At 41.0% G+C, this 68,023-nt stretch overlaps 3 protein-coding genes across 6 annotated transcripts; 1 reads left to right on the top strand and 2 right to left on the bottom strand.

Annotated features, from left to right (window-relative positions):
- Positions 1-17,880: 17,880 nt before the first annotated feature.
- Positions 17,881-24,555, bottom strand: LOC109238973 (adenylosuccinate lyase-like). Of its 3 annotated transcripts, XM_019405470.1 has the most exons (10): positions 24,200-24,555; positions 23,266-23,418; positions 22,223-22,438; positions 21,878-22,060; positions 21,475-21,700; positions 20,143-20,252; positions 19,920-20,063; positions 19,554-19,655; positions 19,042-19,110; positions 17,884-18,811 (listed from the first exon to the last, which is right to left on the bottom strand). In XM_019405470.1, exons 1-10 carry the CDS (start codon positions 24,398-24,400, stop codon positions 18,587-18,589), a joined length of 1,629 nt encoding a protein of 542 aa, XP_019261015.1. In that variant the 5' UTR covers positions 24,401-24,555; the 3' UTR covers positions 17,884-18,586. The 3 variants fall into 3 exon arrangements, 2 of the variants coding, with proteins under 2 accessions (XP_019261015.1, XP_019261014.1); XR_002069830.1 differs by lacking the exons at positions 20,143-20,252; positions 21,475-21,700 and having other exon boundaries at positions 17,881-18,280; positions 18,397-18,811; positions 24,200-24,552; XM_019405469.1 differs by lacking the exons at positions 20,143-20,252; positions 21,475-21,700 and having other exon boundaries at positions 24,200-24,552.
- Positions 24,556-31,261: 6,706 nt separating this feature from the next.
- On the bottom strand, positions 31,262-34,346 carry LOC109238972 (probable alpha,alpha-trehalose-phosphate synthase [UDP-forming] 11). Of its 2 annotated transcripts, XM_019405468.1 has the most exons (4): positions 34,156-34,346; positions 32,122-34,059; positions 31,711-31,984; positions 31,262-31,626 (listed from the first exon to the last, which is right to left on the bottom strand). In XM_019405468.1, exons 2-4 carry the CDS (start codon positions 34,029-34,031, stop codon positions 31,324-31,326), a joined length of 2,487 nt encoding a protein of 828 aa, XP_019261013.1. In that variant the 5' UTR covers positions 34,032-34,059; positions 34,156-34,346; the 3' UTR covers positions 31,262-31,323. The 2 variants fall into 2 exon arrangements, with proteins under 2 accessions (XP_019261013.1, XP_019261012.1); XM_019405467.1 differs by having other exon boundaries at positions 32,122-34,346.
- A 6,103-nt stretch (positions 34,347-40,449) lies between these two features.
- LOC109238961 lies at positions 40,450-47,914 on the top strand. The gene is made up of 4 exons (XM_019405460.1): positions 40,450-41,437; positions 41,636-41,875; positions 47,453-47,517; positions 47,825-47,914. The coding sequence occupies exons 1-4, from the start codon at positions 40,450-40,452 to the stop codon at positions 47,912-47,914; spliced, it is 1,383 nt and encodes a 460-aa protein (XP_019261005.1).
- Positions 47,915-68,023: the final 20,109 nt, after the last annotated feature.

Genomic DNA, 68,023 nt, shown 5'->3' with positions numbered 1-68,023 from the left:
GTTTAGAGTACCGTAAGAGAGATGGGCAGTCAAGAACTGGCCTAGACCAGTATCAGCTACAGAGATCCGGAGTTTCTTGGGATTGGCAGGCTACTATCGTCGGTTCGTAGAGGGGTTTTCATCTATTCCAGCCCCGATGACTAGGTAGACGCAGAAGGGTGCCCAGTTCAGATGGTCGGATGAGTGTGAGGCGAGCTTTCAGAAGCTCAAGACAGCTTTGACTACGGCACCGGTATTGATTTTGCCCACAGGTTCAGGGCCTTATACAGTTTATTGTGATGCATCTCGCATTGGACATGGTGCAATGTTGATGCAGGATGGCAAGGTCATTGCCTATGCTTTGCGACAGCTGAAGATTCATGAGAAGAACTATCCGGTTCATGATTTGGAGTTAGCAGCCATTGTTCACGCGTTGAAGATTTGGAGGCACTATCTGTATGGCGTGGCATGTGAGGTGTTCACAGATCACAAAAGTCTGCAGTATTTGTTCAAGCAAAAGGAGTTGAATTTGAGGTAGAGAAAGTGGTTGGAGCTGTTGAAAGACTATGATGTCACCATCTTATATCACCCGGTAAAGGCCAATGTGGTGGCCGATGCTTTGAGTAGGAAGTCAGCCAGTATGGGCTGTCTAGCTTATATTCCGGTCGGTGAGAGACCGCTTGCTTTGGATGTTCAGGCTTTGGCGAATCAGTTCGTGAGGTTGGATGTTTCTGAGCCCAGCCGTGTGTTAGCTTGCACAGTCACTCATTCTTTATTATTGGAGCGTATCCGGGATCGGCAGTATGATGATCCCCATTTGTGTGTCCTTAGAGACACGGTGCAGCACGGAGGTGCCAAGTAGGTTACCTTAGGTGATGATGGAGTTTTGAGATTACAGGGTCGAGTTTGTGTGCCTAATGTGGATGGTCTTCGAGAGTTGATTTTGGAGGAGGCCCATAGCTCCCGATACTTTATTCATCTTGGCGCCGCTAAGATGTATCAGGATTTGCGGCAGCATTATTGGTAGATAAAAATGAAGAAGGATATCATTGCATATGTGGCTCGGTGTTTGAATTGCCAGCAGGTTAAGTACGAGCATCAGAGGCCCGATGGTTCATTTAAGAAGATTGAGATTCCTGACTGGAAGTGGGAGCGTATCACTATGGACTTCGTTACTGGACTCCCACGGACTCAGAAGAAGTTCGATGCAGTATGGGTCATTGTTGACAGGCTGACCAAGTCAGTGCACTTCATTCTCGTGGCAGTCTCCTATTCTTCCGAGAGATTAGCTGAGATCTATATTCGGGAGATTGTTCGCCTTCATGGTGTGCCCGTGTCTATCATTTCGGACCGAGGTACGCAGTTTACCTCGCATTTTTAGAGAGCAGTTCAGCGAGAGTTAGGCACGCAGGTTGAGTTGAGCACAGCGTTTCATCCTCAGACGGACGGGCAGTCTGAGCAGACTATTCAGATTTTGGAGGATATGCTCCGAGCTTGTGTCATTGACTTTGGAGGCTCGTGGGATCAGTTTTTGCCTTTAGCAGAGTTTGCCTACAACAACAGCTACCAGTCGAGTATCCAGATGGCTCCTTATGAGGCTTTGTATGGTAGGCGATGTCGGTCGCCGGTTGGATGGTTTGAGCCGAGGGAGGCTCGGTTGTTGGGTACGGATCTAGTGCAGGATGCCTTGGACAAGGTCAGGATTATTCAGGATAGGCTTCGTACAGCTCAGTCCAGGCAAAAGAGCTATGCCGACCGCAAGGTTCGTGATTTGGCATTCATGGCCGGTGAGCGGGTATTGCTTCGAGTGTCGCCTATGAAGGGCGTGATGAGATTTGGGAAGAAGGGCAAGCTTAGCCCTAGGTTCATTGGCCCGTTTGAGATTCTTGATCGAGTGGGAGAGGTGGCTTATAGACTTGCGTTGCCGCCGAGCTTATCAGCCGTGCATCCAGTGTTTCATGCGTCCATGCTTCGGAAGTATCACGTCGATCCGTCCCACATGTTAGATTTCAGCACTGTCCAGTTGGACAAGGATTTGTCTTATGAGGAGGAGCCTGTAGCTATTCTAGACCGGCAGGTTCGTCAGTTGAGATTGAAGAGTTTTTCTTCTGTTCGTGTTCAGTGGAGAGGTCAGCCGGCTGAGGCATCGACCTGGGAGTCCGAGTCCGATATGCGGAGCCGTTATCCCCATCTTTTCCCCTACTCAGTTACTTCCTTCTTCTGTCCGTTCGAGGACGAACGGTTGTTTTAGAGGTGGAGAATGTGATGACCCAAAAGGTCATCACTTATTTTTAAAATGAATTCTGCGCTTCGAGGCCTTAGAAACCTCTTTTAGCATCACCTCGATTTGCGTGCGCAGTCCGGGCGCGTAGCCGGAAAGCCTATATGTGAAAATCTATGAAAAATGATAAATTTTGGCTATAAAATGAATTAATTTGACTTCGGTCAACATTTTGGGTAAATGAACCCGGACCCGTGATTTGACGGTCCCGGAGGGTTTGTAGGAAAATATGGGACTTGGGCGTATGCCCGGAATCGAATTCCGAGGTCCCAAGCCCGAGAAATAAATTTTTGAAAGAAATTGTTTTCTGAAAAATATAAAGGTTTTTTGAAAGTGAAATGTTATATGAAACCGGTGGCATCAGGCCCGTATTATGGTTCCGGAGCCCGGTACAGGTTCAATATGATTAATATGTGTTGTTGGTAAAGTTTGGTAGGAAACGAAGTCCATTTGACGTGGTTCGGACCTTAAATGCAAAACTTGATGTTTAAAGAAGTTTTCAGAAATTTAATTGATTTTGAGGTTTAATTCGATGTTCATGATGTTATTTTGGTGATTTAATTACACGAATAAGTTCGTAGGATGTTTTTGAGGTTGTGTGTATATTTGGTTTGGAGCCCCGAGGGCTCGGGTGAGTTTTGGATAGGCCACGGAGTGTATTTTGGACTTGGTAAATTGCAGGGTTTCAGCTAATGTGCACAGGTCTGCAGGCTTCGCAAATGCGAAGCCTGGATCGCAAATGCGAGACTTTCATCGCAAATGCGAAAATAGGACCTGGGCAGGCCTGATCGCAAATGCGACCACTTGGCTCGCAAATACGGAAGGCCAGTCGCAAATGCGACGCCTACTTCGCAAATGCGAAGTTTCTCATTTGGAGCCTGGGGTCGCAAATGCGACCCTGTCTTTGCAATTCCCATAATAGCAGAGGTCGGGGTTCGCAATTCCTACATCCGAGACCTGCAACTTTTATACTTGGCCGAAATTTTAACCCATTTTCATATCCTCTCAAAACATAAACACACTAAGGCGATTTTTCAAAGGTTTCTTCTTCTCCAAATCAATTGCAAGTCGTTTTTAACTAATTTTCTTCAATCCTTAATATCTTTTAACATGATTTCAACTTCAAATCAATGATTTTCATGGGGAAAATTGGGTGTTTTGGGTAGAACCTAGGTTTTTCAAAAAATAGGGATTTGGACCTCGATTTGAGGTCCGATTTCAAAACAAATTATATATTTGAGTTCATGGGGGAATGGGTAATCGGGTTTTGGTTCGAACCTCGGGTTTTGACCATGTGGGACCGGGGGCGATTTTTGACTTTTTGGGTAAAACTTTGGAAAACTCATTTTCATGCATTAGAATTGATTCATTTAGCGTTTGTTGATGTAATTAAGTAACTTGTGACTAGATACGAGCGAGTTTGTGGTGGAATCAAGGGGTAAAGCGATAACTGAGACGTGAATTGTGTTCGTGGCATCGAGGTAAGTGTTTGGTCTAACCTTAGCTTGAGCGATTAGGAGTCGAGTCCTATTTATTATGTGGTAAATGTTGAGTACGACGTATAGGCATGGTGACGAGTATCTATACGTTGGTGTCTAGCATGCCCCTGAGTCTTTATATTGTGATTGTCATGACTTCGTTGTATCTTTCATGCCTTGGTGATGGTTTCTATTTGTTGTGTAAAGTTTGTGGAAGGAATTGTGACCTATGAACATTGAGGAGTGTTGGCTCGAGTTGTGAAGTGAATTGCGAAAGTATAAGTGATAATTGAACCTCTAGAGCATTGGCTCGAGTTGTGAAGTGAATTGTGAAGTAAAAGTGAGAAAGAGAAGAGATCATTATGTTGCCCCCTTGCCGGGCTATTGTTGCTCTAATTGTTATTTCCCTTGCCGGGATTTAGTTGTTGTTTTGATGTTGTCCCTTGACGGGACTAGTTGTTGAATTATTGTTCCCTTGCCGGGATTGTTATTGCAATTTCATTTATTTCCCTTGCCCTATTGTTTGTGATTTTTGTTTGGGTGAGGAAAGAGAGTTAAAGCACGAAGGGTGATGCTGTGCATTGTTTTTGTGAGGAAAGAGTGTAAAGCACGAAGGGTGATGCCGTGTATGATTGTGAGGAAAGAGTGTAAAGCACGAAGGGTGATGCCGTGCCGCACGATGTACCATTCCGTGCCGATTATATTGATTATATGGTGAGGAAAGAGAGTAAAAGCACGAAGGGTGATGCCGTGCAAGTTTTCATTACTTGATTGTTTTGGTGAGGACGAGAGTAAAAGCACGAAGGGTGATGCCGTGCATTTATTGATTTCTGGTTCTTTTATTGATAGCTGAGATATATTGCTTCTTACATTTACCTATTGTCTTTCTATTCGGAATTGATATTTCCCCCGCAGCATGCTCCCCCTCCCATATTCGACTGTTTATTTCTGTACTTCTTTTCTGATGTATATATTTGAATTGCACTGGTTTATTTGGTAGTCTAGTCCTGGACTCGTCACTACTTCGCCGAGGTTAGGCTAGACACTTACCAGCACATGGGGTCGGTTGTGCTGATACTACACTCTGCACTCCTTTGTGCAGATCCCAATGCTGTAGACTTCAGACTGTAGATTGGGTGGCTACCTTCAGTCCTCGCGGAGATTCAAGGTAGACCTGCAGGCGTCCGCAGGCCCTGGCGTCTCCCTCTATCTCTATTCCCTGTTTCATTTTCCTTACATTCAGAAACAAAATATTGTTATTTTTTTCAGACTTTGTATGTAGTGAATCTTAGACCGTCTGTGACACTGTGACACCAGGTTTTGGGTGATTAAGGCTTGAGTAATTGTAATAGACACAGATTTCAGATATTTCATTATTTTCTTCCGCCTAATTTAACTTTTCTGCTATTTATACGTTATTGCGTTATAGTTGTTAAAAGGAAATAATTGGATAATGAAGTAATTAATTCAAGTAATTGGCTTGCCTAACTCTCATTAGTAGGCGCCATCACGACTCCCGAGGGTGGGAATCCGGATCGTGACATAAGGCTCCGCATATCGGACACGGACTCCCAAGTCGATGCCTCAGCAGGCTGACCTCTCCACTGCACACGAACAGAAGGAAAACTCTTTGATCTCAACTACCGAACCTGCCGGTCTAGAATAGCTACCGACTCCTCCTCGTAGGACAAGTCCTTGTCCAACTGGACAGTGCTGAAGTCTAACACGTGGGATGGATCGCCGTGATACTTCCGAAGTATGGACACGTGAAACACTGGGTGCATGGCTGATAAGCTCGGCGGCAACGCGAGTCTGTAAGCAACCTCTCCCACTCGATCAAGAATCTCAAACGGGCCAATAAACCTAGGGCTAAGCTTGGCCTTCTTCCCAAATCTCATCACGCCCTTCATAGGCGACACTCGAAGCAATACCCGCTCATCGACCATGAATGCCAAATCACGAACCTTACGGTCGGCATAACTTTTTTGCCTGGACTGAGCTGTACGAAGCCTATCCTGAATGATCCTGACCTTGTCCAAGGCATTTTGCACTAGATCCGTACCCAACAACCGAGCCTCTCCCGGCTCAAACCATCCAACCGGCGACCGACACCGCCTACCATATAAAGCCTCATAAGGAGCCATCTGAATACTCGACTGGTAACTGTTGTTGTAGGCAAACTCTGCTAAAGGCAAGCACTGATCCCACGAGCCTCCAAAGTCAATGACACAAGCTCGGAGCATATCCTCCAAAATCTGAATTGTCCGCTCGGACTGCCCGTCCGTCTGAGGATGAAATGCTGTGCTTAACTCAACCCGTGTGCCCAACTCTCGCTGAACTGCTCTCCAGAAATGTGAGGTAAACTGCGTACCTCGGTCCGAGATGATAGACATGGGAACACTATGAAGACGGATAATCTCCCGGATGTAGATCTCAGCTAACTTCTAGGAAGAATAGGAGACTGCCACAGGAATGAAATATGCTGACTTGGTCAGCCTATCAACAATAACCCACACTGCATCGAACTTCTTCTAAGTTCGTCTGAGCCCAACGATGAAGTCCATAGTGATTCGCTCCCACTTCCACTCAGGAATCTCAAATCTTCTGGAACAGACCACCAGGTCTCTGATGCTCGTACTTAACCTGCTGACAATTCAAACACCGAGCCATCTATGCAACAATGTCCTTCTTCATTCTCCTCCACCAATAAAATTGCCGTAAATCCTGATACATCTTGGCGGCGCCCGGATGAATAGAGTACCGTGAACTATGGGCCTCCTCTAAAATCACCTCCCGAAGTCCATCCACATTAGGCACACAAATACGACCCTGCATTCTCAGAACTCCATCATCTCCCAATGTAACCTGCTTGGCATCCCCTTGCTGCACCGTGTCTCTGAGGACACACAAATAGGGATCATCATACTACCGATCTCGGATATGCTCCAATAAAGAAGAACGAGCAACTGTGCAAGCTAGTATACGGCTGGGCTCAGAAACATCCAACCTCACGAACTGATTGGCCAAAGACTATACATCCAAAGCAAGCAGTCTCTCACCGACCGGAATATACGCAAGACTGCCCATACTGGCTGACTTCCTACTCAAAGCATCGGCCGCCACATTGGCCTTTCCCGGATGATATAAGATGGTGATATCATAGTCTTTTAACAACTCCAACCACCTTCTCTGCCTCAAATTTAGCTCCTTCTGCTTGAACAAGTATTGCAAACTCTTGTGGTCCGTGAACACCTCACATGCTACGCCATACAGATAATGCCTCCAAATCTTCAGCATGTGAACAATGGCTGCTAACTCCAAATCATGGACTGGATAGTTCTTCTCATGAATCTTCAACTGACGCGAAGTATATGCAATGACCTTGCCATTCTGCATCAACACCGCACCAAGCCCAACACGAGATGCATCACAATAAACTGTATATGGGCCTGAACCTGTGGGCAAAACCAACACTGGCGCTGTAGTAAAAGCTGTCTTGAGCTTCTGGAAACTCGCCTCGCACTCGTCCGACCACCTAAACTGGGCACCCTTCTGGGTCAACCTGGTCATCGGGGCTGCAATAGATGAAAACCCCTCCACGAACCGACGATAATAGCCAGCCAAACCCAAGAAACTCCGAATCTCTGTAGATGATGTGGGTCGAGGCCAGTTCTTGACTGCCTCTATCTTCTTTGGATCTACCTGAATACCCTCTGCTGAAACCACGTGACCCAAGAAAGCAACTGAACTCAACCTGAACTCACACTTCGAAAACTTAGCATACAGTTGACTATCTATCAGAGTCTGAAGAACCACTCTCAGATGCTGCTCATGCTCTTCCTGACTACGGGAATAAATCAAGATATCGTCAATGAAGACTATCACGAATGAATCCAAGTAAGGCCTGAACACTCGGTTCATCAAATCCATGAAAGTTGCTGGAGCATTCGTCAACCCGAACGATATCACCAAGAACTCATAATGCCCGTATCGAGTGCGGAAAGCTATCTTAGGGACATCGGACGCCCTGATCCTCAACTGATGGTAGCCAGATCTCAAGTCGATCTTAGAAAACACTTGGGCACCCTGAAGCTGGTCGAACAAATCATCAATCCTCGGCAATGGGTACTTATTCTTGATTGTGACCTTGTTCAATTGCCGGTAATCTATACAAATTCTCATCGATCTGTCCTTCTTCTTGGCAAACAACACCGGCGCACCCCATGGCGAGACACTGGGCCTAATGAAGCCCTTATCAAGCAAGTCTTGCAACTGCTCCTTCAACTCTTTCAACTCAGGGGGGCCATACGATATGGCGGGATAGAAATGGGCTGAGTGCCCGGAGCCAGATCAATGCAAAAATCAATATCCCTGTCGGGTGGCATACCCGACAGGTCTGAAGGAAATACCTCAGGAAACTCACGGGCAACGAGCACAGAACCAATAGAAGGAACCTCGGTACTAGAATCACGTACATATGCCAGATAGGCCAAACACCCCTTCTCAACCATTCGCCGAGCCTTCATATATGAGATAACACTACGGGTAGAATGACCAGGAGTCCCTCTCTCTAAACTAGGTAGACCCGGTAAGGCTAAGGTCCCAGTCTTGGCATGACAATCCAAGATAGCGTGGTAAGGTGATAACCAGTCCATCCCCAGTATGATATCAAAATCAACCACGTCCAACAGTAATAAGTCTACTCGGGTCTCAAGACCCCCAATCACAACCACGCAAGAATGATGAACACGATCTACCACAATAGAATCACCCACCGGGGTGGACACATAAACAGGAGCACTCAGAGAATCACTGGGCATGACCAGATACGGCGCAAAATAAGATGATATATAAGAGTATGTAGACCCTGGATCAAATAGCACTGAAGCATCCCTACTACAAACCAGAATCGTACCTGTGATGACTGCATCGGAAGCCTCAGCCTCCGGCCTGGCTGGAAGGGCATAAAATTGGGGCTGGGCCCCACCACCCTGGACTACATCTCTGGGACGGCCTGCTGCTGGCTGGCCTTCACCTCTAGCGGCCTGAGCTCCATCTCTAGCACCTCTACCTCCACCTCTAGCACCTCTACCCCCACCTCTGGCTGGCTGGGCGAGCTGTGGAACACTCGGTGCCTGAACCATGGCACGGGAACCCGGATGCTGAGAGCTGCCCGATGCTCGAGGACAAAATTTAGAAATGTGACTCGTATCACCACAAGTATAGCAAGTCCTCGGCTGCTGAGACTGCTGACCCTGACGACCTGAATGGCCACCCCGAAAACTCTGGAGCGGCGGTGCACTGATAGGAGCTGGTGGTGCACTGTAGGACTGCTGATCAGAATACCGCACGTGAGAACCATGGCCACCTGAAGCACCGTGAGAAACCTGAAGTGCCGACTGAAAAGGCCTAGGAGGATGGCCTCTACCATACAAATCCTTGCCTCCTGACGAGGCGCCACTGAATCTGCTTGAATGACGAGGCCTCTTGTCAGACCCCTGACCACCTCCCTGTGATAAAACCATCTCAACCCTCCTGGCCAGATTGGCCGTCTCCTGGAAAGAAATCCCACTCCCCGTCTCCTTAGCCATCTGAAGTCGTATAGGCTGGATAAGTCCCTCAATGAACCTCATCACTCTCTCTCTCTCTCTCTCTCTCAGTGGGAAGTATAAGTAGAGCATGACAGTCCAACTCGATAAACCTGGTCTCGTATTGAGTAACAGTCATGGAACCCTGTTGGAGGCGCTCAAACTGTCTCCGATAGATCTCTCTCTGAGTAACGGGAAGAAACTTCTCCAAGAATAGCTGAGTAAACTGCTCCCAAGTCAAAGCTGGTGATTCGGCTGGTCTAGCCAAACAGTAATCTCTCCACCAAGTCTTGGCGGATCCGGATAAGCAAAAAGTAGCAAAATCGACCCCATTGGTCTCCACTATCCCCATGTTCCTGAGAACCTCGTGATAGCTGTCTAGATAATCCTGGGGATCCTCAGAAGATGCACCGTTGAAAGTGGCAATGAAGAGCTTGGTAAACCTATCCAATCTCCATAAGGCATCGACAGTCATAGCTGCCCCATCACCGGTCTGGGCTACCACACCCGGCTGAACTGCTCCAACTGGCTGAGCTGCTGGAGTCTGAAACTGGGGAGCCACCTGCTCCGGAGTGCGAGTAGCAGGAGTCTGGGCCCCTCCTCCAGCCTGAGAGATGGCTGGGGCTACAAGAAGCAAGCCTGCCTGGGTGACACTCTCCATGAGGCCCACTAGACGGACCAGAGCATCCTGAAGTACTGAAGTAGCAATGAACCCCTCTGGGACCTGAGTTGGGCACACCGGAGCTGTTTGGGCCGGAACCTCCTCGTCAAACTCAACCTGAGGCTCCGCCTCTGGTGCTGTTGCTCCGGGATGAGCTCTGCCCCTACCTCAGCCTCTAGCATGGCCTCGGCCTCGCCCTCTGCCCCTCGTGGGAGCTGCTGCTGGGGTCTCGGGCTGTTGATCAGCGGATGAGGAAGCGCGTGTTCTCGGCATCTACGAAAGAACATAGTAGAAATTCGATTAGCATTGAGAAACCAAACCGCATGACAGGAAAGAATAGATGTGAAGTTTTTCCTAACTCTGTAGCCTCTGAGGGATAAATACAGACGTCTCCGTATCGATCCCTCAAACTCTACTAAGCTTGTCTGTGAATTGTGAGACCTATGTAACCTAGAGCTCTGATACCAACTTGTCACGACCCGGATTTCCCACCCTCAAGAGTCGTGATGGCGCCTACTAGTGAAAGCTAGGCAAGCCAATCAACTGAATTATTTGCCTTGTTTCCATTTTTAAATTCGTTAACAATTTAGAACCAACAATCTAAAAGCAACATAATTTAATCAAGCGGAAGATTCAATTTCAGGTTTAAGAATACTGCTAACACCATTCCTAAACAAAACTACCCTAAGATTGGTGTCACAACTTCACAGACTGTCTAAGAGTACTACAAATAAAGTCTGAAAGAAATAACAAAATACTGTCTCTGGGACTACATAAAAGAAACAGGAAAATAGATAGAGGGAGACGCCAAGGCCTGCGGACGCCTGCAGGACTACCTCGGGTCGCCTGATGAACAAGAAACGGAAAATCTCACTGCGGTCCGAAATATGCAGCACTGGGATCTGCACAAAAGAGTGCAGAGTGTAGCATCAGCACAACTGACCCCATGTGCTGGTAAGTGCCTAGCCTAACCTCGGCAAAGTAGTGACGAGGCTAGGACCAGACTACCAAATAAACCTGTACAGATAAATAATGTACAACGGAAAATAAAAGCAGAAATATATATAGTCCTGGATGGGAGGGGGAAATATGTTGCGGGGAAAGATCCAATGACAACAGGAGGACAACAAGCAAATATATGGAACACCACAAGATTCAATTATCAACAAGAATCAGAAATCAAACAAGTGCACGGCATCACCCTTCGTGCCTTTTCTCTCATCCTCACCATATAATCAATATAAACTGCACGACATCACCCTTCGTGCTTTTACTCTCATCCTCACCATAAAATCAATATAATCGGCATAGAATGGTACATCGTGCGGCACGGCATCACCCTTCGTGCTTTACACTCTTCCTCACAAAATAATAATAATAATACACGGCATCACCCTTCGTGCTTTAACACTCTCTCACCAAAACAATACACGGCATCACCCTTCGTGCTTTACGCTCTTCCTCACCCAAACAACAAACACAAGCAATAAGGGCAAGGAATAAATGAATCGTAATAAAATCGCGGCAAGGGAACAAAATCAAACCACAACATCCCGACAAGGGAACAACATTAAAAGCAACAACGTCCTGGCAAGGGATCAATACCCTAATCCTCTTCTCATTTTCACATTTACCTCATAACTTAGTTCACAATTTGAGCCAATGCTCCATAAGGTTCAATTGCCAAATTATACTTCCACAAATCACTTTACAACTTGAGCCAACGCTCTTCAATATACAATTACCAATAGTCTTCCCACAAACCTTGCTCAACAATAGCAATAACCACATTAAACATGAACAATACAAACGGAGTCGCATTAATCACAACATAAGACTCACAGGCATGCTTGACACCAACGTTTAGATACTCGTCACCATACCTATACGTCGTACTCAACAAATAACACATAGCAAATAGGACACAACTCCTAATCCCTCAAGCTAAGGTTAGACCAAACACTTACCTCGATGTCTCGAACACACTTCAAGCCTCAACTATCGCTTTACCTCTTGATTCCACCACCAATTCGCTCGTATCTAGTCACAAGTTACTTAATTACATCAATAAATGGTAAATGAATCAATTCTAATGCATGGAAATAAGTTTTCTAAAGTTTTTCCCCAAAAGTCAAAAATTGACCCCGGGCCCACATGGTCAAAACCCGAGGTTCGAACCAAAACCCGACTACCCATTCACTTACGAACTCAAATATATAATTTATTTTGAAATCGGACCTCAAATAGTGGTCCAAATCCCCAAAATTTAAAAAACCTAGGTTCTACCCAAAACACCCAATTTCCCCCATAAAAATTATTGATTTTGAGTTAAAATCATGTGAAAAGATGTTAAGAATTGAAGAAAACTAGTTAGAAACGACTTACAATCGATTTGGAGAAGAAGTTGCCTTTGAAAAATCGCCCTAGGGTGTTTATGTTTTGAGAAGATATGAAAAATGGTTAAAAATGAGTCTAAGTGTGGATTTACAGGTCTCTGATGTCGCAATTGTGACCAGGGTTCGCAATTGCGAACCCAGACTCTGCTGTTGTCGCATTTGCGAAGTGACTTTCGCATTTGCGAAGTCGCTTTTGCAATCAATCTGTCGGATTCTTTTAGGGATTTATAGACTTGTCAAGATCCTAATTAGTATATATAATTTTTCATCAAATATATCTGTGTGTAAATTGATTCATCGACTTATAACCTACTCAAATGCATCGTTGAATATTAAAAAAAAACGTCTCGACCTATATATATAAAACACGCTTCGTTGTACTACTTTAACTACATATATAGCATGTTAGAGTATATTTTAGTGTATTCATCCCTTGTATTACAAAAGTGTTAACGAATTACATTTATATTATTTAGTTAGTAAATATAAAAGTGATTTTTAATTTTGACCAATGTTGACCTGAAAAGAGATCAACTTTGGTGGCTAATTATCCAGAAATTAAAAATTAGCGACCAAACTTGGTCGCTAATTTTAAATAGTAAGATTTATTTATATTTTATAAAATATTTTAAATAATAATATAATTATTAAACGTTATAACTGGGTCCCAAATTAGCGACCAAAGTTGGTCGCTACTTGCTTCCCCTTTCATAACCGACCAACTTTGGTCGCCAATTTTAAATAATATTTATTTATATTTTATAAAATATTTTAAGTAATAATATAATTATTAAAACGTTATAATTGGGTCCCACATTAGCGACCAAAGTTGGTCGCTAATTTCAATATTTCTTTGACCAAGCAAGTCTGACCAGCCCGGTCAACATATTGACCACTTTACCGACCAAAAAGCGACCAACCCTGGTCGATAAATTATTTAAAATAATTATTTAATAATTTTCTCCACATTAGCGACCAACTTTGGTCGCAAATTTTTGGTCGGTAATTCCCACAATTCTAGTAGTGGACCCAGATCATTTAAAGAAGAAGAGTAAATTCGTGTTCCAAACATCTCTCGGATACACATTTTTGGAACCAAGCTTTAGTTCCCACTAAGATCAGTGTAGTTGGATGAGCTGTATATGCGAAGCTACAGACTCTAGCATAATTCTTTTGAACTTGACCTTTCAATATTAATTTGTGAAGTTGTAGAACTGTTTAGTGCTATTTATATAGAAAGCGTCATTATATTGGAGCAGTTGGATATATACCGCACTTTAATTTGCTTACGATTATATGTATGTATGTATTAAAATGGTTATCATGAATTACAGCTCTAGTACTCCAACCGGATATTGAAGCATGGTTGCATGTACAAATGGAAGCTCTATTTTAACATATTACTATTAGCATGCAATGGTGGCAGTGGCACACTCGCACTCAGAGGTAGATAGAGGATTTTAATTTGATGTTCAACCGTTTGTTCTTGGAACTGAATAGGAGTGGCAAATGGGCGGAACGGGTCGCATATGGTTCGGGTCGAAAACGGTAATGAAAAAACGGATAAATTATCCGACCCGACCCATATTTAATACGGATAAAAAATAGGTTAACCGGCGGATAATATGAGTAACCATATTATCCGTGACTTCTTGCATATGATCACTTTTGGGAGAATTCTTAGTCTTCTTAACTTGAGGAACCCCTAATTTAAGGTTTTACAAATGTAAAAGTTAGACCCATTGGTTATCTATTGGCTACCTATTGGTTATCTATTTTCTAAATGGATAATATGGTTCTTATCCATATTTGACGCGTTCTTAAAAAGTTCATTATCCAACCCATATATTAGTGGATAATATAGGTGGTTAACTGTAATCTTCTAATTATTTTGCCACCCCTACAACTGAACAGTGGCACTCTCACAGTCAGATACAGATAGAGGATTTTAACTTAGAATTGAACTTATATACACTTTTGAAATTATGAGTTTAGGCTCTGATATTTGTTATAAAATTTTAGTGTTTTTAACATAGTGTCAAAAACACCAGGTTCAAATGAACCCGACGTATCTGTACATCCCCACTGCTCACACTGGCCATTTAGGTATATGACTTAAATGGCTGTCGGTAAATCTCTTAGGCAACAATTCATGCACAAATATCTGGGCTGAACTACTTTAAACATTTAATAACCATCACACTGTTCCAGCTGTCTCTGGATCGGAAAGGTCCATATTTAGTTATTTCGTTTAATTAAGACCACTTATTGGTTTCCTCCCCCTCCCCCTCCTTTTATCTTGACATTAATTAGGGGCAGATCTAACTCACAATATATGGAAATCCATATGAAGAACCCAGTAAATTTGTTTTTTCGTTAAATTCACTAAATAATTTCGACCCTGGATTCACAAAGTTTATATTCTGAACCCATCTTTACATAAATACCACTTGGAGTTGGAGGATTAGAACGAGAATTTAACAGTTAATACCTACGCTCTTACCAGAGTAGAAACGATTCATTTTGGTAACTCATATATATACCTCTTGGTGGCTTAATTCCAAGAACTCAGAAAGATAAGAACTAACAGAATGCAGGAATAGTAAAAGTATCTGGTTGTATAGGACATGGGTAATTTGAAGATAATTAGAAATAATAGTATCAAGAAAAACAATCTTAAAGTATGACTGTATGAGAGTATCTGGTGGTGTACTGATCACCTTGATAACCTGAGGGAATAGATTGCTTTACGATGTGCTTTTCTAGCCACTAGTATTTGATTGCAACACCAATTTTACAATTAACCTAGTAAAATTCAGTATAATTTCTAATACCAAAATATAAGGCCGGCGTTCGGGCAGTTCGGATTGGATATGACTTGTTACTATTGACATATGAATAATAGACTAATATAACATATAACAAAATGGGATTTTTTCATTCCTATACACTATTGGAAATTTTATTACCTTAAATGTCCATGTTTAGTTAATTACCCGACCTACACAAGTTTTGTTTACAAAATATATACATTCTACCTTAAAAGGCTCCAAATCCATTATTAGTGCCTTCAATCAAAGGATTTAGTTACACCCTTTACTTTTTTTTTCTCTTCTTCTCTTTCCTTATTTTTCTGCAATCATCGGCAGTGCCTTCAATCATCGTATTCTCAGTAATGCTATTAACGTTTCAACAAATCAAATTTATCAGAAAAGACTCAAGTTTCTGCTTTCTGACAAATTTGTATTGGACTAGGGTAATTATCATTTCATTATTTTAAAGGGCAAGTACAAGTATCCCGCGCCTTTGATATTATGGGTCAGTATCTTTCTTTTGTTTGATAAGGGGAGTTCTGAATATATGCTTAGATCTGGACAGAATTAGACGAAGCAGAAATCTAAAACAGATGAACCTGGGTCCATTCATATTGGATGAATTTTGAATACCAAATCGTCTAAATTAAAAGAGACCGAAAAAATCTCAAAGCTTATGTCATATGCTTGTAAAATTTATCTACAACTTTCATACATTATTTGTACCCAGTTATACACAACTACAGTATCATACAACTTAAACACAATTTTTATACTAATTTTATACAATATGCCTTTTGTATATTTTGTATCTGATTTTGGGAAGAATTCTTCAGAGACTTCTGTTCATGTTAGCTCAAGAAGTCAAGATAAAGGAACAAGCTAATTATTTCCTCTAAGTTCAGAATAATATTATTTCATACTTCAATTTATTGAGTTTATGGAGCAATCGTCAGGAGACTTTGTGATTGAATACATGTTAAACAGCAGAAGCAAATAGGATCACTTGCATGTAATATAAATAATACATCACTGAGCAGAGGCGGACCCAAGATTTGAATATGACGGGGCACCACTGCCATTAGAGTGACTTACCGAAAACTTTATTAGCCAATAAAAGAATACATATAAACTCTAGGATAGACCAAATAAGCAGCATAATTCACTATATAATATACACTTGCTAAGTAAAAAAGCAAAAATAAAGTAAGAAGACCTTACGCTTCGATTTCATCAGACTTCTCAATTGACATGCGAGCACAAATTTTAAAATAAGCTTTCCGTTAAATAATAAAGTTTTCCTGCTCATCCTTGCGCACAAATGGACTAATAGCTTGTTTGGCCAAGCTTCTTTTTGGCCAAAAGCACTTTTGGCAAAAAATTGAGGTGTTTGGCCAAGCTTTTGGAAGGAAAAAAAGTGCTTTTGAGGAGAAGCAGAAGCAGTTTTGGAGAAGCAGAAAAAAGTAGCTTCTCTCCAAAAACACTTTTTTGAGAAGCACTTTTGAGAAAAATACACTTAGAAGCAGTTTTTTAAAGCTTGGCCAAACACTAATTGCTGCTCAGAAGTGCTTTTCAAACTAATTAGCCAAACACAAACTGCTTCTCACCAAAAGTACTTTTGAGAAAAGCACTTTTGAAGAAAAGCACTTCTCAAAATAAGCTGATTTTTGCAGCTTGGCCAAACGGGCTATAAACTGGAATAAACTTAAAATGTAAAACTAGCTCAGTGGATTTAATAGCAATTCGCGACATACATTAATATCTATGGTTGTCTAAAAAAGAGAGCTAAAAAAAGGCATAACTTACATCAAAATACAAATTTCAATGTTATAGAATATTTAATTTGATACTAATATAACAAAAGTACATCATCATCCACTCATACTTGAACTCGACGTTTTTTCATATTCTGAAAACAGTCAATAATAGCATTATTGCTTACATTTGCAAATACTTCCTTTTCAAAGTGACAAACTAATCATTTAAAAATGCATCACTAATTCTACTACGCAATTCATCTTTGATATACTTTATGGATGAAACTGCTCTTTCTACCGTTGCAGTCGTGATGGGTAAAATTAGAGTCAACTTCACTAGTAAATAAACAAGTGAATATGTTTCCACAAGATTTACCTCAACCAACGCTTTTGCCAAATCACCAATTCATTTCAAATCCGAGAATCTAGGGTCACCACGTTGCATGTGCAATATAAGCGTGTCGAGTTGGTGACTAAGATCTCGAAGCTTCAATTCACCAAACTCATCTGGATTTTAGCCTTTTGGGGTTTTTAATTTTGAGGGTAGGATTTTGGAGAAGAACAAATAATAAAGTTGACTATTATTGATTTTGAGGGTAGGATTTTGGAGAAGAATAAACCAATAAAGTTGACTATTATGTATAACTATTACAATATAATTAAATGCAGAAATGAAAAAATAAAAAATATAAATCAGTCAACTATTAAATAGTACTGTTGTACAGTAGTACTAGTACATATTTCCCGTCAGAAAAAACAAACCAAAAAGTAAAACAATTAAAATTGGAGTTTGCTGATGGTTAGTTTCGAACCCAGGGGGTTAGCCTTTTGGGGTTTTTGATTTTGAGGGTAGGATTTTGGAGAAGAATAAAATAATAAAGTTGGCTATTATGTATAATTATTACAATATAATTAAATGCAGAAATGAAAAAATAAAAAATATAAATCAGTCAACTATTAAATAGTACTGTTGTACAGTAGTACTAGTACATATTTCCCGTCAGAAAAAGCAAACCAAAAAGTAAAACAACTAAAAAAGGAGTTTGCTGATGGTTAGTTTTGAACCCAGGTTGTTAGCCAACTAAGAGACGGAACTCACACAACACACAGACCATCGCTCCAGCCCGCCTTTAGTTATTGAGGGGGCCAAGAAAAATATTTAAGGGTCCCCATAGTATATACAGCTATATATTAAATATATATACAGGATTTTTGCCAAGGCAAACGGTTCCGTGACCCCTCAAGCCCCTGTATAGGTCCGCCTCTGTCACTGAGTCTTTCAACATTTCTTCTATCTAGCATCCCAAAATTCTTTACACTAGAAACTCTGCATCAAAACCTAAATCACAATCTCATATAGACAGTCCCTTTCACATGGTCAAATAACATAGATTGGGAGCCAAATAGTATAACAGATTCGTATTAACGTAAAGAATTAGTTACCGATCCAGTTGGATTTTCAAGATTATGATGCATTCTCATATCCAGATTGATAACCTCCAACGATTGACAATGTGTTGTGTTGATTTGCTCATCTCTATGACATCCAACATGATACCACATCTGCTCATTCACATGCTTCAATGGACATTCCAAGCAAATCAAAAAAATTCACTACAGAAGTATCCGACTTTTATTTCCTGTTAACCATATTTATCGCTTTGTTTATGTTCTTTGCCAAATCAGCAGCTACTCCAATGTTAGTATGAGGTGTCAAGTTCAAGAGAGCTGTCTTTGCATCAATTGGAATGTCCAACTTTTCTATGAACTCTGTAATGCTTTCTTTGGTCACTGCTCTCCCTCGGGTTAATTCCTTCAGTTTCTCATACGGCTCTGGCACACCATACCTGCGCATCACCTAAAAGACAAAGCATAAATGAACAAGAGAAAGCTTTTGGGGCAGGGGATTAGTTTTATACACAGTCAATTATGATCATGGCAAAATTTTTAAAAAAAATTCTATTATGCCTACAGACGCATTCTTTTCTGTGATATAACTGACATACCTTTCAGAATGACTTGTGCTAACATGTGATGATAAAACAGGACTTCATCCAGAAAAAAAGAAGAAGAAATTAAGTTACATACTGTTTGTATTGGTTCAGCAAGGACCTCCCACGAGTTATTTAAGTCTTCAGCCAGGGCAGCTTCATTAACCTATGTAAAACTGAATAAGTTAGTCATTGCATACAAAAATGTAATCAATTTAAAACTAACTAATATCTTGTGAATGTGAACTATATTAATGTCTCTGAGAAATGCATCCAAAACAGTAAATACAATTAATAGCACTTGGCTACCCAAATCCATATATAGATCAATGATCGCCAACCCAACAGCAACCCCCCGAAGCAATCCAGAAGGTGTATGTGTTTACAAATACTAATAAGTGAAAATGTCTATGCTGATCTCTCTAATAAATACATAGGAAGAAAAAGAGAAGGCTGATGCCAGATTCTACATGTAAATGAGCTCTGTGACACCATGATTGCTAGATAAATCCAGTTGCAGGCAGAAGATTAGATGCAAAATCTTTTTTGTTAAAGACTTTTTGTACAGTTATCAGAGAATAAAATAGCATTTCAAGATGCACTTTTCACCTGAAGCTTTGCAATTCCTTGCAATGCACTTTTGTAAGCAAGAAGAGATTGTCCTAGCCCCACTCCCATATTTCTCAGAACAGTTGAATCTGTTAAGTCCCGCTGAAAATAGCAAGCACACCAAGGAATAAGAATATGAGACACAAGAAGAAATTGTAGAGGCAGCAACAGCAATAGAACCCACAAACAGAGAGAAAAAACAATTGTATTTCTCTAGCTGAATCTACTTTTTATAGAAAACGACGACACCATCAAATCTGCTTAGCCCCAAGTATATGTGATACCAAACGAATAAGGAGAAGCTAAAATTATAAAGCAGAATTATGGAGAAAGGTGAAACAGATGGAGCGAGGGGAGAAAATATACCTGCCAGCCTGAAATAGGTAGCTTAGTGCTTAGATGAGATAGGTCTCCATTGGCTACTCCGAGATTGCCTTCACTATTTTCAAAGTCAATGGGGTTAACTTTGTGGGGCATTGTTGAAGACCCAATTTCCCCGGCTTTGGTTATCTGCTTAAGATAGGAGAACGTAAATTCCTTCATTAAGTAAGAGACAAAAAACAATATCAAAAAATATGTGGGCATTCACCTGTTTGAAGTAACCCAGAGATATATATCCCCATACATCTCTATTAAAATCAGTCAAAATGCTGTTGAACTGGATAATTGAATGAAAAAGTTTTGCCATGTAGTCGTGAGCTATGTTGCGCGGACCCTCCAAAATGGAGCCGCACCCGTGTCGGATCCTCCAAAAATGCACTATTTTTGAAGGATCCGACACGCATCCACTGACATTTTCGGAGAGTCCGAGCAACATAGGTCGTGAGTCTCAATCTGCACTTCAAGGGTTTTTATTCAGATGTTATCAAACTAAAATTTGCACATATGTTTCACAGGAAATAATTAATGTGCACATATGTTTCACAGGAAATAATTAATGTGGCCTCTCCCTTCCTAGTGAATGAATAATATACAACAACAACAACAACTACCCAGTAAAATCCCACAAAATGGTCTGGGGAGGGTAATGTGTACGCAGACCTTACCCCTACCCCGATAGGGCAGAGAGGCTGTTTCCGATAGACCCTCAGCTCAGAAAAAGGAAAAAGAGAAAGAGACAATTCATTAGTAACTCCAGTAGAAACCATAATAGTAACAGAAGCATAACAACCAAAAGATAAATGGCATGCAATAACAGTAACCAGTAACTAAGGCCCGGGGCTAAGATAAACAGCAAGGATAGTGTGGATTCAACATAAACTGCAAGCTATCTAAGATCAACCCTAATCCAACCCCGCCTCACCCTCGGTATGAAGTACGCAAAGCTCTACTACCCCCTACCCTACAACCCTAATGCTTGACATCCAAACCTTCCTATCAAGGGCCATATCCTCAGAAATCTGCAGTCGTGCCATGTCCTGCCTGATCACCTCTCCCCAGTACTTCTTAGGCCTCCCTCTACCTCTTCTCGTACCCACCACGGCCAACCGCTCACACCTCCTCACCGGAGCATCAAGGCTTCTCCTCCGCACATGCCCGAATCATCTAAGCCTCGCTTCCCGCATCTTGTCATCCACAGGTGCCACGCCCACCTTCTTCCGAATATCCTCATTCCTAATCTTGTCTATCCTAGTGTGCCCGCACATCCACCTCAACATCCTCATCTCTGCTACCTTCATCCTCTGGATATGGGAGTTCTTAACCGGCCAACACTCTGCCCCATGGCCGGTCTAACCACAGCTCTATAAAACTTACCTTTGAGTAACGGTGGTACTTTCTTGTCACACAACACTCCCGATGCAAGCTTCCATTTCATCCAGCCCGCCCCTATACGGTGAGTGACGTATAGGGGCACAAAGAACCATGTGTAACCTAACATGGCTCCTTGTTTGATGAATCACCACAACTTTTTCTATATAGCATACCTGTGGAACGTAGGGATTGAATTTCAGTCCAAGAGACATCACAAGCTCCTCTGCAATTTGGGGCCACTTTATTTCAGGATATGCAGCTACGTGAGCATTGTAGTTTCCAACTGCACCTGCAAACTTCCCCAGCATCTCAATTTGAGAGATATCTTGCCTTTCCCTACTTAATCGGTAAGCAAAAATTGCCATTTCCTTTCCGAGTGTGGTGGGTGAAGCTGGCTACAAGTGCAGAAAGAATAGTAATTCTTGAAGATTACAATTGTCTAAAACCTTTGTGCAAAGCAAACTATACTCCATGGTATTCATAAAAGAAAGCACAACATTTTTTTTCCCGAAATAAACTCAAGCACTATTGTAAAGCTGCACCCAAATGAGAAATCATACACATAAATCTACCTGTCCATGGGTGCGAGAAAGCATGGGGACAGAAGAATTTGTTGTAGCCACGTTACAGATTGCAGCAATTAGTTCATCCATTACAGGCAGGGTGACCTTGCTCAAAGCTTCTTTCATCATAAGTGCATGGGCAAGGTTGTTGATGTCCTCAGATGTACAAGCAAAGTGGAAAAACTCAAGCACCTACCACAGAAAAGACAAGAAGAAGAATAAGCAGAAATGCATGGTGTTGATCAGGGATAGAGAGATTATGTGTACTTTTTAAGTCTTCTTTTCCTACTTGATTGAATGGCATGGAAGTTTACTATAGTATAATGCAACATGTGCTAGAGAAACTATATATACCTTGACTATCTCTGGATGTGATTGGCATCTTTGTTTCAGGAAGTACTCCACTGCTTTCACATCATGATTTGTGACTTTCTCAATTTTCTTAACTTCCAGTGCATCATCCAAGCTAAATTCATTAATCAAGTTTTGCAGAAAAGACTGAGCTCCTTCAGAGAAGCATGGAACTTCAATGACTTGAGGGATTTGGGAAAGCTTCAACAACCATTTAATCTGACAGATAGTTAAATGTCAAAAATTCCTTTTCCTGCTTCTCACTAATGTGGAAAAGGATGAAAGGTAAGAAGCAACAGAAAAAGCAACTTCAATTAGAATAAATTGGAATCACTAATGGACCCCTCGTCACAGAATTCACAGATTATGCATGGCGATAGAGCAAAATATATCGCCATAATTATTGCTGACATTCTACTGCATCATCACACCTTTCTATTAGCAAGTACCAACCTTCACATAACATTAGTTCTGTAGGTACCACTACGTGAACTAATAGATAATTTCAGATTCATCATATATGGGCTTTCGCAGTTGAGTTGTCAATAAATCTGTATTGCCCTTCAAAGAATCTGAAATTCTGAATACCTTTTTTAAATAGTGTTGCTTTATAGAGTAGAGTCTAATACTGTTAGAACTATGGCAATTGCTCTTTGCAAGATTGTACGAAATAGACTTTACATCCTCCTTCTCTTGCAAAAACTTTGTATTGCATTGCTCTACACAACATTAACTCACAAAAAGCAGCATCTGGAACCAAAAGCACTTTGTATTAGCTGAAAATATTTTGCTAAAATCTAGCTTATTGAATTAAAATCTAGGAACCGAATTCCTAAGAAAGAAAAGAATTGTTTCAGGCATTAGAGATGGCATAGGCAAATCCTTTCTTCCCTTCCCCCCTATGCAACACCAAAATCAGCTTTTTCAGAAATGCAACAGTAGCAGAGTAAATTGCCAAAATTCAGTGATAGCAGCATTAAACCAAGTGATTAAGCCTATGATCTTGCAATTCTAGTAAATAGATAATAACAATGAAATATCAATACCTCAACCAAAACTCTGAATCGAATTAAGCCGTATTCGCTCATATATGGAGCTAATTCCTTGACTTTACCCCAATAACGACCATCCAATGGGCACGGAGCAGATAAACTTGAGAGTTCCAGATCACGAGAGAGATCTGAAGACATCCTTTTGGCCTGAAAAATTAGAAAGCTACTTTATCAACTTGTCCATCAAGAAATGGAAACTGGTGGTTCCATAAACCAACCAAAAAGAAGGTGATCTTAGTGTTATTCATTGCGTTTACTTCATATTCATGATATTACAAAAACCAATCAGCTAGAGAAACGTTTTTCGAAAGTCATCTACACTATCGTAGCAATTTTATGCTTCATATATAGGTTGTGCAGTACACTAGTATATCTCTTCTTGTTTGTGCAGTGCCTAACTCCAGTAACTGATAACAACTCTTACATTATCAATTTTCATAAAGCGTGAAGATAAAAAGAGAGTAGCAAAATGTTTTCATGAAAGCATCTGAAAATGTTCATCTTCTTGCAGCTTAGAACTTTATAAGTTAAGAAGCAAGCTACAATAGAATCTTATCTTTGTAACGAGAATGTCAGTAGGTTGTGAATTTGGATAAATCCTGAGGTATTTAAGTAGCAAATATCGGTAAAAGATATAAAAAAAATTTTGAAAAATGGTACAGTACTAGATAAAAATGTGAACTTTGACGTTTATGACAAGCATGCTTTGTCCTTACATAATTCCACCACCATATCAATTTCTTCTTATCATTAAAGGGGGTGCGCCGTGCGGGCAAAAAAAAAAAAATACTCAAGCGTTTCTAATATCAAGAGTTCCCCTTTATTGCAAATTACATATTACTAACATCAAAATCATAAAAACTTAAGAAAAGTTGCTGAATTTGAAATTGGAATTCTTTCATCCAAACGAAGAAGGAAACAAGGTTACCTTTTCTGAAATTATTAAGGAACTAATAATCCCTGTAACGGCTGCCCTACAGCAGCAGTCTTTCCTAGTGGGGAGCGAAAGTTTAGCGCGATAGAGGGAAGGACTTGAAACATTAATAAACTGTTGGCTGCTGGGGACAGCGTAAGAAGACAGCGTTTGGTTAACATTTGTAGCTTTGAAAAAACTAGTTCCAAGCTCCATGTTAATGGGTGGCAGACTGACAGATACCCTTCAATGGCGGGAGACCCAGCGAGCTCATGTGGTGGGAAACAGATTCTTGTGTAGGGTTTTTGCAGTTGACTAGCCCAAAGGCGCTAAAAGACTTTTTTATTTACTAAAATTATTCTTTTTTTCGTTAAAAGTTATTCTTTTTTTTTTTTTACGAAAAAAAGAGAAAGGTCATGGTGAATCTAATCATCCTTTGTGAAAAAAGAGAGTAAAAACAGCCATTTGCAAAAGAACGAAAATTACCCCTTTTTGGGAGTGTTTATCTATATAAAAAAGAACTAGGGAGATTGGGTCATGCAAAATTTTCAATGAATAAATTGTCAACTGGGGTAATTGACTTGCAAAAGAAAAAGAAAGGGAGAGTAGGCGTGGGCATAATACCGGCCGAACCGTAAATTTTGATTGTGTTTCGATTTAATCGATTATTTGCCGGTGTACGGTTTACGAACTATTTAATTCGGTGTGGTTTACGGTTTTGGTTCCTCGGTTGTTCGGTTAACAGAAAAACCGAACAATTCTATATGGAACAATATTTTAATTTTTTTGCTTTTTGGCTTTTTTACTTTCTTTGTAATAAGATGTTTTTTGGCTTTTTGCTTCCTACTTACTAGTGTTGTCTGGAAATTGCAATTCCAGTGGAGTATGAAGGTGCACGTCCTTAAGAAAATAGTGCAGCCGGTCCTTTTCATTTTTTCTTGAGTGAAGGTTTTTTACTTCAGAAGCAAATACATTTTTTTGTTAAGCTAGTTTCGATCCAAAATGACCTTGTAAAAAAGTTTGTTGGGTCATAAAATACAAGTTTAGCAGTAGTGGCTGGAGCCAATTTTTTTACAAAGATGATTCAAATTTCAAAATACAAAGAAGATTGCCCATGACATATGGTAATTAATCTATGCTTAATGTTGATAAATTAGGACAATAACCGACCGAACAAAAACCGAAAACCAAACCGTAGTTTCAAACATCGAACCAACCGAAGTTATATTGGTTCGGTTGTCGGTGCACCAAATCAATAACCGAACACCGAATAAATCGAAACGAACTTCTTGCAAACCGTACCGCACCGACCGACGCCCACCCCTAGAGGAGAGAAACTGTTAAAATAGAACAAGAAATTGACCAATTCCGATAAGCTGTGAAGATAACAAATGCAATGGTCTTTTAATAAATAACTTGCTGTACCAAAAGAAATCATGTAATTTGGAAATTTTAAAATTCCGGGATCATGATATATATTACAGAAACAAATGTATTACATATACATTCCTTCCTCAAAGAAGATAGGACCACCCTAATTCATATATATATTACCTGCATTGGATACTTATCTTCATAATCATCGTAATCATAATTCTAAGACTTGTTATATAATATGTATACAAATTACAAAGGATTAAGAGAAGAAAAACTAAGCAACGAAAAAATAAACAAGAGTATATCTTATTCTTTTTCTCTTCCAACAGCTTCTCTTTGTCCATCTTGAACGTGTAAGTTATAATATAAACCATCCATCTTCTCACAGTTGCAGCGCAGTTGAAGTGGTAGCCATATCCTACATAATGTAAATTTACTTGTACCTTGAGAATCGATAACTGTACCAAGTAAACTACCAACGTATGTCATAGTGTAGCATGAACCAAGTATTTAACATCTATAATTGAATTCCTTAAGGCCAAGAAATGAGACTTTTTTGTAGCCTAAACTTGGATTAACTACCCTCAAACTACTTTCTAATGATTTTTCTGGGCAGACCTGTCAGTTTTGTGTAGTTTCTGTACAAAAGTTGTATGACTAACTATGCACTGACGACTTCAACTGAGGTTCCACGATTTGGCAATTTAGGCTGTGAGAAAGCACGGGAGAAAATATATTATTGATGTATATACATATGTTACAATGAGCCCTATATATATACACACATAACATGTCCTACTCCTAACATATATTGGATTAGGGTTATTTATTTACTCCTATTTACATGACTATTCTAACACTCCCCCTCAAGCTGGTGCATATAAATCATATGTACCAAGCTTGTTACATATGTAGTTAATACGAGGACCAGTGAGGGACTTGGTGAAAATATCTGCAAGCTGATCATTCGACTTCACAAACTTTGTAGCAATATCTCCCGAGAGTATCTTTTCTCTAACAAAGTGACAGTCAATCTCAATGTGTTTAGTTCTCTCATGGAACACTGGATTTGACGCAATATGAAGAGCAGCTTGATTATCACACACAAGTCCCATCTGACTAATCTCACCAAATTTCAACTCCTTGAGCAACTGTTTGATCCAAATTAGCTCACATGTCGCCATAGCCATTGCTCGATATTCTGCTTCTGCACTAGACCGAGCAACCACATTCTGTTTCTTGCTCTTCCAGGACACCAAATTTCCTCCTACCAAGACACAATATCCAGACGTAGAACGTCTATCAGAAGGTGATCCTGCCCAATCAGCATCTGAGTATCCAACGATCTGCTCATGGCCTCGACCCTCAAACAATAAACCTTTGCCTGGAGCTGATTTTATATACCGAAGAATGCGAACAACTGCATCCCAATGACTATCACACGGAGAATCCATAAACTGACTCACAACACTCACAGAAAAGGAAATGTCAGGTCTTGTCACTGTAAGGTAATTTAATTTACCAACCAACCGTCTATATCTTGCAGGATCGCTAAGAGGCTCCCCCTGTCCTGGCATAAGTTTAGAATTCGGATCCATCGGAGTGTCAACCGGTCTACAACCTGTCATTCCTGTCTCTTCAAGAATATCTAAGGCATACTTTCGTTGTGAGATCACAACACCTGAGCTAGACTGAGCGACCTCAATACCCAGAAAATACTTTAGTTTGCCCAGATCCTTAGTCTGAAAGTGTTGCAAGAGATGTTGCTTCAATTTAGTAATACCATCCTGGTCATTGCCGGTAATAACAATGTCGTCAACATAGACCACCAGATAAATACAGAGACTCGAGGCAGAATGCCGATAGAATACAGAGTGATCAGCTTCACTCTGAATCATGCCAAATTCTCGAATAACTGTGCTGAACTTACCAAACCAGGCTCGAGGAGACTGCTTTAGACCATAAAGTGACCGACGCAAGCGACATACAAGGCCACGAGACTCCCCCTGAGCAACAAACCCAGGTGGTTGCTCCATATAAACTTCATCCTCAAGGTCACCGTGTAAAAAAGCATTCTTAATGTCCAGCTGATAGAGGGGCCAATGGCGAACAGCAGCCATGGATAGAAAAAGGCGGACTGATGCTATCTTAGCCACAGGAGAGAAGGTATCACTGTAATCGAGCCCAAATATCTGAGTATATCCTTTGGCAACAAGACGAGCCTTAAGACGATCAACCTTACCATCCGGACCAACCTTGACTGCATACACCCAACGACAACCAACAGTAGATTTACCTGAAGGAAGAGGGACGAGCTCCCAAGTACCACTCGTATGTAAAGCAGACATCTCGTCAATCATAGCCTGTCGCCATCCTGGATGAGACAATGCTTCACCTGTAGACTTAGGGATGGAAACAGAGGACAAAGAAGATAGAAAAGCATAATAGGGTGATGACAAACGATGATAACTCAAACCGACATAATGGGGATTAGGATTAAGGGTGGCCCGTATACCTTTCCGAAGTGCAATCGGTTGATTAAGAGGAGACAAGTCCGCAGTATTAGCAGGGTCAGGTGCAGGACGTGAATCAGCTGGACCTGATGCTGGGCGCGGACGACGATGATATGTCAAAAGTGGTGTTCCTGTGGCAGGGAGTCTAGGAGGAGCCACACTAGACTCCTCAACGGCTGGAATGGATAAGACTTCTATAGCGGAAGGTGAAGGAGGAGCTATAGGAGACTCGGGTAAGACTTCTGTGGCGGAAGGTGAAGGAGGAGCTATAGTAGACTCCTTAAAGGTCGGTATAGGTAAGACCTCAGATATATCAAGGGGGTCAGAAAGGTCAGAAGAGGTAAAGAAAGGTTTAGACTCAAAAAATGTGACGTCAGAGGACATAAAGTACCTACGAAGATCAAGTGAGTAACAACGATAGCCCTTCTGAACACGAGAATAACCAAGGAAGACACACTTGAGAGCACGAGGAGCTAACTTATCTTTCCCAGGGGCTAGGTTATGAACGAAACAAGTGCTCCCAAAAACACGAGGGGGAACAGAGTATACGGGTGATTGGGGACACAATACTGCATACGGTATCTGATTCTGGATGGGAGAGGAAGGCATCCGATTAACTAAATAACAAGCTGTGAGAACTGCATCGCCCCAAAAACGCAGCGGAACATGAGATTCAATGAGAAGTGTGCGAGCAGTCTCAATGATGTGCCTATTCTTTCTCTCTGCAACCCCATTTTGCTGAGGGGTATAAGGACAAGAGGTCTGATGAATAATTCCTTGAGAAGTCATAAACTGCTGAAATTGAGAGGATAAATATTCTAAGGCATTATCACTGCGAAAAGTGCGAATGGAAACACCAAATTGATTTTTAATTTCAGCACAAAAATTCTGGAATATAGAAAACAACTCAGAACGATCTTTCATTAAGAAAATCCAAGTACATCTTGAATGATCATCAATAAAACTAACAAAATAACGAAATCCCAAGGTTGAACTGACTCTACTAGGACCCCATATATCAGAGTGAACTAAAGAAAAAATAGACTCTACGTGACTCTCAATACTACGAGGATAGGAGGCTCGGGTATGTTTCCCGAGCTGACATGACTCACACTCTAATGTGGATAAACTAGACAAACCAGGCACCATCTTCTGAAGCTTGGATAAGCTTGGATGTCCTAAACGTTTGTGAATTAGGTCCGGAGGATCTGTAACTAGACATGCCTTGGAGGATTTTAGGGAGTTAAGGTAGTAAAGCCCTTCTGATTCAAGTCCTGTTCCAATCGTCTGCCCTGTACTGCGGTCCTGCATAATAAAAGAATCATCAATAAAATATATACCACAATGGAGGGCACGAGTCAAACGACTAACAGATGCAAGATTAAAAGGACAGCCAGGGACATAGAGAACGGAATCTAGAGTGACAGAGGGTAGGGGATTCGCTTGTCCAACTCCTTTTGCTTTGGTTTGAGACCCATTGGCTAAAGTAACAGTGGGAAGAGACTGTGAATACGCAATATTTGACAAAAGTGATTTATTACCAGAGATATGATCAGAAGCGGCTGAGTCCACAACCCATTGTCCAGGAGGACTAGACTGGGAAACACAAGCAAAAGAATTACCAGCAACAGAAGTATTAGTCTGAGCAACAGAAGCTACTTGTGGAGATGTCTGCTTACTTGCTCGATACTGAAGGAACTCATTATACTCCCCTTCAGATAAAGAAAATCCCTGGTTACCTGTAGTCTCAGTCTGAGCAACATAAGCATTTTTGGTTGGGCGGCCATGTAAAGAATAGCATACATCACGAGTGTGTCCAAGTTTATGACAATAGGAGCACTTGGGTCTAGATCTTCCAAAACGACCTCCTCCTCGTCTATTTTCCATAGTATGAGATGCCCGATTGTCCACTGATTGGGATACGAGGACAGATGAGTCAAGTGTCTGTGATGAGCTCACTGGGTGACTAGGTGCTGCAGCAAGGCGAAGTAATCGAGAGAATAATTCATCAACTGAGGGGACGGTTGGACTAGCCAAAATCTGGTCACGTACTGAATCAAGGTCATTAGGGAGTCCAGCGAGTGTAAGAACTAGAAACATCTTCTGTCGTTGCTCTTGTTGTTTTTCAATACTAGCAGAAACTGGCATCAACGTCTCAAATTCTTCCATGACTGCCTGAACTTGTCCCAAGTAAGTAGACATATCTAATTCCTGTTTCTTCAAGCTTGTCATTCGCGATATTACATCATAGAAACGAGATATGTCATTAGTGTATAGATTACGAGCCTTTTCCCAAACTAAATAACATGTCTGGAATGGACGGAACAAGGGCATCAACTTGGAATCAATAGATCGCCACAGGATACTACATAACTGAGCATCGACCTTCTCCCATTGTGTTTTGGCCTTTTCATCACCTTCGCTAGCCTTTTTTGTTAAATGATCTTGAACTCCTTGACCTTTACACCACAACTCGACAGATGAAGCCCAATCTAAGTAGTTTGAACCTCCCATTAAAGGTTCTGAGGTAATCATAACACCGGAACTGCCAGAACTCGGGTTTCTAGACCCGAAAGCATCGACTCCCAAAGACATGGTTGGATTATCACTAAATAACAAAAAAGAATCAACTGAAAATTCTCTGAGACAGATGAAGAAAACACTGTGTTTGCCGGAAAAGTACTGTAGCTGCCGGAAAAATCAGTGTAGTCGCCAGAAAAACTCAAAGTGGTCGGAATTAAAAAATAAAAATATGGACAGGCTCGGAATTGCAGGGCGATCCAACTGTCCTGAAGAAGCGAAGCCGAAAAATGGCCGGAAGAGGCCTCACGCGCCGGCGCGTGGGACAGACGCGCCGGCGGCGGCAGAGTTCCGACAGGCGCGTGACGGCGCGTGGAGGGCTATTTTCCGGTGATTTTTTCTGGGGTTTGGTCGGATCTCTCTTGGGAACCTTGTGGTGGTGTTGGATTTTGCACAACACTGTTAATTAGTGACTTTGACGCAATAAGTCACTTAGGTCACCGGAAAATTGCACGGTGACTGAGTTCTTTCTTCCCGGAAGTCGCTGGAATGATGCACAGCGATATGTTTCTCACTAAAGCTCTGATACCATGTGAGAAAGCACGGGAGAAAATATATTATTGATGTATATACATATGTTACAATGAGCCCTATATATATACACACATAACATGTCCTACTCCTAACATATATTGGATTAGGGTTATTTATTTACTCCTATTTACATGACTATTCTAACATAGGCAATTGCCGTGGTGCTGCTGCAGTTGCTGCTGAAAGGCCTTGAAGCATTTTTAAAACTTCAACTGTATCATCAAGATAGTATTTGGCCATGCTTGGTTTCTGACCAACAGTGCAAGCAAACACTTCTGCTTTATCAAGCAAAAAGTGGTTGGACACATGACTTGCAATGCTCTCAAACATGTCTTCGTCTGATCTGTCATCGCCTATACACAAAACAAAATCCGGTGGCATCCCTCTGCTCTTCATTGACGCGATCAGACTCTCAACAACAATGCCTTTGCTTATATCCTGCAATCAATGAATAAGTTTAGCATTCATTTCAGTTTACAAGGTTTGAAATATTATTCAGCCATCATCCTTTTTTTCTCATACCTGTGGTTTCACCTCAACTATGTGTTGACCTCTTTTCACAAGCACAGGTTCATTAGCTAGTACACTCTCCAAGTGATCAAGCAGCTCTTTTGCTTGCCAAGCACCAAAGTCAGGGTCGGCTTCTTGATGATGCCATACCAGGGCACTCTCCTTTTGCTCTATTGATGAACCATCTGTTGCCTCTGTATAATGCTCCATAACAGGAAGTGCTACCCTTTTCCAGTCCATGTCTGCAGCTATCGGACGTGATTCCCACTCCGAATCCTTACTCCACCTTTACAAGGGATTAAATCAAGCAAGATACGAACAGTTAGTTAAAGAAAGCAGCACACAAGAAGAAGCTGATCTTGGTCAATAAAGTTTAAATGGCAGCAATGAGTTAATGAAATCAAAGTGGCAACACTGTGATACCTTGTAAAATAACCATGTTCAGCTGATAGCCCGAGTCTTGGACATGGAGATAACCACTGACTCAAAGAATCCTTACCTCTGCCACTCACTATAAAAACGACATTCTTTGGATCACTGCATAAACCATTCAAAACTGAGATGACTTCTTCACCAGGAGCTTTATTCACCTTATCCTCAGGCATCATGGTACCATCGTAGTCGAGCAAGATAAGCCTGCTGTTTGTCCTGTTGTAAGCAGAGACAATGTGTTCCACCGAAAGCTTCCTGAAATTAGGATCGAGGGCAACAACCCTGAAGCCCAGACCAAAACCAATGCCCCAACATCTCTTGTGATAATGCTCGGCACAAGCTCTTTGAAGGTCCTGATCGAAACTCCTAGCCCAATATGCCACATCATGAGAAGAAACATATTTGTAATGCTTCTCGTGGCGCAATTCTTTCTCTGGATCTGGCATGGTCACTGCCAAACCCATAGCCTCAGATACACTGTCAATATTCCAAGGATTTACACGGATTGCACCACTAAGAGATGGCGAGCACCCAACGAATTCAGATACAATAATCACACTTTTCCTGGAAGCTGCAGAACCATCTAGCTGCAAGGCCTTATCCAGATTATCGCTTCCCTGCCTAGAGACCGTATACTCATAAGGCACCAAGTTCATCCCATCTCTAACAGCATTAACAACAACACACTCAGAGATTGCATAATGTGCAATCTTGTCTTGGGTAGAAACTGGACCATTGATACAAACAATCGGCTTGTACCCCGGTTTGCCATATTTTTTATTAATTTCACTTGCAATTCTGTTGACCTCTTTTTGAACCTCTTGGACATCACTACCTTTACTTCTAGGAGGGTTGGTTATCTGAACTAATACCACTTTACCCCTCAAGACAGGGCTCTCATCTAGAAGCCTCCCCATTGCCAGAAACTTTAGACCAATTCCTTTAAACATGTCCATATCATCAATACCTAACATCACAATTTTCCCCTCATATTTTTCTTTCAACTCCTTTGCTTTCTTTCCAGTGTCTGGTAGTGACATAACATTTTGGAGCTGTCCCATGTGAATACCAACTGGAAGGATTTTAATGGTCACAGTTCTACCATAATAGTCAAGACCAATATAACCCCTCTTGGATTGATAGTCCAAGCCCAACATCCTACTACAACATGATAAGAAATGCCTAGCATAATCAAATGTCTGAAAGCCTACAAGATCACAATTCAATAAAGCCCTCAAAATCGCTTCCCTAACAGGCAATGTTCGGTATATTTCAGATGATGGAAAAGGACTGTGAAGAAAAAACCCAACCTTTACTCTATTGTACCTTCTCCTCAAGAAAGTAGGCAGGACCATAAGGTGATAATCTTGAATCCATACATAATCTTCATCTGGATTGATCACTTCATAAACCTTATCAGCAAAAATCTTGTTTGCTGAGACATAAGCCTGCCACATAGACTTGTCAAACCTGACTCCATGGCTAGGTGTTACAGGCAACATGTAATGAAACAAAGGCCATAGATAGTGCTTGCAAAAACCATGATAAAACTTGTTTATTAAATCCAAAGGCAAGAAAGTGGGCACACACCTAAACTTGTCCAACAGAAATTGAGCCACTTCATCTTGTTCTGAGGGATCAACCTCTGCTTTCAAACACCCCACATATATAATCTCTACATTTGGTGAAAACCCATCTTTGAGCTGCAAAATCAAAGTGTCCAACGCATATCTGTCCCATTCAAAGCACCATTTCTTGGTTTCAGAATTCCTATAAGCTTTGACTGGCAACTGGTTGGCAACAATGATTCTTCTCTCATATTCATTATCCACCTCAACATTACTATTATTCCCTTCTAAGCCCTCCTCATCAAATTCTGATATAATCCCTGGAAAAGTCATGACTCTTGGGATTCTGGCCCGATCAACACTGTAGAGATACTGGTCAAAATTTAGCAAATTGAAACAAGATCGAGACAACATAATGACAAAAATAAGAAACACCTAGAGTTCATAAAGATCTTACGTCTGCGATAAGATAAGAGAAAAGTTCAGAACTTTATACTATAAAAGGATATGAAAATTTGGACAAGAGCGATGGGTACTTTCTTTTATCGGTGGGTGTTACAGACATAAAGTGTATGCTTCAAGAATATAAGAGATGAAAACATAAGACTACCATTGAGAAGTAAATATATGGAAAACTTCGAAAAAATAAAGTGTAGATATATATAGAGAATATTTTGTACAAGGGAGGTAGGGGAGAGTGGATAAGAACGAAGGAGGAAGACCGACTTGCACCAAAATGGCTAGTATGTCGTTAGAGCAGTCCGGTGCATTAAGTTCCTACTATGTGTAGGGTTCGTGGAAAGATACGACTATAAGAATTTATTGAACGCATTTTTATTTTTGCAAGAGATTATTTCTACGACGTAATTAGCTTTTGTATGTAATTTTTACGGTCAAAATTAATAAATTAAAAGATCTTTTATATCATCATACTCTGTCTCATATTTATAAATATAGATATAGATATACATACACGTCATCAATCTACCTCTCATATTTTTAATGGGACCGTGGCCTATTTTGACACGGAGTTGCTAGTGGTGTTCAAAGTATTGGTCTGATTTCTGAACATGTTTTTGGGTACTATGTTTCATCTTTCTCAATCTTTTGACTATTGAGCAATGCGTTTGGAACTTTCTCATATTTTGAACGTTTCATTTAATGCCTTTTATTTTTGGGACGTTATTGGTTTTGATCGCAGCATCACCATTTTCAACATTTGAAGTAAAAACGATAGCAAAAAGGAAAGCAATAAAAGAAATCAATAATAGAAGAAAGTTACTACTACTGGTTTTTAGAGGATACAAACACATTAAAATTCGTCGATTATTGAAAAGTTAACTGTAAAGAAGGTTACATAATGCTGGTACTTTTTCGTTTTTCACTTTATCCTGTTATAGAACAAATATTGCAACCTACTCCCTCCGGTATTTTTTGGATGTTTTGACACAGATTAAAAAATTCATCTTTTAGCAGTAATTAACAATGAAATTGACCATATTCATCTTTAGTATCTCAGATAAACACTCCTAACACATACTCCAACACTATTTACTCCAAGGACAATGTATGGAAAAAATAATTAATTCATTCTTGAAATTTGGACCACAAAAAAAATCAAAAAATCACTTATTTTGGACCGGAGGGAGTAATTAATTAGCAAAATCATAGGAAATGAGTTTTACAGCTATGACAGCTCGACACGGTCATATTGGATAACGAGAACAGCTGGCACGTGACCTTTCCCTTTTAGAGAAAATTATTTCTAAGCTCGGAAAAATCAGTTTTAAGTAATTATTTTTGTATGAAAATAACTGGTTAAACGTTATGTTTATTTACAAGACTGACGGCAACGTGTTCCTCAACAAGTAGTGGGCCAAAAGATTCTGATTGGTTGGACTGCGGGAGTGATAGAGGCCATCTTTGACGCGTCATTTGAAAAATAGAGTTTGGATTGGGCGCGTACCTACAACTCTAATTTGGTAAGGTGTAAGCATAAGAGAAATTTTCATAAATAACTATCTTTTAGTGGTAATTAGCAATGTATAGATACCATTTGCTATATTACGAGTTGTAGATATATTTTCTGTTGTTATAAGATGTATTAGATATATTTAAGCTACTGTATTCATGAATACAGAAGCAAAAATAGGCGTGAATCAGGGAAGTCCAGCTAATCAACTGTTGTATTCGAGTGTATTCAACTGTATTCATGGCGTGAAACATGGGATTACAGCTGGACAGATTATTGTATTCGACTGTATTCATGGCGTGAAACAGGGGATTACACTATTTTTAAACGGAAAATGAGTCAATTAACATATTAGACTCCTAATATAACTCAACAAACTCAATTATAACACACAAAATTTGTATTTTCAGTTATAAAAAAGATTGTCAACCGAAAAATATCCCAAAAATATAGCAATCTTCAGAGAAATTATATAATACATCTTAATACAAATTATATTAATTAAAAAAAACATATGAATACATTCATGGCATATAGCGAGACAGTGAATACAATGAAATACATAGAATACAATGGGATACATTGAAATACAATGGAAAAAAAGACAGTGAATACAATGAAATACATGAAATAAAGCGAGATACATTGAATTACAATGAAAAAAAGACAATGAATACAGTGAAATACATGAAAATACAGCGTGACACGTTGAAAAAATATTGAAATATATGAACAGAAAATCAAGTTGCTCAGCCCCAAACTCCGTCGTCTTTGTTCAAGAACAACCCTAATTTCCGGCGAATCCGCCGTCGAGCAAAAACCCTGAATCTCACTGTTCCCACGCCGCCGTTGATCGGAGGCTTCATCTCCTTTTGGATTCAATTTCGGTTGCAGAAATTACTAACACTGCCTAGGGACCCGTGACCGTCTTGTCAGAGGGAGACATCCATAGCCGCACGACCATTTTTCTTATTCCTGTTTCTGTTCTTCGCCATAGCTATGCGAACAGGGAGATGTAAGGATTTCTTCTGCAGTTATGATTGCAACGGAAGGGTTTAGGGTTCAGCAAATCGAAATAGTCTGGCTTGTCTTATCGGATTGCCTGATGGGCCAGGAGGCTGCTCACTAGCTGGAAGTCTTCGTGGTATACCAGGCAAAATCACCGCTTGTGACTAATAGTAGGTGATGTGGGTGAGAGGAATTTTGAGACTGAGCATAGTGTGGGGGAAGAGAATGGCATGTATCAAAGTAGAGAGAGAAAGAAAATAGTGTAACTGAATAGCGTATTTAGTGGCTTAGGGGTAGGAGGTAACCAAAATTAGATATTTTGCTATAAACATTAAAAGATATCTATAGAATATAATTTTTTAAAATGGTATTTATTTAAAATAAATAAGGTGTTAACCTTTACTAAAAGAGGTAAAAATTCCTAAGCACAATAAGGAATACTGTATTTGTATAGATAAAGCAAATACTAGAATATAAAAACCATATAAAACTTGAAGGAGAGCCTTACAACAAAGATAAAGCTATATGTTTGACCAAAAAGTGTTGAACCTTTTAGTTAAATCAATTAATGATAAAATGAAAGGTGAATTTTAGTTAAGAATAATAAAATCCAGACCAAATGTTATACAAAGCCGGTTAAGATAAACAATGTTAATCAATGTGTTTGTACTGATTAAATGCTCGTAAATGCAACAACGTAAATGTGCAATAAATGTAGATTATGACAATGAATATAACGAAAAGGAATCTACCACCCAATTATTATAAGACTTGAATGATTCTTTTCTCTGATAGCAACGTGGAGAAAAGAGAAATAAAGAGGGTTGAAGGATGTTTGGATCTTGTGAATAAAGAAGTAAAACCGTATGCTTGAATAGGATAATCAATGAACAAGACAACTGTTGTATATTCTCTCAGGTCAACCTTTTACAATGTGTTTTTCTCATAAAGTAAAAATCCCCCTTTTTGTTCTCTATCTCCTCCTATTTATATGGGATATTTCCCAAAAACCCTAAAAAGTACTCCCTCCGATTCACAATAAGTGACCAATTTGCTTTTTCATTTTGGTTCAAATAAGTGTCCAGTTATGTAATCAAGAAAGAAATCAATTTATTTTTACAAAATAATTGTAACACTTCTCAAATTTATAAAAGTTTCGAGACACGCTAATTATTGAACTAAATTATTGCTATTTTTATTATTTTTATCTTGCCTACATATATATATAAAATTGAATATACAATTAGAAAAATATTAATAATTTTAATATTATTAATTATTAATAGTGGGTATCATTAATTATTAGCTAAGTTTTAAAATTAAAAAAAAAACAAACAAACAAACAAAATAAAGGAAAAAGGATAGTGCACGTGACCTAAAGTGGGTACAAAAAAAAAAGGAATACAAAGGGCTTAATGCCCTGAACAAAACAGAGATTCTGTTTTCAAACGCAAGCCTGCGAAACGGAGGCAGCCACACACGGAGAATTCTAGGTTCTTTACAAGTCACGAATTCTTAAACTCGGGTATATAAAATTCCCTATTGTTAATTATCCTACAGTGGTAATAGTAAGAATTGAATAGTTAGTTCCCTTCTTCCTCTATATCAACAATAAGTAGAATTATTTTCTAGCTAAAGTTTAGATGATTATTTGGATATATGTGCATAAATTTCAGATTTTTATGTTATTCATATATGCCATTTTCATGTTGAAAATTCATGAAGGGTCAAGAACCTTTATAAATACTTTTGAATGTTTATTTCATTCTTATGGCATGCCTTACATTTAAGGATACCAGTATGAGTATGTATAAAAGATTTAGACTTGAAAAGTCACAAGAAGAAGTTTTAGAAAGAAAAGATTTTTGGGAGTATCATTTATTCTGAGAAGAGGTCATCGTCCAGGCCGAGGGTCCTGACCAAGGCGTTGACTTCCTGAAACTACTTGTGCCAAAGTAGGGAGCACACGAGCCGAGGGTCTCGTTGCTGAGAAATTACTTAGCCATGCTAAGGTATGATACATGAGCGCTGAGAACCATGAAGCGAGTGGCACCTCGTGGATTGGGCCTATTCGATCAGGTTGGGATCGAACCCGTGCCGATCACACGGTGACTGAGACAAAATTAAGTCAGAATAGTTGGAACTCCCAAAGTATAAAGTGAAGTATTTTTTTTATAAGAAAGAAAAAAAGGAAAAGAATTTCTTTTAGAATATTCATAAACTGCTATTATGCGATTATTTAGAATTATTCTTATACGCTTTATGTTTTACATGCATTTAGAACCTTTGCTCGTAATGTATATGTTATTAAAGTTTCGCCCCTGTTGTTGAGACTCACTGAGTACAATGGATGGTACTGACGTTCTCTTTTGGGAACCTACGTTGGTCTGCGGTACAACGTAGGAACCGGATTTGCAAGCGAGCAGGCTACGAGTTAGGACTTCCTTCCCTTCCAGTGCTATTGGTGAGCTCCGCTTTTGTTCGTGGAGTATTCCTTAGAGTCATTTTTATTTAGCTATTTCTTTGTTTACTTAGGGAACTGGCCAGGAAATCTCATGTCCTGAGCAGTGCTTCAGTTTATCAATAGAGGCTTCATAGACATGGTCATTGGGTTGAGATTCAGATGTCATTTTATAATAACTTAGCAATAATTCAGTAGTTACTACGAGTAAAGATTTGGAGTTGATTTATATAATTATTTGAATTAATCAAAAGTAGTTGGTTAGAGTATTGCTTTGTTACATATAAAGTTTGGAGTTATAATAGGTTTGATAAGCAGAGATGGTTCGCTCGGTCATGTTTAGTGATCGAGTGCCGGTCTCGGCTTGTTCAGAAAATGGGTCATGACAAACTTGGTATCAGAGCCTCAGGTTTATGGAGTCCTAGGGGTCTATGAAGCTGTGTTAGTAGAGTCTTGTTTATGGGTATGAAACGCGCCATACTTATAAACAGGAGGCTACAAGCATTTAGGAAAAGTCTCATTTTTTTCATACTTTAGATCGTGCAGTAGAGCCTACCTCTAAGAAACTATCTAATGTATTCATTTCTTTAAAACTCACAGAAATGGCTCGTACTCGCAACTCTGACACCGACACTCAGGATGCTGCTCAAGAAACTATTGCTACTATTGTGGATCAAGGCAAAACTAAAAAGGCTTCAACTCAGAAAAGGAAGGGTAAATCTACAAATGGGGTTCAAGTAACCCGGGTTGAACATGAAGAAGGGGTGGAGCATGATGATCCAGTACCTCAGGATCCAGTACCGCCCCCACCAGCAGCTCCGGCTCAGACAACTATATCCCCAGAGGTGGGTCAGATGTTTAATGCAGTCAACAGTGCTATGGAGATGTTTAAAGCCTTTATGGCCAACCAGAACGAGAGAAGAGATGAGATTCCACCTCAATCAAATAGACAGAACAATTCTGAGTCCTCAAGAGTGAATGAATTTTTGAAGTTGAGTCCTCCAGTGTTCCAGGGTTCTCTAGTTGATGAAGATCTGATGTTGTGGCTGGAGGGTGTCAAGAAAGCTCTCCGAGTGATGAAAGCATTTGATGATGAAGCTGTGGAGCTAGCTGCTTACCAGCTTAGAGATGTGGCCGGCGCTTGGTTTGAGATGTGGGAAAATGAAAGAGATGAAGATGATGGTCCGCCTACTTGGGAAGAATTTGAAGAGGCCTTCATGGCTAACTTTATCCCAGAAGAGGATAGGGAAGCTAAGGCTACAGAGTTCGAACAGCTCAAGCAAGGGAATAAAAGTGTGCAAGAGTACTACATGGAATTCATAAGGTTAGCTAAGCATGCTCCTCACATGGTTAAGACTGAAAGAGCAAAGATTCGTAGGTTTGTTGGCGGTTTAGCTTACCACATTAAGGATACGACATCAGCTGTAGCAGTAGGGATGAAAGCCTTCTCCTCTGTTGTGGGATTTGCCAAGCACTTAGAAAAAGACAGACAACTAAGGAGAGAAGAAAAAGAGCATAACAAGAAAGCCCGAACAATGGGCAGGTTTAGTGGTACATCCAGCGGAGGTGGAAGGGATTCCTCTAATAAGGAGTCATTAGCACCAGCTCAATCCAATCATCAGTCAGGTGGTGGGTCTTCCTTCAGACGTACTCAGAAATATGGAAATCAGTCTCGCCAGAATCAGAATTTTAGGACATCATCCTCACATAGCCAGAGTCATGCTGAGCAACATTCACACCAACAAGGTCTTTGTGGAACATGTAAGCGGCAACATTCAGGTCAGTGCAAGCTCGGGTTTCATGGTTGCTACCATTGTGGAGACATTGGTCATATAAAGGCCAACTGCCCAAAGTTGCGACGTAATTTCAGTGGTGGATCAACTCGTCCTTCTAGTTCCTCAGCTACTGCAGTTGCACCACCTCAGGCTCGTGGTTCTCATAATCAGACCGGGCATGGAGCAGGCAAAGGTGCAGACCGAGTTACTCAGGGAGGGGAACAACCCCATTTATTTGCTACACTTGATCGTCAGAGTGCAGAGGCATATGCAGAAGTTATTACAGGTATACTTTTAGTCTGCTCACATAATGCTTATGCCATAATGGATCCAGGTTTAACGTTTTCATATGTGACTCCATACTTTGCAATTAACCTCGGACTAGAACCTGAACAACTTAGTGAGCCATTCCTAGTATCTACTCCAGTTGACGAGTCGGTGAAAGTCACCAGAGTCTATAGAGGTTGTATAGTTTCAGTCCAAGGTCGCAACACCAAAGCCGATGATTTTGATGTGATCATGGGTATGGATTGGTTGTCTTCCTGCTATGCCATGTTAGATTGTCATGCCAAGATAGTCAGGTTCCAATTTCCAAATGAAGAAGTCTTAGAGTGGAAGGGTAGTTCAGCATCGCTTGGAGGTAAGTTTATTTCTTACCTTAAGGCACAACGAATGATCGGTAAGGGGTGTATCGCCTATTTGGCTCACATCATTAATCCAGAATCAGAACCACCAGCTCTTCAGTCAGTTCCAGTTGTTAGAGAATTTCCAGAAGTTTACCCAGATGACCTTCCCGGACTTCCTCCCGAAAGAATCATAGACTTTGGCATTGATCTCATGCTAGGCACTCAGCCCATATCTATACCTCCTTATAGGATGGCTCCAGAACTTAATGAGTTGAGAGAACAGTTGAAAGACCTTCTAGACAAGGGCTTCATCAGACCGAGTGTTTCACCGTGGGGTGCCCCGGTCCTGTTTGTCAAGAAGAAAGATGGGTCTCTCAGAATGTGTGTCGACTATCGGCAGTTGAATAAAGTTACCATTAAGAACAAGTACCCACTGCCAAGAATTGATGATTTACTTGATCAACTTCAGGGTGCAAAGTACTTTTCAAAAATAGACTTGAGGTCCGGGTACCATCAGTTGAGAATCAGAAAAGAGGATATATCTAAAACAACCTTTAGAACTCGCTACGGGCACTATGAATTTCTAGTGATGTCCTTCGGGTTGACAAATGCTCCAGCTGCATTCATGGACCTCATAAACAGAGTTTTCAAGCCATTCCTGGATACCTTTATTATTGTGTTTATAGACGATATTTGGGTGTACTCTAAGAGCAAGGAAGATCATGCAGAACACCTCAGAATAGCCTTGCAGACCTTGAAGGAGAATGAGCTTTATGCCAAGTTTTCAAAATGTGAGTTCTGGTTGCAGTCAGTTGCATTCTTAGGCCACGTGGCATCTAGTGAAGGAATAAAAGCAGACCCTCAGAAGACAGAAGCAGTCAAGAACTGGCCTAGGCCGACAACGCCAACCGAAATCAGGAGTTTCTTGGGGCTAGCTGGCTACTATAGAAGGTTTGTAGAGGGGTTTTCCTTACTTGCAGCTCCACTAACTAAGTTGACTCAGAAAGCAGTTAAGTTCCAGTGGTCAGACGCTTGTGAGCAAAGTTTTCAAGAGTTAAAGAAAAGGTTGACCACTGCACCTGTATTAACCTTGCCGACAGGTTCGGGTGGGTTCACAGTGTATTGTGATGCCTCGAGAGTTGGTCTCGGTTGTGTTCTTATGCAAAATGGAAAAGTTATTGCTTATGCTACCAGGCAGTTAAAGAATCATGAAAAGAACTAACCCACACACGACTTGGAGCTTGCAGCAGTGGTGTTTGCATTAAAAATATGGCGACACTACCTTTATGGCGAGCATTCTGAAGTGTTTACAGATCACAAAAGTCTCCAGTACATTTTCAAGCAAAAAGAACTAAATTTGAGACAGAGAAGGTGGCCCGAGCTATTGAAAGATTATGACATCAATATCATTTATCACCCGGGCAAAGCTAATGTGGTAGCAGATGCACTTAGTAGGAAGTCAATGGGTATCTTGGCCCATCTTGCAGTACAAAGGCGATCTTTGGGTCGAGAAATTCAAAAACTAGCAAATGATGGAATTAGATTGGATGAGACCGAAGAAGGAGATATAAGTGCTTATGCCTTAGCGCAATCCTCCCTTGTTGCGCATGTTAAGGCTAAGCAAGACGAAGATCCGTACTTAGTGAAATTAAAAGAAGGAGTCAGAAGCAAAGAAATCACTGCTTTCACTCTAGGAAGTGACGGAGTTTTGAAGTTGAATTGTAACGACCCGACCAGTCGTTTTGAGTTCTAGCGCTCCGTTCAGCAGCCTGAGGCCATGAGCAGCTTCATTTCAGTTATTATGACTTGTACGCATGGTCGGAATTAAGTTCCGGGAAGTTCAGAGTCCATTTGGGAAGAGAATTCTCATTTCAGAAGCTGAAAGTTGAAAGAATGAACTAGGATCAGATTTTTGAGTAAACGACCTCGGAATCGGGATATAAAGGTTCCAGCAGGTTCGTATGATGATTTCGGACTTAGGCGTATCCCCGGTTCGGGTTTTGGATAACCCGGGAGTGTTTTGGCGCCTATTGTGGAAGTTAGCATTTTAGAACATAAGTTTGGCTTGAGTACATTTCAGTGTTATCGATGCCCGTTTGGGATTCCGAGACTGTGAATAGATCCGTATGGTGATTCTGGAGTTGGGGGCGCGATCGGAAGTGAATTCGGAGGTCCGTAGGTCATTTTGGAGCCATTTGGCTAAAGATAGAAATTTGAAGGTTTTTGAGAAGTTTGACCGGGAGTGGACTTTTTGATATCGGGGTCGGAATTCGGTTCCGGAAGCTGCAGTAGGTCCGTAGTCTCAAATATGACTTGTGTGCAAAATTTGAGGTCAATCGGACGTGATTTGATAGGTTTAAGCATCGAAAGTAAAAGTTGGAAGTTCTAAAGTTCATAAAGCTTGGATTGGGGGTTGATTCATGATTTTAGCGTTGTTTGATGTGATTTGAGGCCTCGAGCAAGTCCGTAACGTATTTTGGGATTGGTTGGTAGGTTTGGTTGAGGTCCCGGGGGCCTCGGGTGAATTTCAGGTGGTTAACGGATCAAAAATGGATTTTTGGGAAGGCTGAGGTCTGGTGGGAGCTGGTATTTCCGCTTCTGCGGAAATGGGACCGCAGAAGCGGCCCCGCAGAAGTGAGGGATGGACCGCAGAAGTGGCTGGAGACGATGGGAGCTAGGACCACAGATGCGGTCATTTTGCCGCAGATGCGGGACCGCACCTGCGGGGGATGGAGCGCAGGAGCGGAAATGGGGAGGCCTGGTGAGGACCGCAGATGCGGTATTGGGGCCGCATCTGCGGGACCGCAGAAGCGGTCTGGGAGCCGCAGATGCGGAAAGACCTGGGGCAGAATGTTGTTTTAATATCCGATTTTGGCCATTTCTCATCATATTTTTCTTGGCTTGGGGCGATTCTTGGAGAATTTTAGAGAGGATTTCCATCACCAATGGCAAGGTAAGTTACCCCCCCACCTATTTTGAGTTAAATACATCAATTATGTATGGATTTGAGCATGAAATTGTAGAAAAACTTGGGGTTTGAGGGAAGACCTAGAAAATTAGTGTTCTTGAATTACGATCACGAATTTGAGCATGGAATTAGGAGTAAATTATATATTTGAGCTAGTGAAGCCATGGGTAATCTTTATCTTCGAAAATTTTTGGATTCCGGGCACGTGGGCCCGAGGGCGTTTTGGTCAACTTTTCGATCGGAGTTAGGAATTGCTATGAATTAGTTTGTAATGAATATTTAGGCATATATTAATGGATTTGCATAACTGTTGGCTAGTTTTGGAGCATGGTGCATCAATTAGAGTCCCCAGAAGGGCGTGGAATGCCGGTTATGAATCTTCGGAGCGAGGTGAGTCTCCTTTCTAACCTTGTGAGGGGGAAACGTCCCCATAGGTGAATTAATTGGTTATGTGCTCCTATTTGTGGGGGCTACGTACGCACGAGGTGACGAGAGTCCGTGCGTAGCTACTATTATGCTATTGTCCGGGTAGCTAGGACCCAAAAGCATGAATACTTGGATTATTTGTAAACTCTTTGATAGCTTAAATTGCTTATATCACATGGAATTTGTAAATGAATTTCTAAAGGGATTTAACCTTACTACTTAAAATTTGTTAAAAGAGAGTTGGATGTATTATGATAAACACTCCCTGATAAGTCCTTACTTGATTGATTGAGCATGTACCTCTATGTGTACCTGCGTCGCATGTATGATTCGCGAGCAGGGTATGTGTTTATTTTATGTTGACCGCGTCGCATGATTAATTCGTGAGCGGGGAAATAGATGCATCTATAGGCGCGTCGTCGACCCTCGACAAGTGCACATTTGTTTTCTATTGGATCGGGCCGTCGCCTCGGTATGATTTGCGCATGATATCTTTTATATATTGATGCATGAGAAATCTTAAATGATGATATTGCCTTTCATGGCTTGGGATGAATTGATTAAAATGAAGAGAAGTAAATCTTGAAAATCCTTTGTTAATTGTTAAAAGGTGTTTACCTGTTTTACGACTTTGTTAGTTAGGACATGCTATATGAATCCATGATTTCCTCACATGTTTAGTATATTATTATTGGACCGCTAGTGAGTGTCCGGGTTGACCATCTCGTCTCTACCTCTTTGAGGTTAGGCGGGATACTCACTGAGTACACGTTGATTACGTATTCATACTACACTTCTGTGCATTTTTGTTGCACAGGTATATGTTACCTTAGCGGCCTACTGGGCATAGCAGCATGGATGATTCGGGGACTAGGTGAGTTGCAGTATGCGAGGCGGCCCGCAGCTCGTAAAGTCCCTTCTAGTAAATTGTATTTTCTTTCCGTCCATTGTATCCCGGACGAATGTTGTGTTGTATTTTATATCCTTATCAGTAGATGCTCATGCACTTGTGACACCGAGTTCTGGGATGGTTTTCGAAAGATGTGTACTAATTATTTATTGCTTAACTTGAATTGAAATAGCGATTTCTGTTTATTCATGAAAAATGTAAGGAAAAATCCTAGATTTTTAAAGGTATTAAAAGAGAATTTAATCGATAATTTAGTTGGCTTGCCTGACAAAGGTGTCCGGCGCCATCACGACCCGTAGTGGATTTTGGGTCGTGACAACATGGTATCAGAGCACTAGGTTCTTAGGATCTCACGAGTCATGAGCAAGTCTAGTAGACTCTCGCGGATCGGTACGGAGACGTCTGTACTTATCCTCGGGAGGCTGCAGGACTGTTAGGAGTACTTCCCTTCTTGATTCCTTATCGTGCGATCTGACTTCATGTGAGGCTTATGCCTTCGTTTCTTTCTTACTCAATCTTACGCGACGCGAAACGCTTGATGTAAATCAAAATTTGAAGAACCGTGATGGTACTACAGATGTGATACGGGATGTTTCTCCCGGTATAGCTGATCAGATTATTGTCATCGCCTTATGGAAGAATATTTTATCGTTTCAGCCCAGTAGCAGTATTTTTGAGGGCTTTGAGGCTAGGCATAAGTTGCCGCGATGCTTATGAATGACTATTCTGCAGTAGTAATATGATGGCAGGGTGTTGCCCGCGTGTCAGGGCAGTGAATGATTTCAAGGGAGGTTTACTCGGTGCATATTCAAGAGATTCGATATTTTATTCCCGACAGGGGGAAAGGCAATCGAACTAAGGAGGGGTCAGATGTGGACTGGTGGAAGTAGTGAGACTCGGTAATTGCAAGCGTGGTGGAATTTTTCTTCTATATTGGGGTGCTGTCATCCTAATTGGACGTATTAAGTTTGTCGGTGTTATGATATTCTACAATTCACCTTTGAGGCAAGGTATTGTGAAATAGTATTGGAGATACAACTATCAGATATCGCAGGATGCGGTGGTTCAGGATTGAATTATTATTTCTAATGTTGACGGTTCGAGAAAGATGACCTTCGGAGAAGTTTGGAGTTAGTAGCGATTTGTGGATTCAAGTGCTATGAAGATAAATTTTATTAAGGCAACAATTGAGCAGCAAAGGATGAGAAAGCCATGTGGGAAGTGTCAGGCGGAGTGTTAAATTGCTAAAAGGCCAGGCTTAGGAAGTGCAGGCCGAGCAGTCGATTAAGGGAGTGAGTTTGCCCAAAGTGGGAGAGTGGCGGAGCTGCGTAGGGGATTGGTAATAAGATGACTATGCGCCTTAAGGAGAGAGCGATTTGGGAATATTGGTGTTTGGCTATTGGGGCCTACAGAATTAATTAGAAGGAAAAGCTATCATGCGGTAGGAGATTTAATATAACGGAAAGGAGTCGCTTTAGTGAAGAAGGATGCAGCATAACTTGGAATTGGAAGGATGTGCCGCGCATTTAAATGATCTCCACAAGGGGTAAATGGTCCTACGCAGCTAGAGAGTGAGCTCAGACTCGGGATGGGTTACTGATGTTGAAGTGGTTGTACCCCGTGCAGCAGCGTTGGAAGATGCCAGGGAGAGCTTTTATAGGTGGGTTACCCAAGTGAGCAGGTTAGCAGTTGGCGAGGCTTCTGCAAAGGATCCTATTGGGTATGCAGCGAAGAGGTCGATCGTGCGAATGTGGTGGATGATTTAGAGTATAAGAAGGGGGTTTTACAGAAAGATCTCGAGAATTTTGGCGGTTGATTGTGCAAGGTTATGTCAATAAGAAATAAAGAGGACGAGTGAGTTCCAGATCGGTGAAATTATGGCTTCAAGCTAAAAGGGAGAGTCCCACCGCTTGTGATGGGGTTGCAGAGTTGATTACTTGCAAGTTTGCTGGTTATTAGTATATTGATGGGTTATTCTAGCTGCGGGAAAAGAACATAAGAGGTGAATTGAGCAAAGGGATTGTTGAAGGTGTGCCATGGTTGGCCTTGTTAGCTCATGTTCAGATCTGAAAAAGGATTCAGGGTTTATGCCTCGTATAAGTATGGGTTTCAAGGGAAGTGATTCCGCCAGGTGCATCACCAATGGGGCACTCATGTGCTAGAAAATTTAGGGAATTGGTTATATTCGAGGCTGAGTCAGAGCGGGTGGCTTCAGCAGCGGTCCTAGTGAAATTCAGAAGATGAAGTATGATGCTTAATGATTTCGAGCCTATAGGTGCTGTTGAGAATCAAGCTTTTGCAGCAGCTTACGAATGGAGACTCGGAACGGTCTGTGATGTTTTGGCTTGCGGTGTAGCAGTTGAGAGATATGGGTCAGTTCATGGGATTTGAGACAGCATGGTCTCGTGATTCCAGGTCACTCGAGATGAGTGCAGATGGGAAATGCTATGTGTTGGATGGAATTAGTATTATTTCTAAGGCAATCAAGGATAAATTGGGAGAAGATAGATTGGTTAGCCATAATTTAGTTGGCATGTTGGCAGTAGAGGTCAGCTCTTTCAGCGTGATTAAGTTATGCAAGTGATCTGTGGCGGTGCGTATGAGGCTTGTCAGCCGTCGTAAATGATATTATTTTGAAGCATTCTACCGTTATGACTTGTTATGTGGAGGCAGATTCCGGAAGGGCTGTGGTGGCTTAGACCACTACTTAGATGTTTGCATATTCTGCGGTTATGGGAATTTACCTGTGTGTTGCTATGATTTTCCTGAAGTGAGTTAAGTGAAAAGTTCTTATATGATGAAGTGTTAGAATATTAATGTTAAAATCGTGTTCTATCGTATGTCGGCACATTGGGTGCAGTGAGTAGCATGGAAATTCAAAGTGAGGATCAAGGTTGCAGCTTGGTGCTGGTAAGGACGTCATGAGCTCGGATGAGCAGGAAAGGAACTTTGGTGTTTAAAGTAAGTCGGCAATGTCTTCAGCGTCACCTGAGATTGGTGTTTTGTAAAGAGGGTTTGGATCATGGTTAATGATTCTTGATCGCTTTTCAACGTTAGTGCGGTCGGTGGGTTGGAGGTAAGACCCAGTAAATTGTTATGGTAGATTGTGGGGGAGTGTCCCACAGGAAGGTTTCATAAATGTGGCACGTAGTCACTTGATTGATTTAAGATCTAGACCAAGTATGAGGATTATGGTAATATCATTAATTTGAGAATTTATGCCTGGAGGGCACTCTTTTTATTGGGTTATGGACTGTGGAGGTTCGCTCCGGTTATGATGGTTGTCCTTGTGTGTGATGAGAAAAGGGAAAATTAGTATGGGCCTTTGAAGGGTTATTGGCTTAGTTTGATATGATCAGGATCGACTTGAGGTCGGTGGATGGGTGTAAATGTGAATTTGGGCCCTATGTTAGGCCAGTTGTGTTCATTTCAGTAATGCGCTCCTTATGTGGGAGTAGTCAAGGTGTTATTTCATTGGCAGATATATTTCATGAAGTAATGCGTTGCGCCGTGCGAGTTGTGAAACGGCCTGAGAAATTGCTTATGTGATGAGGATCCGTGTAGAAATGATGTATTATGAGTAAGATGGCTCTTGAGATCCAGTTTGTATATCGCACCCTAGTTGTGCTTGAGTTTTGTAGCTTATGACGCTATATGTTCCCTCAGGGATGGTATTATGCACTTAGCATGCTTATGACCGATATTCGATATGTTGTTATAATGAGCAAATTTCGCTCGGTGGGCAATCTCCTTATGCGAGATCTATGATATTTGAATCGGGTGGTACACCGCAGTAGGGTGATGTTGAGCACAGTTCCCTATATCCGTTTGATGTGCTTCATTTCCTGTTTTCTGAGGGAAGCTCATATTAGCCATGAGCCCGCGTCGCATGTATGATTCGCGAGCGGGGTGTCGGTGTAGTATGTTACCGCGTCGCATGTATGATTCGCGAGCGGGGTAATTGGATTTCCTTCCAAAGTTCGTTTTCCTTTGGTATCGCGTTCGAATTGGTAGCCTATCGGCACATTGTGGCATCAAACGAGACTTTTGGTTATGTCGGGATGGCTCATTACCTGAGCAGTTCGTATTGGGTGAGACGAGATTGTTGGATTTAGGATCAGTGCAATCTGATTACGTGAAATATGTTAAGGAGCAAAGATCGCTATTTGGTTCTGAATATGGTAACGTTTCCTGTCAGAAGTATAGACTCAATGATTGGTTGGCTCGGCAGTTGATTATGAATTTCTTCATATCTCTTCCGTTGTGACGGTATTGTAAGAGTTGGAGTAAGACCGGTGAATGTTATGGGGTGCAATGGGAGCATCAGATTCATGGAATTTCAACTAAGTTGAACAGAAAAATGTTATCGTGGTCCGGTAAGTAAAGAAAAGGTATGAATTCAGCAAAGTTATACAGTCATGTTTGGGTACAGCGTGTAGTGCTTGATATAGTGATCGTATGTTGGAAACAGGTCAGGCATAGAATTCCGGATGTTGGAATTTGGCTCTAAGGCTTATTTGCCTTAATAAAAGGGAATATCTTCACAATTGATCGAGCTAATGTGCTCAACAGAGTTATGGTAGCACGGGAAGGTGCATGAGGTGTTAAACAGTGATTTCAGACTACTCCAGTATAGTTCTCAGCACGTTCGAGGACGAACGTTTGTTTAAGTGGGAGAGAATATAACGACCCGACCGGTCGTTTTGAGTTCTAGCGCTCCGTTCAGCAGCCTGAGGCCATGAGCAGCTTCATTTCAGTTATTATGACTTGTAAGCATGGTCGAAATTAAGTTTCGGGAAGTTCAGAGTCCATTTGGGAAGAGAATTCTCATTTCAGAAGCTGAAAGTTGAAAGAATGAACTAGGATTGGATTTTTGAGTAAACGACCTCGGTATCAGGATCTGAAGGTTCCAGCAGGTTCGTATGATGATTTTGGACTTGGGCGTATGCCCGGTTCGGGTTTTGGATAACCCGGGAGTGTTTTGGCGCCTATTGTGGAAGTTAGCATTTTAGAAGAAATTTCATAAGTTTGGCTTGAAGTGCATTTCAGTGTTATCGATGCCCTTTTGGGATTCCGAGACTGTGAATAGCTCCGTATGGTGATTATGGAGTTGGGGGCGCAATCGGAAGTGAATTCGGAGGTCCGTAGGTCATTTTGGAGCCATTTGGCTAAAGATAGAAATTTGAAGGTTTTTGAGAAGTTTGACCGGGAGTGGACATTTTGATATCGGGGTCAGAATCCGATTCCGGAAGTTGCAGTAGGTCTGTAGTGTCAAATATGGCTTGTGTGCAAAATTTGAGGTCAATCGGACGTGATTTGATAGGTTTAAGCATCGAAAGTAAAAGTTGGAAGTTCTAAAGTTCATAAAGCTTGGATTGGGGGTTGATTCATGATTTTAGCGTTGTTTGATGTGATTTGAGGCCTCGAGCAAGTCCGTAACGTATTTTGGGATTGGTTGGTAGGTTTGGTTGAGGTTCCTGGGGCCTCGGGTGAATTCCGGGTGGTTAAAGGATCAAAAATGGATTTTTGGGAAGGCTGAGGTCTGCTGGGTGCTGGTATTTCCGCTTCTGCGAAAATGGGACCGCAGAAGCGGTCCCACAGAAGCGAGGGATGGACCGCAGAAGCAGCTGGAGATGATGGGATCTGGGACCGCAGATGCGGTCATTTGACGCAGATGCGGGACCGCACCTGCGGGACCGCACCTGCGGGGGATGGAGCGCTGTCACACCTCCTTTTTTTTACACACCTACCCCGAAGGATAATGTATAAGGGAGTTTTTCCATTTAAAGTGACATTATTTGAAATGGAATTATTTTATTTATTTTTAGAGTCTCCACTTGGGATAGGTTTGGCTTTTGGTGTCCCAAGTCACCGGTTTATCTTGAATCCCAAATTGAGGAAATTTCGACTTCCCGAGTGGAGTCTGCGAACCAGAAATTCTGAATAAGGAATTCTGTTGACCCAGGGGAAGGTGTTAGTCATCCCCGGATCCCGTGGTTCTAGCACGGTCGCTTAAACTATTATAAATGGCCTAATATATGATTTTAAAACATGTTCATCCTATAGTGCAATTTTAAAAATATTTACCGCTTTATGAATTGATTTTAAAGAAGGTTGAACGTCGTCTACAACGTGTTTTTGGATCACGTCATATGAAATGCACCCGGATCCGCGACACATTTTATTCAACGTTTTGGGATTTGGATTTGGGTCACATGAAATGCACACCCGAATTTAGGAAGGTGAAATTATTAAAGAGCGCGCCCAAAGTGACTAACGTATTATTAACTTTGCGGGAGGCCATGAAAATTCGCTAAATGGCACGTCCCGATTTCTATGGATTTTAAAGACGTAATTAAAGAGGGCCACGCAATTTATGAATTTTTGTTTGGCGCGGCACACCTCAATTTATTTTTAAAGGCCATCCTAAAATGAACTATTATTCTCTATTATTGATTGTCTCTAAAGGCCTAATTAATTGACATTACGAATTAATCATTATTTAAAGCCGTAAAAAGTATGGGCCTCAAGATCAAGTCCAAATTTAAACAAGGGAAATTTCTATTGTTGAAAATCCCTTAGTTCAAATCTGCCACCTAAATTGAAGGCCCAAAGCTTATATTACAGTTTGAATCAATAGCCTTACTTAAGGCCCCTATACTGGGCTGCGAAATTGGCCCAAAACAAAATAGAACAAGGCAAATCCGTTCAGCCTTATGAAGGGCTGTCTAATGCTGGGCCTAAGGATCAACCCAAATGGGAGATACTCCTGATGGTTCGTAGTGCTGCCAAACGCCTTAATTCAAAGCTAAGCATTTTGGGCTTGTTATTATGCAAATGAGCCCAATTCTTATTTAACAAGAGGCTGCCATGTTGGGCTCGTGAATGAGCCTAAGCCCGATGCAAGTTCTATTTGGGTATTGAAGTACTGATTTTGGTCACAACTGGACTTGAACAAATTCAATTGTTTGAAATTCAAAACTCACGTATATTTCAACTTGTTTGCATACTGATAATTCCGAAATTTTGATAGCCATCTAGCTTTAGTTAATACTCTTCAAAGCCATGGTCTGGAAAACTAGAAGTAATTACTGGTATTCACTTCTGATTTTAACAAACAACATGATAAGCACATTAAGGTAATCAGTCCCTATAGTTACAGGTGATACTTCGATTTTCAGTGACAAATACACATGCTGTTTTCAGATTCAAATCATGATAATATATTCTAATACTTTTAATAAGACTAAACTAATACTATTAAGCCACTATCATATTCTAAGCTTAAGTTTCAAATATGATAATAAAACTAAAACTAATTAAGTCTAACATTATTCAACGGGATAGCCATATAATTCCATGAAAATCCAGCAGTCCATATAGTCCTATTAATACAAATGAAGTAATTGTCCGAATAACACTATTAAGCTAAGTATCTAGGCTAAATAATAACAGCAGGAAATCCATGTGAAAACCAGCAATTCTTCATCATTTAACTTCAAAATATGATCATACATGTTGATCTAATCTTCAACATCACTTGAATCTAAGAATGTACCTGGACATTGGAATAGAAGTGAAGAAATGGAAGGTCAGCTAAGCAGCACTAGACAGCAGCAATAACTTCAGCAGAAAACAACAATTTCAAGTCCAAAAACCCAGGAAAATCAGGACTAAATACAATAGACTTCCAGACTAAGCTTCAATCAACCAAAATTCAGCTGAATTTTGAAAACCTAGCTTGATGAACCAATGCAATTGCCTAGAAACAGATCTGGACCCTTTTTTTTTGAATTTTCAGTAATCGTTTTTGCAGTAGTTTGAGACTTGGATTTGAATTTTGATTATCCTAAGCTCTAGAATTTGATTTTTTTTTTTTGGAATTTTCAGAGTTTGGATCTCTCTAGACTGCTGAAGCTGGTTTTTTGAATTTCAAATTTCAGAATTTTCTAGCTTCTCCCCAAACTTGTAAAACAAGGCAAGGGGTATGCCCTTTTATAGCCAAAACTAGGGCTGCCTTCAGATTTCTGTTTTACCCCTAAATCCCTCTTTTATTTTTCAGTTTTTAGCTAGTTAGACCCTTATTTATTGGCTTGTTGCCCAAGTTAAACCACTAAAATCCCTGAAATTCTAATTGGAACCCCATCTAGAAAACTCTAGGGGTTTCCAATTTCAGTTATTAAAAGATTCCCTACTTTGAAATACCTACACTACCCTTGAATTCAATTCTGAATTACTAGCCTAGGCAAACCAACCCCCAGCCCTGTTACCTTGGTCAAGAGGTGACTATAGTTAACTAATAAAGCCTGGACTATTCAGCTATAACCAAACGATATCCAAACATAACCAAACCCCAAAATTGGAAAGCAAATCCAAACAATTCTAATTTTAAGCTCAAATTAACTTTAATCAACTAAACTCAGAATTGAAAGACAATACTATAGATCATCAATCAGACAGAGAAAATCGAAAAAAATTAACACGCAACACAGAACATGTTATCAGAAGGAACAATCAACAGTTTAACACCTAAAAATCTAAGAAAAATAGGCAAGTAAAAAATCAAGACACAACTTATTAAACATGAAGGAAACAAGAGTAAAAACAGATTAGAAGGAAAAAGAAAAACTGGATTCACCTAGTTTTAATTGGAAGAAAATCAAATATGAAGTGAGATAAACAATACAACTAAGAAAACTCACCCATTTGAACTTGACCACAACGGACGTCCGATTCGAGTCCCGAAATGATGTTAATCGTTTGTTCTTGACCAAGAACAAACGAACAACATTATTTCGTGGCTAAATCGAGCCTCGATCTTGTGAAAACTGGAAAAGGAACGGATACAAAATCTAGGGTTCTGGATTTTAAGGTCCAAAATTAAAGAGATGGGGAGAATATTCAAGGGGAAATGGTTGTGGTTTAGTGTTAAGAGGGGTATGAGAGTTATCTGGTGAGATTTTAGGGCTGAGCAGAAGCGGCGCCGTCACTGGGGAACTGTGGCAGCGCTAGGGTTCATATCCTCCAAGAAAGATTCGAAGAGTTCCGGTAGGCTTCGAGGGAAAACGATGATGTATTTGAGATAAGAAGGCTAAGACGAAGCTCTGGTGTAATTTTGAGGGTCATCGGAGGTTTGCCGCCACCGTAAGGCGATTTCCGGCGGCGACTTGTGGTGGCAGAGACGAAGCTGCTCTTTTAGGGTTTGAGAGAGGTGAGAAAAGGGGGGTAGGGGTGCGTTCAGACATATATATATTAATAACTGTGGACTTCTCGTCCGTTGGATCAACAATCCTAGACGGCTGAGATTAATTGGAGGCGAAACGACGTCGTTTTATAGGGGAGAGGTCTGGACCGGATGAGATTTGGGCTTGGACCAGGGTTGGACGGTTTGGTTCGTTTGGGCTTTGGGTTTTCTGATGGGTTGGCCCAAAATGGGGCATTTTATTAACATACTCAAATTCTTTTTGATTCTCTTTTCATTTTTCTCATTTTTTCCATTTTACAAATTCTTGTAAAAATACAAAATTAAAAACAATTAACAGACCTGATTTAATTCTAAAATTAAACTAATTAATTTTCAAAATCAACTAAATCCTAATTTAAAAGAATACTAAGGAAAAGATCAAAATTAAAAGTAAAAATGCAAAAGGACTATTTTTGTTATTTTCTTCCATTTTTTGTAATGTTAATCAACTAATAAAACTAAAAATATTTAAATGGGGTGCTAAATGCAAATGCACTATTTTTTTTGTATTTTTTATGAATTATATCAAACTAACAATGCACAAGAAAATGCAAACAAACACAAGAATTATGTAATTAATCCTAAAAATTCAAATATTAAAAGAAAAATTCTAATTCTAAGGAATTTTATAGGAGAGATTTAAGCGTGGCAAAAATCACGTGCTCACAGCTGCCCCTCTTTGCTCGAAGACACGAAGGGTTTTCGAGCAAAGATAAATGAGCACCATGAAGGATTTTTGCCTGCTCAGCACTCCATGAAAAGCATTTTGAAAACCGTCTGACCGAATCCTGCTTCAAAGGTTGCCTACATATCCTTGGCTATAAAGGAATCAGGTCAGTGTAGTTCTGGAAGGTTTGGTAGCTGGGACTGCCAGGAGCTGTGAATTTCACTGCTGTTGCTACTGCTACTGCTTGCTGACCTCCTTAATACACCAAAAAGGAAAATCAAAGCTAAGCTAGTTATGCCTAACAAGTATGAGTTACAAGATTCCTATCTATACATCTCTTGAAGCTTGATCTTGAGTCTTAGCTGATTTTGCTTTGGACTCCGATCTGAATCTTGATGCTCGCAAGTTGTTGGTGTTGTTTCTTTCTGCAGCATTGGGTCAAAGCGGGATCGGCGTAGCTTGTGGCTTCAATCAGATTTTGAGCAATCCGCACCCTTGCTTGCTTCACATTTGAGTTCATTTCTTTTTTGTTCTTTTCTTCTTTTCTTGATTCTGGATTGAGACTCGTTCCGTTGGTCTTCTCGCACCCTATGCCTCGGTGTTAGACCTGCTTAAGACACCAAAACAAACAAACGAACGAAATTTTTCTGCCCCAGTTTTCACTAGGAAAATTTCGTGAGTTAGTTGTGACACATATCTAAGCGATCAAATCAGGATTGTGTAGGGAGATCCTCGGGTTTTGGCCGGGACTAGGAAAAAGCTCCTCGGTTTTTTGGCCGGGAGATCCTCGATTTTTTGGCCGGGATTTGGAAAGAAAAGGCTCCTCGGTTTTTGGCCGGGAGATCCTCGGTTTTTTGGCCGGGATCTGGAAAGAAAAAGCTCCTCGGTTTTTTGGTTGGGATTTGGAAAGAAAAAGCTCCTCGGTTTTTTGGCCGGGAGATCCTCGGTTTTTTGGCCGGGATTTGGAAAGAAAAAGCTCCTCGGTTTTTTGGCCGGGAGGTCCTCGGTTTTTTGGCCGGGATTCGGAAAGGAAAAGCTCCTCGGTTTTTTGCCGGGAGATCCTCGATTTTTTTGCCGGTATTTGGAAAGAAAAGGCTCCTCGATTTTTGGCCGGGAGATCCTCGGTTTTTTGGCCGGGACATTTTAAGGAATGGGATCCTAGGCTACCATGATTTTTTTTTTTTTTGGGATTTTCATTTTTATTTCTTTTCTTCTTTTTTTTTCTTTTCTTTTGTTTTCCTCTTTATATATTTTCCTTTTTATTTAGCAAAGCGCATGAAAGAATTTGGGGGGAAACTTTCTTTTTGGTCGTTTTCCTGCTGCAAAGCTGTTTCAGCGCTTCCGCATTTCATTTCCTTTTGGGTTGCACCTGCTTCTTGCATGGTTGCTTTGAATTAGACTTGTTTTCAACAAAGAACAATTTGTTAGTTTGAAACGGTGGTTGGTTTGCGGCCTTGATCATCTCAATTGCTTGATCTCGGCCCCATTTCCGTTGAGAACTTTGCTGCTCATTTGCCTTGAGGGTGAATCTCTTTGCAAACCGACCGGGTTCAACCTTAGGACTTCATGATGATTCGCCTGTGTGGGCTTTAGCCTTTTTACTTTATTCTGCTCTTAGGACCTTTGCCTTTTCTTTCTTTTCCAATGTCTTTGCTTCGAAAGCATCAACTACCACGGCCAATCAGGATTGGACTGACACGTCCGCTGAGGCTGGGTATTTTCTCCGACTCTTGCCAGGCGGAGCCCTCTGAAACCGGTCCTGCCACCTTTTCTTTGTAATTGTTACGGAATCAGAGTTAAACCGAAAGGGATTCAAAGAAAAAGTATGCAAAAGGCAAACATATGATTTAAAGAGAAGCGTCCCTTTCGGGGGAAAAGAAGGACTTATCTGGGGTGTGCATGCCGGCTTCAAATGAACATGACATGCTACTTGGACTGGACGCCCGACCCGCACAAACTTTCCAGCTTCCATTGTTCCACATTTCAAAACCATGGAACCTTGCCAGGACTTTTTCAGTGATGAGATGTCTTCTTTTCGGCCGACAACGCCCTTTGCGGGTTTTCGCCAATCGACCTCTCTCATTTCTCTTCTCACCGTCGCCCAATAGTGCTCTTTGCGAGTTTTCACTAAGCGGACTCTCTCATCTTCAGTTTCTCTACTCATCATCGCCTTATGGTGCCCGAAGGTTTTCACCGATAAGACTCTCTCATTTTATTTCTCTCAATTTGCATTGTGTCAGATTCCAGCAATAACGTTTTCCACTTCTCTGCCTCTGCCAATTGATCGGAAGGACTTGGACAAGGTTTTGGGGTAACAAGGATTTTGGGCGGAACTACAACTTTGAAACCATTTCGGCGGATTCATGGCCGAACCATTATATCATCTGCCCTAGTTTCATTTTGGGGAAATTGGGATTTTTATTTTGGTTTGACTGAACCTCAGGGAGAGGCTGCCTACGTATCCGTTCGGAATCAAGTCAGACGTAGTTAAGACAAAACATTTGGTTTTGTTGTTTTTGTTTTTGTTTTCTTTTTCTTTTTCTTTTCATCATATTTTTTCTTTTCTTTTCTTTTCTTCTTTTCATCATATTTTCTTTTTCTTCTTTTTTTTCTCTCTCTTTTTTTTCTCTTTATTTTTTTTTCTTTTGTACTTTCGGGTTCCAAAGAGGGTAGCCAACGAAGCGTAACCGGCTCAAGGGGTTTACGAAGGGTTGATAGTATTTGGGTAGCGAGAAGGAAAGCCATCGTCATCTCAATTGCACAAAAGCCATCATCGAAGGAGGCCTAGATGTAGTACCTTTTGACTGCATCTGCATTGACTGCTGTTTCAGGGTCATTTCCTTCGATGTCTCCCAGATACAGTGCTCCTCTTGGCAATATCTTTCGAATTATGCATGGACCCTTCCAATTAGGAGCGAATTTTCCTTTTTCTTCCTGAGGGAGAATGCGTCTTAATACGAGTTGTCCCACTTCAAAATTCCTGGGACGCACCTTCTTGTTGTAAGCGCGGGCCATTCTTTGTTGGTACAACTGCCGGAATGTGCCATGAGTACAGCACACTCTTTTGTTGTAGTGTATGGACCTTTCCAACCCGCGAACCAATTTTCCTTCAATTGTTCCAATTCTTTGTTTTATTTCCTCAAGGTTACTTTCTTTGCATTTCGACTCTTGATTCATTATTTCGAAAATCTGACAGCGTTTTGGGATCTGGGCATGAAGTCCGCAAGCATGTCATGTTATTTAAAGCTGCATTATTAGAGCTAAAGAGAAGAAATGAAGGAGAAAAATAGCAAAATCAAAAAGGATAAAGAAAAATGAACGATGAAATATTGGTTTCATTTCTTGGAATTTTGAAGATAACAGGGTTCATATTCGGGAATTTAAAGACAAGAAACTACAGGAAACATCCGAGTTACACCCTAGAATAACTCGGGATGCAAAAAAAGTAGCAGGACGGGTCTACCGGGACTCCCGCCTGATCGGGAATGGCATAGCCTTCCAGTTTTGAAGCTTGGCGCTTGGTCCCATGTGTAACACCTCAGCGGTGCTAATGCCCTCTCCCGGCTGGACCATGTGGGTTCCGTAGAGCATTTTCCTCATTGCCCCACATATTTCCTCAATTTCTTCAGCCGTGAAAACCTTATCATCCTCCTCTTTATTGTACTTAGGCTTGACAAAAGTTTCATACAAATGTATCACCTCATAATCAGCCATTTTCATTTTTTAGAAGAACACTTCTGCTTTCTCAGCACTCACAGGCTTCTTAGGCGGGAAACGCCTTCTGGTGGCATTGTTTATCTCCTCTACATTTGAATATTTCTCAACAGGGGGGTTTTCTAACAGCTCTCCCAAGATCTCTTTACCCTTGTACGTAACCACCGTCTGATGATAATTCTATGGTACCGCAGCAGGGTTCGTCATAGGCTTCTGTGGTACGCGTCCAATAACCACTGGCTCACTCAACCGAGGTGGTTTAATTGTCCCCCGCACCACATCAGCTTTCTTTTCTGGTTCTGTCTTGGTGATTTTGCTCTTCTTTTCCCCTTTCTCTTGCTTCAGGGCCACCTTTGGCTTTCTTTCTACATCAGCGATAGCAATTATAGCTTTTAATGCTGGATCAAATTCTTTGTCTTCACAGATCATCCCGATTACTGGCCCGTTGTTGTGAGTGGGCAGCGGATTATTGTTCACATTTGGGACATCCTCATCCCTCAATACAATTTTCCCTTGCTCTATTAAGTTCTGCACCGCTTGTTTCAGAGTCCAACAGTCATTTGTATGATGGCCCTCCACCCCTGAATGGTATGCACACCTGACACCAGCTCTGTAGGCAGGCGATGCCGGGTTTTGTCTGTTCTGAGGAACTGACTGCAGTAGACCTATTTGGACAAGTTTTGGGAATAGACTGGAGTAAGATTCACCAATTGGGGTAAAGTTTGGTCTCCTGGGTGGTTCCCGAGGACGGAAGTTATTCTGCGGAGGATGGGGGTCATAGTGGTTTTGCTGAGGAGGCTGATTTCTTTGAAATGGAGCTTGGTTTCTATTGGCATGTGGCTGCGGCCGAGCAAAGGGTTGAGCATTCATGACCGCATACGGTTGAGGAGCATAAGTCATGTCATGGTGAGGGTAGTGATGTTGAGGGGTTCTTTCAGAGAAGATGGGCCTAGGGGCCCGGTGTCTTCTTGCCCCTGATGCTGCCATAACCGTTTCTTCTTTCTGTTACCCTTGGCCATTCTTCCAGACCCGCCTTGGATGGCTTGGGAGGTTGCTCTAATAGCCGATTGACTCAAAATCTTGCCAGTTTTCAAACCATTTTCTACCATTTCACCAATTTTAATCGCCTCTGCAAAAGGCTTGCCCATGACCGACATCATGTTCTGGAAGTAGTCTGCTTCCTGGGCCTGAAGGAATACAGTGACCATCTCTACCTCATCCATTGGAGGCTTCACTCTTGATGCCTGTTCGCGCCACTTAATTGCATATTCTCGAAAACTCTCTGAGGGTTTCTTCTTTAGATTCGCCAAGGAGTTCCTGTCTGGCGCAATGTCTATGTTGTACTGAAATTGTCGAACAAAGTCTCTAGCAAGATCGTCCAAGATATGCCAACGTGAGATATCTTGATCCACATACCACTCTGAGGCAATGCCGATTAAGCTTTCTCCAAAATATGCCATCAACAATTCTTCTTTGCCACTAGCCCCCCGTAGCTGATTACAATACTTCTTCAAGTGAGCAATAGGGTCGCCATGCCCGTCATACTTTTCAAATTTTGGTGTTTTGAACCCTGAGGGCAAATGTACATGCGGGAACATACACAGGTCCGTATAGGAGACACTCTTTTGCCCGCTCAAGCCTTGCATATTTTTTAAGCTCTGCTCGAGGCTTCTCATTCTCTTTGCCATCTCATCTTGATCTAGGGCTTTAGGGGTTTTGTCTTGCCCCGGTGTAAGCTCGTACGGTGGTGGCTGAGAGTAAGTATATTGAGGATAATGAGGGGGGTCAGCCTGAAAGACGGGATTTTGGAATGTGAAGACCGAGGGGTCGAAGGCATGCTTGGGTAGTGATGGTTGTGTTGTTGCGGAGCAGGGTGGAGCCGTGAAGATGTTGGGAGCAGCTCCGGATGGGAACACCTGGGGGCGAACCTCAGAAGGTGTTCCTAGGAAATGAGCAGTTATGGTAGGCTGCCCCAAAGGAGTGTTTGGGTGGCTGATGGGGACAGTAGTAGCACCTCCAGACCTAGGGAATAACTCTGGGAATCCGGGAATGGTGCTTGGAGGTTCTTTTCCGTTGTTCCAAGAATCCCACATTTCCATCAATCGCAGGCGCAAGATCCGATTTTCTTCAGCTGTAAAAGATTCAGAGGCCGGGACCCCCGAGATGGGGCTGTCTTCGGGTATGGGGATTGCAGGTAGAGTCATTTCAGACGACATCTCTGTATTTTCTTTGGATCTGGTGAAATAGCGATGTGAGGCCAGCTTACCACAAACCAACCACTGTTTCTAAAAAGCTCAGCTGGAAGTGGACAGCAACAACGGTTAGTTTTGAAACAAATAACAGATAGGTAACCGCACATTGGAGTGTGATGCACCTATACAGTTAAATGAATATCTACATGTTTGCTTCGGTTGCATGCGTCAACCCGGCTTTTCTTTTGTTCCCTTCGCTTTTCTTTCTCTTTTTGTTTTATTTTCTCTCATTTTCTTTCCTCATCTCTCTTTGTTTCATTTTCTGCTTTTCTTCTCTTTGGCCATGGTTTTTCTCTCAACGCCTTATTTTCTCTTTTTTCGTTTCTTTTCCTCTCTTGTTTCTCTTTTATTTCCTTCCTTCGTACTTTCCTTCTCTTTTCCTCTCTTTTTCTTAGGGTTACGTTCGAATCCTATGGAGATTGCCTACGTATCATGACCCCGCATGAATTAGACCAAGCGTAGTTCTTGCAAATAAATGCAGAAAGTAAGAAACAAATTTTGGGATTTTCAATTTTCATTAATAACAACTGCGATTACAAAGCTACTAGACTATTTGTTTTTCTTTTCTCGGAAAAGGAAAGTACAAAAACCAGACTCAAAAGCAAAAATACAGACTCGATTATCTAAGAATACATCAAAGCTTCAAATCCTGAGGCCCGCGGGGCATCACTCGGCATCGCCGCGGGCCTGCGTGCAAGACCCTTTTGCAACTGATCCAGGTCATTCATGACCTGGCGAACAAATATCATCACAAAGGCAAAGAACGTGGTACGACCCATCCGCTCACCAGCCTGCCACTTCATGACAATATAGTTGGCAATGCTTCTGATTCTTTCCCTGATTTTGCCCTTTTCTTGGAGTAGTCGACTTATCTGTTGGGTACGAGCCTCTAGCATCAGAGAATCCTGGAAGTGAAGGTCTTGTAACAATTTTATTTCCTTTTCCATCTCAGCGATTAACCCATAGCACTGTTCCCTCTCGGCCTGAAATTCTTTGTCCCGCCGAGCTGCCTTTTCTTCAAGAGTATTCATTTTTCTTTTCATGTTAGCAATGGTTCCCTCATAGTTTCTCTTCATTTGTTGTACATACTGGGCTCTTTCCTCGGTCTTCTTTGCCCATTGTGCCCGAAGTCTTGCCATGTTCCCCTCGAATTTTTCCAATTCTTCCTGACAGTCCAGGACTTGCTTCTTTAACCCTTTTATCAATCTCTCGTCGGATAGACTTCTTTCTCGATTCCTGACATCTATTTTCATTTGCTGAATTTGGGCCTTGAGAGCTTCATTCTCCTGGGCCAATTTCTTTTTATCACCTTCATCAGCTTTGGCTTGCAAGGTGTTTTCAAACCGGAGCTCCTGAACCTGTTTTTCCAATGCTCCTATTCGGGCCCTATACTCATTTTATTTGGATGACCAATCCATTGCACTTGGGCCTCGTTAGTGAATTGTTGTACATGTGGCCTTTTGGCGGGTCTCTCAGGAATTTGAAATCTTTTACCAAACCAGACCAAGTATTTGGGATCTACCTCACCTCTGGCTCGGTCCTGTACTATAGTCTTAGGCTCAAGGTACCTGCACTCATTCCATATCTTTCGGATTCTGCCTTCAGGGAATGCAGCTTTCGGACCTAACTCGATGACTTGCCCACTCAGGTCTTCATCGTTGTGTACTGTCTGGAATCTTCCAAATTATCGCAAAACTCTGTAAGGAGCGTAAGGCTGTATGCTTCGAATACCCATCAAAAGAATATAAGAGACCTCTGCTGATGTGTATACAGCTTCAGTAGCAGGAAGCCATCCATAAGCCCATTCAACTTTATCTGCAGTCCGGGATCTTAAACATGACGACCAGGCCTCAGTACCCTCAGGGAACTCAATACCTATCACCCGGGTCCCGAATTCTGCAATACAACTCAATCCGATTAAACCGTAGTTCATATAGCTTGTGCGGTGGCAGAGATGTTCCTGTACCCACAATTGTAAGAGCAAATTACAACCTTGAAAGAATTTCTCCCCTTCCCGACATTTGGTCAAAGCTCGGTACATTTCTGCTACAATCAGGGGAACTACTGTGCTAGTAGGTTTTTTCATGGCAACATCTAGCATCCCTACCAGGCCGAGGTCTATGTGACCATCTTTTCTTGGACAAATCACCACTCCCAAAAAAGCTACCATGAAGGCTAATCCCCGTCGGGCTTCCCATTTGTCTTTATTTCCGGCATGTGTCAATCCTGTATTGGGTTCCTCGAAACCTTTGGGGTTACCATACCGGTGGTATAAGAAATGCAACGTACAACACCCTTTCGCCAGGTGCGGGTCTTGAATATCCCGGCTGATGTTCAACAAATCCAAGAACCTATGAAGGGTTACCGGTCGTGGGGCCAATGGGTATCTACCTCGGAGGTTCCCGTTGAGACCTGCGTATCCCGCAATCTCTTCTAATGTAGGTGTGAGTTCAAAATCTGAAAACCGGAATACATTACGGGTCTGGTCCCAAAATGGTATTAGTGCCTCAATGATATCCTTCCTTGGCTTGATTTTCAATAAATCTACGAGACCGCCCAAACTTTTGACCACGGTATCTCTACTTCCTTTTCCCAAATCATGCCACCACATATGGAGTTTCAAAGGGATCTCGCTCAGGACTGAGAAGGTTTCGATGTTATTTGAATTCATCCTGCACATTTATTAAGGGGACGTTAATGATTTATTTGAAAAATGACTATTTGTGCAAAACTTCTTTATTTAGAAAACAGGGACTTGGATTTGCAAATACAGCCTTTCAGCACTTTTAGGAGGAAAATTTTAAGGCTGTGCCCGCAAACCATGTAAAAATGACTCAGGGTGGCTGTTCTTGCAAACACGGCCTTCCGGCGTCCTTTTGGGGACATTCGGCTTATTTTAGACAAGAATGGCATTACCCGACTTATTTATGACAAAATTTAAAATTTTGACATTTTTTTGGCTATTTTTGCAAAAAGGCAGGTTGGACCCGATGAGGGTTGCCTACGTATCTCACATCCGGTGAGAATCAAACCAGCGTAGTTCGGACAGATTTGCCAAAAACTATTTTGAACAACAATTTGTCTTCTATTTTTCAAATATTTTTCTTTTTTTTTTTTGTTTTTTTTTTTCATTTTTAAAAAATCCGGCAGCATTTCGGTACTATCTGGGCATTTGGTTTTTCACAACAAATGTTCACCCTCACTTAGTCCTAACACTGCTTATTTTCTCAATTTTCAACTCATTTAGACAAACCGGTCAAAATGCAAAGCCGAGCAAATAAATGCGCAAGTAGCACGTAAGATGCATCAGGATGGTCAATTTATTTCAGGTCACCTGTCCTAGACGGACCCAACCCCTGTGTTGAGTCCCCTAAGTCAAATGCACACGATGAAAACAAACGTCCTACTAGGGATCCGACATGAGGCTTTGTTCTTCTAGGTTTAACCCTAGGTTTATTGGTCTAGACCTGGCTTACCCGAGCGGACAACTAGAGCCGAGGGGGAGGCAGCGTACCGGGGATACAGAAGCTCCGCCGGCTTTGCAACTTATCCAAACCTCGTTCTAAATGGGAAAAGACTCTAAATAGAAGAGAAGCTACACGAAGTGCACCCTTCTCCATAATGTAGAAGACTCAGAAAGAGGAAGGGATTCGCGGCAGTTTATATATACAATTTCAACAAATATCAAAGCGGTAAAACATTTAGCACATATAGCATGGAACATGTAGAAAAATCAGATAAAGCCAAATATAACAATTGTACTAAGCTCGAATTCTTGAACCCTGAATCGAAATTCTGGGTTCGTGTCCCCAGCAGAGTCGCCAGAGCTGTCACACCTCCTTTTTACACACCTACCCCGAAGGATAATGTATAAGGGAGTTTTTCCATTTAAAGTGACATTATTCGAGATGGGATTATTTATTTGTTTTTAGAGTCGCCACTTGGGATAGGTTTGGCTTTTGGTGTCCCAAGTCACCGGTTTATCTTGAATCCCAAATCGAGGAAATTTCGACTTCCCGAGTGGAGTCTGCGAACCAGAAATTCTGAATAAGGAATTTTGTTGACTCGGGGGAAGGTGTTAGGCACCCCCGGATCCCGTGGTTCTAGCACGGTCGCTTAAACTATTATAAATGGCCTAATATCTGATTTTAAAACATGTTCATCCTATAGTGCAATTTTAAAAATATTTACCTCTTTTTAATTGATTTTAAAGAAGGTTGAACGTCGTCTAAAACGTGTTTTTGGATCATGTCACATGAAATGCACCTGGATCCGCGACACATTTTATCCAACGTTTTGGGATTTGGATTTGGGTCACATGAAATGCACACCCGAATTTAGGAGGGTGAAATTATTAAAGAGCGCGCCTAAAGTGACTAACGTATTATTAACTTTGCGGGAGGCCATGAAAATTCGCTAAATGGCACGTCTCGATTTCTATGGATTTTAAGACGTAATTAAAGAGGGCCACGCAATTTATGAATTTTGTTTGGCGCGGCACACCTCAATTTATTTTTAAAGGCCATCCTAAAATAAACTGTTATTCTCTATTAGTGATTGTCTCTAAAGGCCTAATTAATTAACTTTACGAATTAATCATTATTTAAAGCAGTAAAAGTCCGGGCCTCAAGATCAAGTCCAAATTTAAACAAGGGAAATTTCTGTTGTTGAAAATCCCTTAGTTCAAATCTGCCACCTAAATTGAAGGCCCAAAGCTTATATTACAATTTGAATCAATAGCCTTACTTAAGGCCCCTAGCCTACGGGGCTGCGAAATTGGCCCAAAACAAAACAGAACAAGGCAAATCCGTTCAGCCTTATGAAGGGCTGTCTAATGCTGGGCCTAAGGATCTGCCTAAATGGGAGATACTCCTGATGGTTCGTAGTGCTGCCAAACGCCATAATTCAAAGCTAAGCATTTTGGGCTTGTTATTATGCAAATGGGCCCAATTCTTATTTAACAAGAGGCTTCCATGTTGGGCTCGTGAATGAACCCAAGCCGGATGCAAGTTCTATTTGGGTATTGAAGTAATGATTTTGGTCACAACTAGACTTGAACAAATTCAATTGTTTGAAGTTCAAAACTCACGTATATTTCAACTTATTTGCATACTGATAATTCCGAAATTTTGATAGCCATCTAGCCTTAGTTAATACTCTTCAAAGCCATGGTCTGGAAAACTAGAAGTAATTACTGGTATTCATTTCTGATTTTAACAAACAACATGATAAGCACATTAGGGTAATCAGTCCCTATAGTTACAGGTGATACTTCGATTTTCAGTGACAAATACACATGCTGTTTTCAGATTCAAATCATGATAATATGTTCTAATACTTTTAATAAGACTAAACTAATACTATTAAGCCACTATCATATTCTAAGCTTAAGTTTCAAATATGATAATAAAACTAAAACTAATTAAGTCTAACATTATTCAACGGGATAGCCATATAATTCTATGAAAATCCAGCAGTCCATATAGTCCTATTAATACAAATGAAGCAATTGTCCGAATAACACTATTAAGCTAAGTATCTAAGCTAAATAACAACAGCAGGAAATCCATGTGAAAACCAGCAATTCTTCATCATTTAACTTCAAAATATGATCATACATGTTGATCTAATCTTCAACATCACTTGAGTCTAAGAATGTACCTGGACATTGGAATAGAAGTGAAGAAATGGAAGGTCAGCTAAGCAGCACTAGACAGCAGCAATAACTTCAGCAGAAAACAACAATTTCAAGTCCAAAAACCCAGGAAAATCAGGACTAAATACAACAGACTTCCAGACTAAGCTTCAATCAACCAAAACACAGCTGAATTTTGAAAACCTAGCTTGATGAACCAATGCAATTGCCTAGAAACATATCTGGACCCTTTTTTTGAATTTTCAGTAATCGTTTTTGTAGTAGTTTGAAACTTGGATTTGAATTTTGATTATCCTAAGCTCTAGAATTTGAATTTTTTTTTTGAAATTTTCAGAGTTTGGATCTCTCTAGACTGCTGAAGCTGGTTTTTTGAATTTCAAATTTCACAATTTTCTAGCTTCTCCCCAAACTTGTGAAACAAGGCTAGGGGTATGCCCTTTTATAGCCAAAACTAGGGCTGCCTTCAGATTTCTGTTTTACCCCTAAGTCCCTCTTTTATTTTTCAGTTTTTAGCTAGTTAGTCCCTTATTTATTGGCTTGTTTCCCAAGTTAGACCACTAAAATCCATGAAATTCTAATTGGAACCCCATCTAGAAAGCTCTAGGGGTTTCCAATTTCAGTTATTAAAAGAATTCCTACTTTGAAA

Source organism: Nicotiana attenuata, unplaced genomic scaffold (genome assembly GCF_001879085.1).
Source record: "Nicotiana attenuata strain UT unplaced genomic scaffold, NIATTr2, whole genome shotgun sequence".
NCBI lineage: Eukaryota > Viridiplantae > Streptophyta > Magnoliopsida > Solanales > Solanaceae > Nicotiana > Nicotiana attenuata.
The sequence above is the reverse complement of the archived record's forward strand: the minus strand, read 5'-3'. Positions and strand labels throughout refer to the sequence as shown.

Excerpts from the sequence above, each read along its gene's own strand:
- LOC109238973 (XM_019405470.1), bottom strand. The coding sequence starts at position 24,400 with ATGGAGCTTGGAACTAGTTTTTTCAAAGCTACAAATGTTAACCAAACG. Across the intron at positions 23,419-24,199 it reads CCTTAATAATTTCAGAAAAG|GCCAAAAGGATGTCTTCAGA; the intron begins GTAACCTTGTTT and ends CTAATTTTTCAG. Across the intron at positions 22,061-22,222 it reads CACATCCAGAGATAGTCAAG|GTGCTTGAGTTTTTCCACTT; the intron begins GTATATATAGTT and ends TTTCTGTGGTAG.
- LOC109238972 (XM_019405467.1), bottom strand. The coding sequence starts at position 34,112 with ATGTTGTCTCGATCTTGTTTCAATTTGCTAAATTTTGACCAGTATCTC. Across the intron at positions 31,985-32,121 it reads GAACATGGTTATTTTACAAG|GTGGAGTAAGGATTCGGAGT; the intron begins GTATCACAGTGT and ends TCCCTTGTAAAG. Across the intron at positions 31,627-31,710 it reads TAGTTGAGGTGAAACCACAG|GATATAAGCAAAGGCATTGT; the intron begins GTATGAGAAAAA and ends CATTGATTGCAG.
- LOC109238961 (XM_019405460.1), top strand. The coding sequence starts at position 40,450 with ATGGAATTCATAAGGTTAGCTAAGCATGCTCCTCACATGGTTAAGACT. Across the intron at positions 41,438-41,635 it reads TGATTTTGATGTGATCATGG|AATCAGAACCACCAGCTCTT; the intron begins GTATGGATTGGT and ends TCATTAATCCAG. Across the intron at positions 41,876-47,452 it reads ACCGAGTGTTTCACCGTGGG|TGGTTGTACCCCGTGCAGCA; the intron begins GTGCCCCGGTCC and ends CTGATGTTGAAG.